Below are 72,089 nucleotides of genomic sequence, written 5' to 3'. Positions count from 1 at the left end.
CCACATCAACGGTGTTCGACATCTTCTTCCATACAGGGCTTCAAATGGTGCCATCTTCAAACTGGCCTGGTAATTGTTGTTGTATGAGAACTCTGCGTAGGGTAAATTATCATCCCAACTAGATCCATAATCTAATGCACAAGCTCTTAACATGTCCTCCAGAATCTGATTGACTCTCTCGGTCTGTCCATCTGTCTGTGGGTGAAAAGCTGTACTGAACTCCAGCCTGGTACCCAAAGTCTGGTGCAGCTGTTGCCAAAACTTTGAAGTAAACTGTATTCCTCTATCTGATACGATGGTCCTCGGAACTCCGTGCAGACATACGATCCTGGTCATGTATATCTTGGTAAACTTTGCACTTGTATAAGTGGTTTTCACTGGGATAAAGTGAGCTACTTTGGTCAAACGATCCACTACTACCCAGATAAAATCATATCCCGATCGGGTCCTGGGCAATCCGGTGATAAAATCCATGCCAAGCTTGTCCCACTTCCATTCGGGTATCAGCATAGGCTGCAGTAATCCTGCTGGCTTCTGATGTTTTGCCTTCACTCTCTGACATACATCACATACAGCTACATACTCGGCAATATCCTTCTTCATTCCAGTCCACCAGAAACGCTCCTTCAAATCCAAATACATCTTGCTGTTTCCAGGGTGTATCGAGTATGGCGACTCATGAGCTTCCTGAAGTATCAACTTCCTTATCTCTGCATTATTGGGCACATAAACACGGTCCTCAAACCATAAGGTGGCCTGCTCGTCCTCACGAAAACATTTGGCTTTTCCATCACTCATCTTATCCTTTATCTTGGCAATTTCTTTGTCATCCTTCTGAGCTTCTCGAATCTTTCCCAACAACGTCGACTGACTTCCATGGTTGTAACAAAACCTCTAGGAACAATCTCCAAATGAAGCTCCCTGAGATCTTCTGCTAACTCCTTTGGCAATCCTTTGCTTACGAAGGTATTGACATAACTCTTCTGGCTCAAAGCGTCTACTACGACATTGGCCTTTCCTGGATGATAGTGCAATTTCATATCATAATCCTTTATGAGCTCCAACCATCTCCTTTGCCTGAGGTTCAGCTCCTTCTAGGTAAAAATGTACTTCAAACTCTTGTGATTCGTGTACACATCGCAATGGTTTCCAATAAGAAAATGTCTCCAGGTCTTGAGCGCATGCACTACGGCTCCTAACTCCAAATCATGCATAGCATAATTCAACTCATGCGGTCGAAGCTGTCTTAAGGCATAGGAAACAACCCTTTCGTCCTGCATAAGTACTCCTCCAAGTCCTAAGCGAGAGGCGTCGCAATAGACTTGGAAATCCTTGCATATATCAGGCAGAATCAGCACTGGGGCTATAGTCAAATGTTTCTTCAACTCCTAGAAACTTGCTTCACATTCTTCAGTTCAATGGAACTTGGTGTCCTTCTTCAACAATGCCGTCATAGGCTTCGCAATCTTGGAGAAATTCTCAATAAATCTCTGGTAGTATCCCGCGAGTCCAAGAAAACGGTGGACCTCTCCAATTGAGGTGGGTGCCAACCACTCAGTGACTGACTGGACCTTGGTAGGATCCACTGCTATACCTTCTCCTGATATAACATGTCCAAGAAATCCAACTTCCTTCAACCAAAACTCACATTTGCTAAACTTGGCATATAACTGATGTTCCCTGAGCTCCTCAAGAACCAAACGCAAATGCTCATTGTGTTCCTCTTCATTCCTTGAGTATACCAAGATATCATCAATGAACACCACAACAAACTTATCCAAGAACTCCATGAACACTTTTTTCATCATACTCATGAAATAGGCAGGGGCGTTAGTCAATCCAAATGGCATAACTGCATACTCATATAACCCATACCTTGTGGTGAATGTTGTGAAAGTGTGTTATATCGACTAGAGGGGGGGTGAATAGGCGATTTTTATGAAAGTCTTCAAAACCTGAGAGTTATGAAGACAAACAGTGAAGACTTTGCCTATTACTATGCAGCGGAAGTTAGATTACACTAGGCAAGCCATGGTCAAGTATTCAATAGAGTGAAAGCACAAAGACAAACAGCTGCAGTGTAATAAGGATCAGGTAGGAAGAAGTTATGAAGCCAAACAGATCATACATTCACGTTGTGAAGACAAAAGATAGAGCAAGCATGCAATGGCTTCACAATGAGTAACAGTAAGGAAAAAGGAAGTGAAGATGAAACCAGTGACTCGTTGAAGACAATGATGTGTTGGACCAGTTCCAGTTGCTGTGACAACTGTACGTCTGGTTGGAGCGGCTAGGTATTTAAACCTTAGGACACACAGTCCCGGACACCCAGTCCTGAACACGCAGCTCAGGACACCAAGTCCTCACCGTATTCTCCTTGAGCTAAGGTCACATAGTCCTCGCCCAATCACTCTGGTAAGTCTTCAAGGTAGACTCCCAAACCTTCACAGACTTCGTTCACTGGCAATCCACAATGTCTCTTGGATGCTCTGAACGCGACGCCTAACCGTCTGGAGGATTCACAGTCCTCAAGTGTAATAAGTCTTCAGATCACACAGACAAGAAGACTTAAGTGATGCCCAATGTTCTCTGGCTCTGGGTGGTTAGGGCTTTTCTCCTCGCTAGGAATTTTCTCTCAAAGGCTTCGAGGTGGGTTGCTCTCAAACGACAAAAGCCGTGCACTGAAATCTGAGCAGCCAACCATTTATGGTTGTAGGGGGTGGGCTATTTATAGCCACTTGGCAACCCGACCTGATTTGTCCGAAATGACCCTGGGTCACTAAGGAACTGACACGTGTCTCAACGGTCAGATTTCAAACTCTCATGGCAACTTTACTTGGGCTACAAGCAAAGCTGACTTGTCCGGCTCTGGACAAGATTCGCTCTCATTGTCTTCACTCGAAGACATAGGTTTTTGGTTTAGGCATCACTTCAGTCATTCTGACTGGTTCTCCTGGACCCCACTTAACAGTACGGTGGTTCCTATGACTCAACACAAAAGAAAAAGAACTACGAAAGATCTAAGTCTTCGAGCTCCATAGGCTTCATAACGTGTCTTCTTTTGTCATAGTCTTCAATGTGAATATCTTCATATACCACCTTTGGCTTCAATGTCTTCATACATTTTTAGGGGTCATCTCTGGTAGTAAAACCGAATCAATGAGGGACTTCTACCTGTGTTATCCTGCAATTCTCACAAACACATTAGTCCCTCAACTAGGTTTGTCGTCAATACTCCAAAACCAACTAGGGGTGGCACTAGATGCACTTACAATCTCCCCCTTTTTGGTGATTGATGACAAACTAGTTGAAGTTTTCAACGGGGAATATAGTCTGTGAAATTGTAAAGGATAAGGAATTGTCTTCATAAGTTGCAAGGGATCCCCCTGAAGATGTGCATATAAGTTAATTTGCTTTTGGAATGCAAATGCACATGGCAGGTTGTACTTGTGGAGATCCACTTTAGCTTATGATGAAAATCCACTATGCATGTGAAAGTATATGAATATAATGACATGCATAATGGAAAATGGACGTCTGCGGAATGAGATAAGTGCGGAATTTATCGTCGCACATGCGGAATTTATCTTCGCAAAACAGGGTGGCAAACAAGTAGCCGACGACCATCGAGTCTTAGTGTTACAACTCATAAGAACCAAATGAAGCAAAAAACGAGAGTTGTAAGCACGAAGCAAAATATAGCAAAACATAAAGCACCCACCCATAAGGACCCGCTTGAAGACTATCAACCCATATGCTTCTCCCCCTTTTGTCAGCAAGGACCAAAAAGGGTTGAAGACATAGAGTGTCTACTCGTTCCCAGGAGCAGCAGGGTCGTTGGAGGTGTTTGGCAGTGCAGAAGAGCTTGGAGGTGCTGAAGCAGGTGGCAGTGATGTAGCATCGTCTTCTTCATCAATGATTCTGGCAGTGACTGTGGCAGCAGATGAAGAAAACTCAGAGTCTTCAAGTGATGGTGTGTTGCGCATCACGGCCCTTCTAGGAGGTGTGGTGTCAAACTTGAAACGCTCTGTGAAGCCATCCTCTTCAAGTTCAGCTTTAGTACATACCATTGAGAGCCCTTTCCATGTACGACGACAGGTTTCATGAGTGACGAAGGCATTCTTGGTGGCAAGATTTCGAAGACGATTAACATCCACCAAGAGGCTTTTCATCTGACGCTTTAGCCAGTCGTGATGCCTATCTTGTTTTGATGAAGGGCCACAAGAAGCTCTCGGTCAGTGAGAACACGAGCGCGCTTCTTGGGTCTTGAAGTAGTTGCACTATCAGTGGCTTCAGTTGAAGCAGGGTGTGGCGCACGTGTAGTGCCAGCCAAAGGATACACCCTGGAGATGGCTTCAACACCTTCATCATTCTGAGTGAAGCTCTGGTGTTCTGCATTCTGAAGACTTATCGGTTGCTTGGCAGGCTCAGGATATATAGCTTCAGCAGAGGTATCCACATCTGGCAAGAAGATCCGATGATTTCGGGCTGAGGGCTGATACGAGATCGCAGAGTGCAGTTTGATCAGCCTCATCACCCAAGGAGCATAGAACTTCAAACCAAATAAATCTGAGCCTGACGCTGCAAGTTGGCGTATGAAGAAATCCTGTGCGTTGAAGCATTTGCCATGAAGGATACAGAATATCATAGTCTTCATTGCACCCTCGATCTTGGCATTTGGAGAGTGCCCTTTAATAGGCCAGAGAGTCCGCCGGATGATGTGATATATGGTCTTGGGCAGGAACTCAAAGTCTTCAACGAAGAACTCTATTGGATAAGGAGCATCGTGGGGCAATGGCTTCATCATTGAGAGCATCTGACTCATATTTGGTTCAGGCCTATGGAATATGCTCTCAATAGCTTCAACATGTAGTTGACAGCCTTCCTCGAAGAATTCGCCAGCAGTGGGCAGGCCGGTGAGCTCAATGATATCAAATGCATTGGCTTCATGATGGACATTGCCGATCATCCACTCTAGGACCCAAGTCTTCGGATCTCTGTTGTATCCTTTAATGTGGAGGGTGGCATAGAACTGAAGCAGAAGCTCTTCATTCCAGTGCTCTTCATCAGTTATAAACGGCAGCAGACCCACTTGCTTAAAGCAATCCAAAGCTTCCTCTAGACACGGCAGACCAGCAATGGCTTCAACCTCAAGGCGCTTGTGCGGGAAGATGCGACCTTGGTTGTATAGGATGCTTGAGTAGTAGCTGCGCTGAGGATAGCTCCAGAACCTATCTGATACAATCCTTTCCCTTGAATAGGGGTTCTTGGAGCTGTTGAAGAACGTATTATCTGCCCTGAAGCTATTGATGTCAAAGGAGCCAGGTGCTGATTCAGGACCTGGGAATCTTGGCAGCCTTGGGACTGGCTTCTGTACATGAGGCCTGTGCTCAACATGGTAATCAAATTGAGGACCTGCAGTAGACTCGGGAACAGAAGTGTCTGGTTCAGTAGCTTCGCTGTCTGCTGAAGCTTTTGGTGGGGAGGGCTCCACATTTGCTTCAGTGTGTGTTGTGGCAGCCTCATTTTCAGCTGCCACTTGTGTAGTTGGAGGGACAATCTCAGGCATGTTCTCCTGGAGAACTGTGTCTTGATGGAGCGGGGGAGTGGGTTCTGGTGGTGCTTCTTCATTGTCTTCGGCTGATGCAGCCGGAATTTCTTCAGTATAGACTTGAGGCCTTGGACCTTTGCGAAGCCTGCGGAATGCAGACGACGCCTGTGGGGTTGGAGTGGGCTGGGCCTCAATGTCTTCTTCCTCTTGAGGGCGATCCGCCCATGATGCATCTTGTGCAATTGGCGTCAGAGGACGACCAATGCTGATGAGTTCGCTTGTTTCAAGCTGAGGAAGAGCTGCATCATCTTGCACATTGTCCTGGTGACCAATGTCTTCAGCAGCTATGGGGTCGGCTGCTGGAATATCTTCAGCTTCAGGAGCCTCTGTGGGAGCAGGCTCATGAACTGTCAGTTGTCTTTCTGCATTGGGGTGAACCATAGAGAGGGGTTCAACCATCAAGGGCTCTGTGGGAGCAGCCCGAGCTTTCTTGATCTTCCACTTCTTCTTGCTGGGTTCAGAAGGAGAGGCTTCAGAGTGTTTCCTCTTCCTAGCTTCAGCCTCTGCATTCCGTGTCTTTTTGAGCTCTGAAGCGGTTGACCGGCTCTTTGGCTTCGAGCCAGCCGTGGCGGTTGGGAAGACAATCGGAACAGCTTCTTGCCTTGGTGCCTCTGGTTCAGCTGGAACAGTCTTCTTCTTTTTCTTTGTGGCCATCTTGGGGTCGATGCCAGGACGCCCAAGTGCCTTGCGCTTTTCGGCCTCATTGTAGGCTTGCACACATCGTTCAGCCAAAGACTTCATCCGCTCACGTGAGCCCTGAGCTTCTGCACGCTTTTTTAGAAAATGTTCCTTGAGCTCATGCAACATGGTTTTGAAGCTCTTCACTTCCTGCACACTGAGCCTGGCCATGTGCTTCTTGAACTGAGCCTTTTCATGATCAATTTTCTGCTTCAGTTCAACAATGCGCTGGGCAATGGCAAGTTCTGAAGCAATTGCGCCTTGGAAGGCGACGCCGAGGCCAACAGGCAGCTGCAGATCTTCGAAGCTGATGTCTGGTGAGGCAAACCATTCGTCGATGAAGTTGTGCATGATGGCGACATCAAAGAGAGGCAAATTGTTGAAGATTTCAGCTTCTTCTTTGCTTTTGATAAGCTGCTCTAGAGCGTCATCTCCAAGATCTTCATCGCTTGATAGATCAATGGCTTCGCTGCGCAGAATGGCAGCAGCAGTGAGCTCTTTGCCGGTGTGTTGCTGGGGCACCTTTTCCTTCTGGGGCTTGGAGACGCGGGATACGTCTTCAGACTGCACACTGACTTCAGGAGGTGCAGTTGCCAATGGCTTCGCCCTTGAGATTTTTGACGAAGGGGCCGGCTTTGAAGCTTTTGGCTTCTTCGACTAATTTGGCTTCGATACAACAGGAGCTTCATCAGACTCAGAGTCAGCTGGAGGGTCATTCACGGCAGTCCCTTGGACTAAAATGTGGGTGGTGAGGCCCTCAAGGTTGGCAAATGGACCGATGATATTGGGTTCTGCATAGCGTGTGCCATCTGCCCTCGGTGCTGAGGGACCAGGGTTGAAGTCTAACCCAAATTTCTTCTTGTTCAGCTTCACTGATTGTTGAGCAAAGTGGAAGTTGCACTTGAACAGATTGTCGTCACGACACCATAGTAGTGACGACGGATGTGCATCATCAGGCTATGGTCCTCGGACCATGCATGGGTAGAAGCCTTGAGCAATGGCTTCATCTCTGGTCCTGGGTATGAGATTCTTGAAACAGATGTCCCCCCATGGTCTCCTGATGGCACTTTTCTCAGCATACTCCTCGGTGACGAAGTGGTATTTGAACCATTGTTCTACCCAATAGCGTCGAATCCATTGGATTCGAGTCTTGCGCTGCCCATAGTTCTCTTCAGGATCTGTTTTATACATTTCTGCCAGGTCTTCAGGTAGATCTTTGGAAGTTCCTTCACGTCTCTGTCTGCCCCCTTTCCTTGCTGCTGCTTCTGAAGCCATAAACTTTAACTTGAAAGGCTTCAAAACTTTCAAAGGCTTCAAAGGCTTTCTTTTACTGGACCAATAGGAACTGGCTTCAGGAGAGTTTATGTGATGCTGTAGTAATTCTGCAAATGAATGCAGACTATGAGAACCGGAGGATTCTCCCACGGACATGTACCTGTGACAGCATTAAGGTGCGAGGGAAGGGGAAGAGGTCATATGCATTCTCAGAAGGTTTTGAAGATTAATCAGTTTAGAAGACATTGACCTCATCGTGCGAAGACATTCACTCATAGATAAGAAGTTGGTTCCAGATTTGTACGAAACCACAGATCAGTACAAGTGAGGAATCTAACTACTTCATGAAGCACAAGTGAATATACTAGGCATGTTATGAGATGCAGATTGAGAGATCTATCTTATGTGAAGAGAAACTTCTTATGGTAGAAAGTGACAGAACCATGAGATCAAAAGAGGCTGTAAAAAGAAGTTTTATTTACCACACTTGGAACTGCTAGACGGAAGTGAGAGATGATGCCGAGCAGTTCAGTCCTCCGTGCCCTAACTTGGCGACGGAAGACACCTACGGCGACGGCGGAGAGGATGATGTCCGCGATCGGCGTGAAGACGGCGTCGGAGAGGTTGCGGCAGCGAAGCGCTTCGTCGTCGGCGTCGTCGAGAGCTAGCGGTGGCGCTAGGGTTCGTGCGAGGGTGGAAGAAGGAGATAATGACCGCGGTAAGTGTGAACTTATAGGCGCAGGGGCGGCACTGCGCTATTACTCAGGTGCCCCTAGCGATTCGCATTTGAGAAGTACGTGGCCATCATGCGGTATTTTGGGGGCAGTTCCACATCCCACGCACGCCTGGATTGTCGGGCGGTCGTTCCTGCTTCTCCGGATTTTATGTGGAGGAATGAGCATTGAAAACGGACTTTATGGTTGTCTCTTTATCTTCTGCTGACAAGGACGCAGTGAAGACATTCGACAGTTTCAATAGAATGCATATGACTTGGAGAGATAGAATTTGAGATAGAAAGCATAGAGAGATTAGGGTCCGATCACATTCACTTAGTTCAAAAGATTCAACCAAGAAGACATAGCTATAAGTGAATGCTGTAGAGGACAGAGCACTAGTATGTATATATTTATATAATCAACGTAGTGAAGATAATCATGAAGACATGTTAAGTTCGAAGCCAAACCAAATGTGAAGATATTGCAAGGTAACGCCATGAGTGAAACACTTCAAAATAGAACGTTTGGTGGTGGCGTTACCCACCGTATAGGAAGTATTAGACCCAGACACGGCGCACAATTATCGTGGCGCTCCGAAGTCAAATTCCACATTAATGTATTCACACTTAGAATGTATGTCTTCATTGATTGAAGATATACTTTACTTTGTGTGTTGCACATCTAAGTCATCAATATGCATAAGTGTTAGGATGTGTGCCTGATCACAGGACATTTGAGGATTCCAGGATATTTAGCTCACACCGTAACTTGCAAAATCTCTTCTCATCCAAGGGCTTGGTGAAGATATCTGCCAATTGCTCTTCAGTGTTGACGTGTATGATATCAATGTCTTCCTTCACAACATGATCTCTGAGAAAGTGATGACGAATTTCAATGTGCTTTGTCTTCGAGTGCTGAACTGGGTTGTTGGCAATCTTGATGGCGCTTTCGTTGTCGCAGTAAAGTGGCACTTGCTTCAGATGAATGCCATAGTCCTTGAGTGTTTGCTTCATCCACAGAAGCTGAGCGCAGCAAGATCCAGCAGCAATGTATTCAGATTCAGCAGTGGAGAGAGATACACAGTTCTGCTTCTTTGAAGACCAACATACAAGTGATCGTCCCAGAAAGTGACATGTGCCTGATGTAGACTTGCGATCAACTTTGTCACCAGCATAATCAGCATCCGAAAATCCAACCAAATCAAACTCTGAGCCCTTTGGATACCATAATCCTAGAGTTGGGGTGTGAGCCAAATATCGAAGAATTCGCTTCACAGCTAAGTGATGCGACTCCTTTGGTGCCGCTTGAAATCGAGCACACATGCAAACACTAAGCATAATATCTGGCCTAGATGCACATAAATAAAGCAAAGAACCAATCATGGAGCGGTATACCTTTTGATCGAACTCTTTACCATTGTCGTCAGGACCTAGATGATGTTTGGCTGGCATTGGTGTTGTGAAGCCTTTGCAGTCTTGCATACCGAACTTCTTCAGGCAATCTTTGAGATACTTCTCTTGAGATATGAAGATGCCATTGCGTTGTTGTCGTATTTGAAGACCAAGGAAGAACTTCAGCTCCCCCATCATGGACATCTGATATTGCTCTTGCATCATATATCCAAACTCTTCACTGTACTTCTGATTGGTGCAGCCGAAGATAATGTCATCCACATATATTTGGCACACAAACAGTTCACCATCATATGTCTTCGTGAAAAGAGTGGGATCCAGGGAACCAGGTATGAAGCCTTTGCTCTTCAGGAAGTATTTGAGTGTGTCATACCAGGCCCTAGGGGCTTGTTTGAGGCCATACAGTGCCTTGTTGAGCTTGTATACCATGTCAGGATGTTTTGGATTTTCAAAGCCAGGCGGTTGTGCAACATACACTTCTTCTTCAATCTTGCCATTGAGAAAGGCACTTTTCACATCCATTTGATATAGAAGTATGTTATGATGATTTGCATAGGCCAGCAGTATGCGTATGGCTTCAAGCCTAGCCACAGGAGCAAATGTTTCATCGAAGTCAATGCCCTCCACTTGAGTATATCCTTGAGCAACGAGACGAGCTTTGTTTCTGACAACTTGACCATGCTCATCTTGCTTGTTGCGGTATATCCATTTGGTGCCTATTATGTTGTGCTTCCGTGGATCAGGACGCTTAACCAGTTCCCATACATTATTCAGCTCAAACTGTTGAAGCTCTTCTTGCATAGCTTGAATCCATTCAGGTTCCATGAAGGCTTCTTCAACTTTCTTGGGTTCTGATATTGAGACGAATGCGAAGTGCCCACAGAAATTTGCTAGCTGAGTTGCCCTTGAACGAGTGAGTGGACCAGGTGCATTGATGCTGTCAATTATTCTGTCAATCTGCACTTCATTGGCAACACGAGGATGTACAGGGCGAAGACTTTGCTCTTGCTGATCTGTGTTGTTGTTGGGAGGAATGTCTTCAGGCTGAGCATTGTCTTCATGTTGATCAGGTGCTGAGATGATAAGTTCTTCTTCAGGATGAGCTTCAGAAGGTATAATCTCTCCAGTTCCCATTAGCTTGATTGATTCACTAGCTGGAATCTCATCTAGCACATTTGGCAGTTGCTCTCTTTGTGAACCATTTGTCTCATCGAACCGCACATCCACTGTTTCAACAACTTTGTAATGAAAGAGGTTGAAGACTCTGTAGGAGTGCGAATCCTTTCCATATCCAAGCATAAAGCCCTCATGTGCTTTTGGTGCAAACTTTGAGGTGTGGTGTGGGTCCTTGATCCAGCACCTTGCGCCAAATACTCTGAAGTAACTGACATTTGGCTTCTTGCCAGTTAGGAGTTCATAAGATGTCTTGTTCAGAAGCTTGTGAAGATAAACACGATTGATTGTATGGCATGCAGTGTCAATGGCTTCAGTCCAGAATTTTCTTGGAGTCTTGTATTCATCTAGCATTGTTCTGGCCATCTCAATGAGTGTTCTGTTCTTGCGTTCGACGACGCCATTCTGCTGTGGCGTGTACGGAGCTGAGAATTCATGTGTGATGCCCAAGGTATCAAGATATGTATCAAGGCCAGTGTTCTTGAATTCAGTGCCATTGTCACTTCTGATGTGCTTTATCTTGGCGCCAAAATTGTTCATAGCTCGATTGGCGAAGCGTCTGAAGACATCCTGCACTTCAGTCTTGTAAAGGATTATGTGCACCCAAGTATATCTAGAGTAATCATCAACAATGACGAAGCCATAGAGGCAAGCAGTAGTAGTAAAAGTTGAGTAGTGAGTGGGACCGAAAAGATCCATGTGGAGCAGTTCGAAGGGTTGAGTAGTAGTCATGATTGTCTTCGAAGGATGTTTTGCCCTTGTCATCTTCCCTGCTTCACAGGCACCGCATAAGTGATCTTTCTTGAACTTGACGCCCTCGATGCCTATGACATGCTTCTTCTTCGCAAGGGTGTGGAGGTTCCTCATGCCAGCATGCCCAAGCCTCCGATGCCAAAGCCAGCATTCTGAAGCTTTTGCAAGAAGACATACTGCAAGTTGTGGCCCTGCTGAGAAATCTACCACGTACAAATCATCTTTTCGATACCCTTCAAACACTAGAGACTTGTCAGATTCCATTAGTACTAGGCAACGATATTTTCCAAACATTACGATCATGTTCAAATCGCAAAGCATTGAGACAGACATTAAGTTGAAGCCAAGGGATTCAACAAGCATGACTTTATCCATGTGTTGATCCTTTGAGATTGCAACTCTACCTAGACCCAATACCTTACTTTTACCAGTGTCAGCAAATGTGATGTGGCTCTTGTCGGATGGACGTAAGGTTGAGTCCATAAGAAGGCTTCTTTTGCCAGTCATGTGATTTGTACACCCACTGTCAATAATCCATTCTGAAGACTTTGAAGACGCTGGTGTCGTACCCTACAGTGCAGTTAGGGGGATAGGCTTCACGAAGAGAATTGTGAAGCAAAAACATTTGACGAACCAGTGGGTTATGAAAACTTAGATCCAGATTAGGACTAATAGGGAGAGTAGCATGCGATTCAGGAACGAAGTACATAATGATGCCATTCGGGCATTTTATCTTGCGCCCTACAAGATTTTTAAGGTCCCCAGCAATAGCGTCAGAAGATTTTGTTTTTCTGCTGGAGACCTTTCCCTGCAAAAGAGAGTTAAGCTTTCTTAACCACCCACATCTTCAAGGGTGGCTTAGAAGCAATAAGTCTAAGTGCAGCATCTGAGAATTTTGGCTTTGAAGCCTTAGCAAACAGTCTTGCAGGTGGACAATAATACTCATAGGAATAAGCAGAATAATTTTTGGTCATATGAACATGACGGTTCGATGAACCGCTCTCATATTCATATGCCTGAGTATGGTTTCCCTGCAAAACATTTGCGTTAGTGTGACTCAGGTGAGTCCTCTGATTGTGTGAAGCCTTTGGACCGTATGAAGCCTTTGGTCTGAGGTTTGTCTTCTTCAAGTGAGGTGTCATGAAGACATTCACAGGAAGATTTTCCAGACACTTTTTCGGAACCCAGATCTTCTTCATAGGCGGTCCATTCCTGCAGTTAGTACCAATGTACCTGGCAAACACTTCACCATTCTGATTCTTAAACAGTTTATAGTTTGCATCAAAGGATTCATCAATGATAATGGGTTTAGCACAAGTGAAGCCAGATAAATTGGATGGGTCTGCTGAAAGTTCCTTTGCAGCAACCCATGTGGTTTTGGGGTACTGCTCAGGTTTCCAGTAAGAGCCATCTGCATTTATTTTCCTTGCGAACCCAACACCCTCTTTCCTAGGGTTTCGATTCAGAATCTGCTTCTTGAGGACATCACATAATGTCTGATGTCCTTTAAGACTTTTGTACATCCCTGTTTCAAGCAATGTCTTCAACCTAGCATTCTCATCAGCAATAGCAGTGGTATCCTTAGCAGAGGGGTTAGTTACCACATCAACAATTGAAGATATTGCAACAGCAGTAGCAGTGGAACATTCAGCAACAGAAGTAGCATTATCATGCTCAATGCATTTAAGACATGGTGGTTCAAATCCTTCCTGAGCGGAACTGATCTGTTCGGCGCGAAGTGACTCATTTTCCTTTTGAAGATCTTCATGAGCCGCTCTCAATTTCTCAAGTTCTTGCTTCCTTTGAAGATAATCATAGGAAAGCTTTTCATGAGTTGTTGAGAGAGTATCAAGACGATCTTCAAGTTCCTGATACTTAACGTGAAGATTTTTTATGTCTTCAATTAAGGATTCAGATCGAGTCATTTCAGCACCCAACAGATCATCGCTTCTGTCTAACAGTTTTTGAATATGTTCCATAGCTTTCTGTTGTTCAGTTGCAATTTTAGCAAGTGTTTTGTAGCTGGGTTTTGAATCACAGTCAGAGTCATCGTCACTAGATGTTTGATAGCGAGTAGTGTGTGTGTTTACCTTGGCACCGCGTGCCATGAAGCAGTAGGTAGGAGTGGAGTCGTTCTTGTCATTTGCGTCGGTGTCGGTGATGCAGTCATTGTCTTCGGTGTCGAAGATGGACTTGGCGACGTATGCTGTAGCCAGACTCGCAATGCCAGAATCAGACTCCTCCTCAGACTCCACCTCTGCCTCCTCAGAAGCGGACTCCTCCTCTGAATCCATTTCCTTGCCAACAAACGCACGTGCTTTGCCAGATGAGCTCTTCTTGTGTGATGAAGACTTTGAGGAAGACTTGGAAGAAGACTTTGAGTATTTCTTCTTCTTCTTGTCGTCAGAATCATATTCCTTGCTCTTCTTCTTCCTTCTGTTCTCATTGTCCCACTGTGGACACTCAGAGATGAAGTGTCCAGTTTTCTTGCACTTGTGACATGTTTTCTTCTTGTAGTCATGAGCAGAAGCTTCATCATTTCTTGAGCTTGATCGTGAAGATTTTCTGAAGCCTTTCTTCTTGGTGAATTTGGACCGTAGATATCTCTTTTCTCAGAAAGCTGAAACTCATGTGTGTTGAGCCTCTCAAGTATGTCAGACGGATCGAGTGTCTTGAAATCAGGACGTTCTTGAATCATCAGGGCTAGGATGTCAAACGAACTATCAAGTGATCTCAGCAGCGTCTTGACAACTTCATGTTTGGTGATCTCAGTGGCGCCGAGGGCTTGAAGCTCATTTGTGATGTCAGTGAGCCGGTCAAATGTGTGCTGGACATTCTCATTGTCATTTCGCTTGAAGCGGTTGAAGAGGTTGCGAAGAACACTGATTCTTTGATCTCTCTGGGTTGAGACGCCTTCATTGACCTTGGAGAGCCAGTCCCATACCAGCTTGGATGTCTTCAAGGCACTCACATGGCCATACTGTCCTTTTGTCAGATGACCACAGATGATATTTTTGGCAGTAGAGTCCAGTTGAGTGAACTTCTTGACATTAGCAGCAGTGACACCTTCTCTAGCCTTGGGAACGCCGTTCTCGACGACATACCATAGGTCGACGTCAATGGCTTCAAGATGCATGCGCATCTTATTCTTCCAGTAGGGATATTCAGTTCCATCGAAGACGGGGCACGCAGCAGAGACTTTGATTATCCCTGCAGTCGACATAGCTAAAACTCCAGGTGGTTAAACCGAATCACACAGAACAAGGGAGCACCTTGCTCTGATACCAATTGAAAGTGCGTTATATCGACTAGAGGGGGGGTGAATAGGCGATTTTTATGAAAGTCTTCAAAACGTGAGAGTTATAAAGACAAACAGTGAAGACTTTGCCTATTACTATGCAGCGGAAGTTAGATTACACTAGGCAAGCCATGGTCAAGTATTCAATAGAGTGAAAGCACAAAGACAAACAGCTGCAGTGTAATAAGGATCAGGTAGGAAGAAGTTATGACGCCAAACAGATCATACATTCACGTCGTGAAGACAAAAGATAGAGCAAGCATGCAATGGCTTCACAATGAGTAATAGTAAGAAAAAAGGAAGTGAAGATGAAACCAGTGACTCGTTGAAGACAATGATGTGTTGGACCAGTTCCAGTTGCTGTGACAACTGTACGTCTGGTTGGAGCAGCTAGGTATTTAAACCTTAGGACATACAGTCTCGGACACCCAGTCCTGAACACGCAGCTCAGGACACCAAGTCCTCACCATATTCTCCTTGAGCTAAGGTCACATAGTCCTCGCCCAATCACTCTGGTAAGTCTTCAAGGTAGACTCCCAAACCTTCACAGACTTCGTTCACTGGCGATCCACAATGTCTCTTGGATGCTCTGAACGCGACGCCTAACCGTCTGGAGGATTCACAGTCCTCAAGTGTAATAAGTCTTCAGATCACACAGACAAGAAGACTTAAGTGATGCCCAATGTTCTCTGGCTCTGGGTGGTTAGGGCTTTTCTCCTTGCTAGGAATTTTCTCTCAAAGGCTTCGAGGTGGGTTGCTCTCAAACGACAAAAGTCGTGCACTGAAATCTGAGCAGCCAACCAGTTATGGTTGTAGGGGGTGGGCTATTTATAGCCACTTGGCAACCCGACCTGATTTGTCCGAAATGACCCTAGGTCACTAAGGAACTGACACGTGTCTCAACGGTCAGATTTCAAACTCTCATGGCAACTTTACTTGGGCTACAAGCAAAGCTGACTTGTCCGGCTCTGGACAAGATTCGCTCTCATTGTCTTCACTCGAAGACATAGGTTTTAGGTTTAGGCATCACTTCAGTCATTCTGACTGGTTCTCCTGGACCCCACTTAACAGTACGGTGGTTCCTATGACTCAACACAAAAGAAAAAGAACTACGAAAGATCTAAGTCTTCGAGCTCCATAGGCTTCATAACGTGTCTTCTTTTTTCATAGTCTTCAATGTGAATATCTTCATATACCACCTTTGGCTTCAATGTCTTCATACATTTTAGGGGTCATCTCTGGTAGTAAAACCGAATCAATGAGGGACTTCTACCTGTGTTATCCTGCAATTCTCACAAACACATTAGTCCCTCAACTAGGTTTGTCGTCAATACTCCAAAACCAACTAGGGGTGGCACTAGATGCACTTACATGTTGTCTTAGGTATATCCTTTTCCCTAATCTTCAGCTAGTGATATCCTGATCGCAGATTGATCTTCAAAAACACTTTTGCTCATTGCAGCTGGTCAAACAAATCATTGATCATCGACAGTGGGTACTTGTTCTTGATCATCACTTCATTCAACGCACGATAATCAACAACCATTCTTAACGATCCATACTTCTTCTCAACCAAGAGCACTGGGGCTCCCCATGGTGATGAACTTCGTCGAATGTAACCTTTCTCCAATAACTCCTTAATTTGCTTCTTAATCTCCTCCAAATCATTTGCGGGCATCTGGTATGGTCTCTTTGATATCGGTCCGGTGCCTGGCAATAGCTCTATCAAAAACTCGATGTCTCGTTCTGGCGGCATGCCTGGTAACTCCTATGGAAATACATCTGGGTAATCCTTCACTACATGCACTTCCTCCTGAACCACTCCCGTGAGAGAATTTACTTGGGTTCTCCTTGGCGCATGCCTAGATACATTCTTGATCCTTTTTCCCTCTAGGGTGGTGAGTAGAATAGACCTACTAGCACAGTCAATGTTTCCTCCATACTTCGATAACCAATCCATCCTCAGTATCACATCCAAACCGTGTGACTCCAAAATTACTAGGTCTGAGGGGAAAACATGGCTACCAATGGTTAAGGGTATCCGATCACACCATCGGTTGGCCATATACTTTGCACCGGGTGAGCTCACTAGCAAGGGTGTCCTAAGGGCTAAAGTGGGTAACTTCAACTTGTCCACAAACCCCCTTGAAATGTATGAATGCGATGCACCAGTATCAAAAAGAAAAATTGTGGTAAACGACTTAACCAAAAACTTACCTATAACTGCATCTGGCTGCTCTTCAACCTCCTCCACGTTCACGTGGTTTACTTGTCCCTTGTTGAATGGGTTGGGCTTCTTCCTAGAGTTTCCATTGCCATTCCCATTGTTTGCTTCAGAACACTCGGTGGCATAGTGTTCAGTCTTCCCGCACTTGAAACAAGTAATGTGACTCAGGTCCTTCTTGGCGGGCGTTGCTGGGTTAGAGCGGTTCTGATTGCTGCCTGCTCCATTCCCATTTCCATTCCTAGGGCCGTGGTGGTTATGTGGAATTCCTCCATTATGGTTATGGCCTCCATGGTTATGGGTAAATCCTCCCAGGTTCGGGGTGAGACGGGGTTTCTGTTGAGCTCCGGAGTTGTACTTCCCTAGTCCATACTTCCTCTTGCGGCTCTCAATCTGCTGCTGCTTCCCTTCAATCATAAGAGCCTTATCTACCAACTACTGGTAGTTGTTAAATGTTGCCACCATCAGCTGCATGCTCATCTCATCATTCAGCCCTTCCATAAACTTCTCCTGCTTCGCGGCATCGGTGACCACATCATCTGGGCATAACGAGATAACTTACTAAACTCCTCCACGTACTAACCTACAGTACGGTTGCCCTGGCGTAAGTTGCGAAACTCATGCTTCTTCATGCTCATAGCTCCAGTTGAGACATGGGTTGTGCGGAAAGCTTGCTGAAACTGCTCCCAATTGACATTGGCTATGGGGAAAGTGGTTGTGTAATTCTCCCACCATGCGGCTGTGGGTCCATCCAATTGGTGTGCGGCAAAATGCACCTTCTCAGCATCTCTGCAACCGGCAGTGGTTAACTCCCTTCCAATCCTACGTAGCCAATCATCCACTACTATAGGCTCGGTGCTACTGAAAAACACCGGCGGCTGTAACCTCAGAAAACGGGCTAAGTTGTCAACTGGAGGTGGTAGTGGTTGGTTGTTGTTATTGTTGTTACCCTGATTCTGAACTAGCAACTGCATCAGTGTATTCTGCTACTGGATCAACTGAGTGAGCTCCGGTGGGAAAGCAAATCCGGGGTCACGTCTTGGAGGCATCTAATGGGTTTAGAGGGGAGAGATTAGAATAGAATGAGGTCTAGTGAGAAAGCACTACCCATATGCACATGAGACAAACACAATCATATCATATCACTCAATCAGTCAAGCAAGGGCATACAATCAATCTAACTATCGTTACAGTGCTCGGTCTATTCTATATACATGGGGGAATACTACTGATCATATGGTGGTCTACTAGAGATTTTGATCGGTGGAAGACTCCATGATATCGGCTCCAGCTTCATCTTCATATTCATCATCACTACCATCAGGGTCGGAGTCGGTGTCGTCGATGATGATGTAGTCTTCAGAACGTATTTCCTTGGTTCGTCGTCTTCTCCTCTTGGCGCGGGGTCTCCCAAGAATACTCCTATCTTTCTTATCAGGTCATCATTCTTCTCCACGAGTATCTTCATTTCCTCCTCATATCCATCGCGTGTAGACTTAAGCTCCTCTTCTAGCTCTGTGATCCTGGTTTTCGCCTTCTTCAAATCTATCATGCTTGCGCGCATCTCGTTCTCCTGGCGACGAATGTGCTGGTTCAACTCCTGGATGAAAGCTGCAATGGACCTGTCCTTCCTGGTGCTGATCATCTCCCATTTCTCATCTCGGCGCCCACATATCTAGTAGATAGTGTCCTTAAGCTCCTTGTGGTAAACTTCGCCGATGTGTCCCATGGCAATGTGGGCTTCCCCATGCTCTTTCCTAGACTCCAGGTTGGTGCATCAAAAGAAAACTCTATGGGCTTAGTGACTGGCGTGAATGTCCTTCCTGGAACTTGAACTTGAATCATCCAACGTTCCTCTTCTAGTAAAGTGGCGGTGTAGGTCCCGGTGAAATTTGGTATTCCGATGTTCAGGTACCTGGTGACTTCCTTCAAGTGTCGCCCAAACGGGGTGTCTTCATCCGGCTGTGTAAACTTGTTCCTTGTGTCTGCCATCCTAAAGAGTAGAAAATGGAGAGGAGTCAGAAATGAGTAGACAAGAGTGATCTATGGCTCATCTTAGTGGTCGTGTCCTACATTCAGTGTGTGCTCTGATACCATCTTGTAGCGACCCAACCTCATATGGTCAAGTCTCTGTGTTCAGTGTCATCCCTGGATCGGTAATGTTGACACACATAGTACTCAAAGGATTTATAACATAGTAGCAATCACACACTTATTACATCGAATGTCTCAAAAGAGAACTTCTTACAATAAATATGGCTTAAGGCCATCTAATACGATAACAACGGAAGGCTTGGAAGATAAAGTGAGTCCATCAACTCCAACGGCATAGCTGAGAGTATGACAAATGACCTATGTCACCTTACTTGTCGTCTGAAAAGTCTGCAACATGATACGTTGCAGCCCGAAAACGGGTCAGCGCATGGAATATGCTGACAATATAACACAGTAGAGCAATGAACAGATAAATTCTATCACTACATGCATATATGGCTGGTGGAGGCTCTATGGTTATATTGTTTTTGCGAAAAGCCAATTTTTTCCTACATCAAAGGAATAAATTTTATTTAACTATCATGGTGGTTGAAACATCATTAAGAAGGTTCCTCCAACTCAATCCCCATTAAAGTAATCATTAACAACCCAACAAATTAATTTAGAGTGATGAGATCAAATCAATAATTCAAGTACCAGATACTCAAGATGTCCATAACCGGGGACATGACTAACCATGATTAGTTTATACACTCTGCACAAATTTGCGCACTTTTCCCCACAAGACTGGATCTCCTCCGTTGGATTTCTCGCACTACATGGTGTTTGAGAAATGGATGACCGATACACAGTTTTTTCAGAAGCATTAACTCTAACCCCGGGTAGACAGTACCAACCTACATCCCCTACATCTGCTAGCCTACCACTGGAAGAGGTCACACAACTTACTCCACTATGCCAGAGCCCATAATAGCTTGTGGCTGCACATGTAAGTTTCTAGCATGAATAATCTTATGATCCCTTTGAGCCTGGGTGGCGGACCGTAGGATGATCATACGGGTCCTCCGGGATATCCTAGGACAACACTGGATTCTCCAAGTGCCCACAAGAAATCCACCCAGATGTGTATTAAAGTTGCCACCTTAAATTGAACCATTAATTAACAATTCACATCTGTCATGGATACACTCAAACCCAATCCATGTCTACGAGCGTAGCATAGCAATATAAGCATAACGTAGAAGTAACTCCCAGGGTTTGATAATAAAAGGGCAATAGGTTCTACCTCATCATCTACTTCCCAAACCCACATGTTAAGAGATCCTACTCATGCAATGTGTAAGGATTGTAACTAATGCATAAAACTGGGTATGAAAGGGGTATGATCAATGTGTTACTTGCCTTGATGATGATCTGCAAAACCTAGTGACTCGTAGTAGCATGCTTCGCACTCCGGGTATTCTATCGCAAGCAAACAATAGCATACATAAGCAATCAAGAAAAGATGCACGGGTAAAACTCAAATAAGAAGATCTAACCAGAAAGTGCAACTAAAGAACTCTGGTTTGCAAAAAGAATCAAATCAAGCGGAGCAGCGAAACTCAAACTGCGAAAGAAACAAGATCCGATTACTAATCTGGACTAAAGTCAAATTTTACAGTACCAAAATCTTGTTCAAGTTGGTTAAACAAAAAGAGGGCTTCGAGACGAAGATCTAGGCTTTTTATCGCCTGATTCTGATAAACGAGCGAAATGATAAACTAAAACGAAGATCAGGGCAGAAATCGCGATCGAAAATAATCGCGGAAAAACCCTGGAAAAAGAAAAACTGACGAACAGGCTAAAGAACGAACGTTCGCTGTGTGTGACTAACGGATGAAGACCGTTCATTGAAATGAACGTACGGACGAACGTCCGCTATTTAACTAAACCGAGAAAAAAACCGAAACAAAACCGATCTAAAATAAAAAAACGAGATCTAGGGTTTTCGAAATAAAACCTATCGGTTTTCTCGCGAGAACCGGCGGCGGCAGCTACCTTCGGCGACGGTCGGCGAGGCGGCGACGGGGCGGCGTTGCGGCTCCGGGCAACTCCGGCGGGGCAGCTCTGGCGGCGGCGGCGTGAGGCGGAGGCGAGACGGCGGCGAGACGGCGCGGGACGCGGCAGCGGCGGCAGCGGGGTTGGGCTAGGGTTTGGGGTGCGGTGGGGTGGGCTGGTGGCTCGAGGCTGCGGCTCTTAAAGGGTCGGCCGGGTCAGTGTCCTAGGCGAACACGGCCCGGTAAGGCCGGTAACTTTTAAAAAAAATCGACGTGCAGAAAAATGATTAAAATAAATACTAAACATACTCCAAAAATCCTGACATAAATTTTCCCCATCCTCTAAAAATATAGCGGACAAAGTGAACATTTATTTGGGCCTCTAATGTAATTTTGAAAAACACATATTTTTCCTAATTCAAATAAAATTGCAATAAACTCCAAATAAAATTTATATATTGATTTTAATATTTTTCCTCCAATATTTCGTTTATTTTTGAGAAGTCATATTATCTCCTCTCATATATTTTAATACCAAATATTTTCGGAGAGAAAAATTATTTAAAACCAAAATGATCCTTGTTTGAATATTTGATAAAATTCAAATATGAAAAACATGAAATCCCCAACTCTCTTCGTGGGTCCTTGAGTTGCTTAGAATTTCGAGGATCGTGAAACGAAATGCAATAAAATATGATATGCATGAATGACCTATGTATAACATTCCAAATTAAAAATTTGGGATGTTACATAGACTATAAGAAAGAATTTGTTACTGTAAGTTTTGGGGATATGTCTCATCATTTTAATTTCTCTGAATTTCGTAGACAACCCCATGATAAGGAATTTCCTAGTAAGGATGAAATTATTGGTCTTGCATCTATTGTTGTGCCTCCTACTGATCATTTAGAACAATATTTGCTAGACCATGAAAATGATATGTTTATAAATGAAAGAAAGGAATTAGATGAAATATACTTTAATAAAGGGCATGTTTTGAAACACAACTTGCATGTTGATATCCTTGGAGATCCTTCTCCACCCAAGGGTGGTCCCTTGTTTGAGCTTAAACAATTACCTGATATTTTGAAGTATGCTTATCTTGATGAAAAAAAGATATATCATGTTATTATTAGTGCTAACCTTTCAGAGCATGAAGAAAAGAGATTATTGAAAACTCTGAAGAAGCACCGTGCCGCTATTGGATATACTCTTGATGATCTTAAGGGCATTATTCCCACTCTATGTCAACACAAAATTAATTTGGAGCCTGATGTTAAACCAGTTGTTTATCATCAACGACGGTTAAATCCTAAGATGGAAGAAGTTTTAAGAAATGAAATACTAAAGCTCCTAGAGGTGGGTATAATTTACCATATTGTAGTAGATGGGTAAGTCCTGCTCATTGTGTCCCTAAGAAGGGAGGTATTACTGTTGTTCCTAATGTTAAGAATGAATTGATCCCACAAATAATTGTTACAGGTTATAGAATGGTAATTGATTTTCACAATTGAACAAAGTTACTAGAAAAGATCATTACCCTCTACCTTTTATTGATCAAATACTAGAAAGATTGTCCAAACATACGCATTTTTGCTTTCTAGATGGTTATTCTGGTTTTTCTCAAATACCTGTGTCAAAAGAGGATCAAGAAAAGACCACTTTTACTTTCCCTCTCGGTACTTTTGCTCCAAACATACACATTTTACAAGGTTTTCATAAAGAGGGAGAATGCTGGCAGTTGGAATTATTGACTGGAAAAGGAGAAAATCTGAGAGACCTATTCTGCACAACTCCAAAAGTCCTGAAACTTCACGGAGAATTATTTTGGAATATATAAAAATATTGGGTGAAGAAAGCACCTGAGGGGACCCACCAGCCATCCACAAGGATGGGGGGACGCCCTACACCTTGAGCGCGCCCCCTGCCTTGGCGCCTACCTAGCAGGCCCCCGATGCCCATCTTTTGCTATATGAAGGGTTTTTACTTGGAAAAAATCAAAAGGAAGCTTTCAGGACGAAGCGCCACCGTCTCAAGGTGGAACTTGGGCAGAACCAATCTAGGGCTCCGACGAAGCTGTTTTGCCCGGGAAACATCCTACCCGAAGGGGGAAATCGAAGCCATCATCATCACCAATGATCCTCTCATTGAGAGGGGGTCAATATCCATCAACATCTTCACCAGCACCATCTCCTCTCAAACCCTAGTTCACCTCTTGTATCCGATCTTTGTCTCAAAACCTCAGATTGGTACCTGTGGGTTGCTAGTAGTGTTGATTACTCCTTGTAGTTGACGCTAGTGGGTTTATTCGGTGGAAGATCATATGTTCAGATTCTTAATGATAATTAATATTCCTCTGATTATGAACATGAATATGATTTGTGAGTAGTTATGTTTGTTCCCGAGGACATGGGAGAAGTCTTATTTTAAGTAATCACGTGAACTTGGTATTCGTTCGATATTTTGATGAGATGTATGTTGTCTCTCCTCTAGTGGATTTATGTGAACGTTGACTACATGATACTTCACCATGATTTGGGCCTAGGAGAAGGCATTGGGAAGTAATAACTAGATGATGGATTGCTAGAGTGACAGAAGCTTAAACCCTAGTTTATGCGTTGCTTCGTGAGGGGTTGATTTGGATCCATATGTTTCATGTTATGCTTAGATTTATCTTAATTCTTCTTTCATAGTCGCTGATGCTTGCGAGAGGGGTTAATCATAAGTGGGAGGCTTGTCCAAGGAAGGGCAGCACCCAAGCACTGGTCCACCCACATATCAAATTATCAACGTAACGAACGTGAATCATGTGAGCATGATGAAAACTAGCTTGACAGTAATTCCCATGTGTCCTCGGGAGTGCTTTGCTTTATATAAGAGTTTGTCCAGGCTTATCCTTTGCTACAAAAAGGATTGGGGCACCTTGTTGCACCTTAGTTACTTTTGTTACTTGTTACCCGTTACGAATTATCTTATCACACAACTATCTGTTACCGATAATTTCAGTGCTTTCAGAGAATACCTTGCTGAAAACCGCTTGTCATTTCCTTCTGCTCATCGTTGGGTTCGACACTCTTACTTATCGAAAGGACTACGATAGATCCCCTATACTTGTGGGTCATCAAGACTCTTTTCTGGCGCTGTTGCCAGGGAGTGAAGCGCCTTTGGTAAGTGGAATTTGGTAAGGAAACATTTATATAGTGTGCTGAAATATACTGTCACTTGTTACTATGGAAAATAATCCTTTGAGGGGTTTGTTCGGGGTATCTTCACCCCAACCGGAAGAGCAAAGAGTTTCCCCTCAACCTACTGCACCTACTGAAAATATTTATTACGAAATTCCTTCGGTTATGATAGATAAACTGCTAGCTAATCCTTATAGAGGAGATGGAACATTACATCTTGATATGCATCTAATCTATGTGGATGAAGTTTGTGGATTATTTAAGCTTGCAGGTTTGCCCGAGGATGAAGTCAAGAAGAAGGTATTCCCTTTATATTTGAAGGATAAGGCATTGACATGGTATAGGCTATGTGATGATATTGGATCTTGGAACTACAACCAATTGAAATTGGAATTTCAATAGAAGTTTTATCCTATGCATCTAGATCGTCGTGATTGGAATTACATATATAATTTTTGGACTCGTGAAGGAGAAAGTATCGCTCAAGCTTGGGGGAGGCTTAAGTCAATGTTATATTCATGCCCCAATCATGAGCTCTCAAATGAAATTATTATTCGGAATTTTTGTGCTCGGTTTCTCGTAATGATCAATCCATACTTGATACTTCTTGTACTAGTTCTTTTATGAAGAAGATTATTGAATTCAATGGGATCTATTGGAAAGAATTAAACACAACTCTGAAGATTGGGAACTCGACGAAGGTAAGAAGTTAGTTGTAAACCTTAAGTTTGATTGTGTCAAATCTTTTATGGATATCGATGCTTTTCGTAATTTTAGCACTAAATATGGACTTGACTCTGAGATAGTAGCTTCTTTTGTGAATATTTTGCTACTCATGTTGATCTTCCCAAAGAGAAGTGGTTTAAATAGCATCCTCCCATTAAAGTGAAAGTAGTATAACCTATTAAAGTTGAAGAAGAAACTATTACTTATAATGTTGATCCTGTTATTCCTACTACTTATATTGAGAAACCACCTTTTCCTGTTAGGATAAAGGATCATGCTAAAGCTTCAACTATGGTTCCTAAGAGTTATACTAGAACACCTACACCCCCTGAAAAAATTAAAGTTGAACCTAGTATTGCTATGGTTAAGGATCTCTTGGTTGATAATATTGATGGGCATGTTAATTATTTTTGTAATGCGGCTCATAGAATTGCTAAACCCGATATTCAAGATAAACATAGGCCAGTCATTGGCATTCCTGTTGTTTCTGTCAGAATAGGAGATCATTGTTATCATGGCTTATGTGATGTGGGTGCTAGTGTGAGTGCAATTCCTTTTACTTTATATCAAGAAATTATGAATGATATTGCACCTGCTGAGATAGAAGACATTGATGTTACTATTAAGCTTGCCAATAGAGATACCATATCACCAATTGGGATTGTTAGATATGTTGAAGTCTTGTGTGGGAAAATAAAATACCCTACTGATTTTCTTGTTATTGGTTCCCTGCAAGATGACTTTTGTCCCATTATACTTGGTAGACCTTTCTTGAATACTATTAATGCAAAGATAGACTATGAGAAAGAAATTGTTACTGTAAGTTTTGGGGACATGTCTCATCATTTTAATTTCTCTGAATTTCGTAGACAACCCCATGATAAGGAATTGCCTAGTAAGGATGAAATTATTGGTCTTGCTTCTATTGTTGTGCCTCCTACTGATCCTTTAGAACAATATTTGCTAGACCATGAAAATGATATGTTTATGAATGAAAGAAAGGATTTAGATGAAATATTCTTTAATCAAGGGCATGTTTTGAAACACAACTTGCATGTTGATATCCTTGGAGATCCTCCTCCACCCAAGGGTGGTCCCTTGTTTGAGCTTAAACAATTACCTGATACTTTGAAGTATGCTTATCTTGATGAAAAGAAGATATATCCTGTTATTATTAGTGCTAACCTTTCAGAGCATGAAGAAAAGAGATTATTGAAAACTCTGAAGAAGCACTGTGCCGCTATTGGATATACTCTTGATGATCTTAAGGGCATTATTCCCACTCTATGTCAACACAAAATTAATTTGGAGCCTGATGTTAAACTAGTTGTTTATCATCAACAAAGGTTAAATCCTAAGATGGAAGAAGTGGTAAGGAATGAAATACTAAAACTCCTAGAGGTGGGTATAATTTACCATATTGCTGATAGTAGATGGGTAAGTCCTGCTCATTGTGTCCCTAAGAAGGGAGGTATTATTGTTGTTCCTAATGATAAGAATGAATTGATCCCACAAAGAATTGTTACAGGTTATAGAATGGTAATCGCAAATTGAACAAAGTTACTAGAAAAGATCATTACCCTCTACCTTTTATTGATCAAATGCTAGAAAGATTGTCCAAACGTACGCATTTTTTGCTTTCTAGATGGTTATTCTAGTTTTTCTCAAATACATGTGTCAAAAGAGGATCAAGAAAATACCACTTTTACTTTCCCTCTCGATACTTTTGCTCCAAACATACACATTTTACAAGGTTTTCATAAAGAGGGAGAATGCTAGCAGCTGGAATTATGGACTGGAAAAGGAGCAAATCTGAGAGACCTATTCTGCACAACTCCAAAAGTCCTGAAACTTCACGGAGAATTATTTTTTAATATAAAAAAAATATTGGGCGAAGAAATCACCTGAGGGGGCCCACCAGCTAGCCACAAGGGTGGGGACGCCCTACCCCTGAGCGCGCCCCTGCCTTGGCGCCTACCTAGAAGGCCCCCGGTGCCCATCTTTTGCTATATGAAGTATTTTTACCTAGAAAAAAATCAAGAGGAAGCTTTCAGGACGAAGCGCCGCCGACTCGAGGCGAAACTTGGGCAGAACTAATCTAGGGCTCCGGCGAAGCTGTTTTGCCAGGGAAACTTCCTCCTCGGAGGGGGAAATCGAAGCCATCGTCATCACCAATGATCCTCTCATCGAGAGGGGGTCAATCTCCATCAACATCTTCACCAGCACCATCTCCTCTCAAACCCTAGTTCATCTCTTGTATCCGATCTTTGTCTCAAAACCTCAGATTGGTACCTGTGGGTTGCTAGTAGTGTTGATTACTCCTTGTAGTTGATGCTAGTTGGTTTATTCGGTGGAAGATCATATGTTCTGATTCTTAATGATAATTAATACTCCTCTGATTATGAACATGAATATGCTTTGTGAGTAGTTATGTTTGTTCATGAGGACATGGGAGAAGTCTTATTTTAAGTAATCACGTGAATTTGGTATTCGTTCGATATTTTGATGAGATGTATGATGTATCTCCTCTAGTGGTGTTATGTGAACATTGACTACATGATACTTCACCATGATTTGGGCCTAGGAGAAGGCATTGGGAAGTAATAACTAGATGATGGGTTGCTAGAGTGACAGAAGCTTAAACCCTAGTTTATGTGTTGCTTCGTAAGGGGCTGATTTGGATCCATATGTTTCATGCTATGGTTAGATTTATCTTAATTCTTATTTCATAGTCGTGGATGCTTGCGAGAGGGGTTAATCATAAGTGGGAGGCTTGTCCAAGGAAGGGCAGCATCCAAGCACTAGTCCACCCACATATCAAATTATCAACGAACGAACGCGAATCATATGAGCATGATGAAAACTAGCTTGACAGTAATTCCCATGTGTCCTCGGGAGCGCTTTGCTTTATATAAGAGTTTGTCCAGGCATGTGCTTTGCTAGAAAAAGGATTGGGCCACCTTGTTGCACCTTAGTTACTTTTGTTACTTGTAACCCGTTACGAATTATCTTATCACACAACTATCTATTATCGATAATTTTCGTGTTTGCAGAGAATACCTTGCTGAAAACCTCTTGTCATTTCCTTCTACTCCTTGTTGGGTTCGACACTCTTACTTATTGAAAGGACTACGATAGATCCCCTATACTTGTGGGTCATCACGCGGCTTCTGCACAAGGCCAAAGTATGTGTCCGGAATAGGCTCGGATGGCCACAGGCTGACGCAGAGGTCCTTCAGGGCCAGCTCGGACATCCGATGCATCTGCATCGGCTGCTTCATTTGATCACCGACGAGGGGAGGACGCTCGGAGTCAGGAAACTACGACCAAAAGAGCCGCTGCGTGGAGTCCTCCTCGCGGGTGGCATAGTGCCTCGTTGCGGCTGCCACATTCTTCAGGAGATCGGCGAAGACGCATGCGGAGCGCCAGACCCTCGTCAGCTGAGAAAACCTGTTGCCTCCGAACACACACTGCAGTAAGTATTGCTTACCATTCACAATCTGCGCCGCCTGCTGAAGCTCCTCCCGGACACCTCAGGCATCACTTCATGCCTCTTGGAGATCCTTTTCCACCTTGGACAGACAGGAGGATTGCTCCTCTCGCCCCTTCTCAAGGGCCTCAAGCTTCTCAGCGGCATCCTTGAGCTCCACTTGGACCTCAGTTACCCGAGATTCATGCTGCTTAGCAGCATGCTTGGCTTGCTCTTGCTCAGATACCGCCTTCTTCGCGGCTGCCCCCTTTTTGGCTTCCTCGGCCTCAGCTTTCTTCAGGGCCTCCTTCAAGCCTTCAAGCCCTCGACTTCAGTGGCAGCAGCTGTAATTTCATCAAGATTAAAAGGATCAGTAAATGGTCCAGCCGGTCATTATCTGGCAAGTACATATATTTTTACAGAGCTTACCTTGCGCCACATCAAGCCGCTTGTTGACAAGATCCAGCTCCTGATCAGAAAGTTTGAGTTTTCGATCCATCTCCTCTAACGTCGCGGCATTAGCAGCCACGGCCACGGAGGATGCCTGCGTTAACATTCGAAATATCGACATTATTAGACAACTAACATATTTCGATCCTCTGCAGGTCTCTTTGAGTTCCTAGAAGAGTCTCGTGGGCGCTCCGCATGCGTCTTCGCAATGGGCGCTCCACGGAGGATGTACACAGCCTACCCGAACTAACAATTAAAACCGCATTACAAGGAAGGATCATTACTTGACTTACCTCAAAGCCTGTTAGAAGGCCTTGGACAGCGTCGTTCAGTCCGGATTAGACAGACCGAACTCTCTGCATAACCGCACCGATCAGAGTGCGGCGCCCTTCAATGATGGCGGAGTTGTTAACCAACTCCTCTAGTTTGTCCGGCCAGCCAGCCACCGCCCTCACGGAGGAGTCCGGCTCCAGCGTTAGCTCCCTGGCCCCTCCCCGTTGGGAGGAGTCTATGCTGTCGAGGGCCTCGGGGGCTCAGGAGCAATCAATGGAGGGGGTCCAGATGGACCGGACTCTTTTCCCTCACCGTCCAAGAGGGACCCTCCCTCTTGGTCTTCGTTGACCAAGGCATTGACCTCGGTCATCACAACATCTACCTCCCTCTCCATGGTCGGAGGAGGAGGAGTTCTTCAATACCGCACCTCCTCGGCCTCTTCGAGGACCAAGGGAGGTGCGGAATGCGCCATGGACCCGTTGTTCGCCAGCGCTGTGGGCGGAGACGTCCCTTCTGAGGTCTGCTCGATAGGGCGCTCATGCTGGGGACTATAAATCCAAGGAGTTAACTTCCAAACCAAAACAAACTGTTAAAATATGATAGTTGAAAATGTGGACACATTACCTGCTGGCAGGGGCTTGACCCTGAGCTCCTTCTTGGGAGCTCCCCGGACGCCTCGGACTTCTCATCGTCCGAGCTGTCGGGTATGTCCAACTTTGGCTAGTGTCGTCTCTTCAGGGCCGAGGAAGGTTGGACCTGCTCGGCATCTTCGGACGCCGGCCTCTTTTTCTAGTGCGGAGAGGCACTCTCCTCTTCATCCTCTTCCTCCTCGCCCCCATCCTGTACGGATGAGGCCGCGGTGTCTCCTGACCGGCTTCCCAAACGGAGTCGGCGGCAGAGGCCTTTCTTGGCCTCCTGGCCTTCTTGCTTCTTGTCCTTCTTGGCGGGTGGCTTGTACGGCACCACTACCAGCATCCTCTCCAGCTGCTCCTATCGGGGTGCCTCTGGCAGCGGCACTGGACCGCTGATCTTTTTGGCCTTGGCGAGCTAGCCCTGTAGGACCCGCGTAACAAGATTAAATCAGATCCTACAAAAAGTAAGTATCTGAACACTCCTCGAAGAAACATGCCGCTTACCTCCTTCGGGCGTTTTCCGGCATCGTAGTCGATGTCCTTCCCCTCTGCTGGCCACCCCTCATGGGGTTGGAATATTTGGCCCCATATCTTGTCATGAGTTGTGCCGAAGAGGTGCCGCATAGTGGCCTGGTCTTCGGGATCATACTCCCACATAGGCTTGGCCCTCGCCTGTCAAGGAAGGAGCCTGCGGTTGAGCATGATCCGGGAAATGTCGACCAGCTTCACGCTGGTCTCTATCACGCTTTCCACGCGCTTTTGCAGCACTTTGGTATCGGCAACACAACCCCAATCCGGACCCTTGTTGGTCCAAGAGGCCAATCGGGTGGGGGGTCCGGATCAGAATGCGGGGGCCGCTCCCCATGTGGCCTCCCTCGGCTCGGTGATGTAGAACCGCTCCTTCTGCCACATACGGACAGTATCAACGATGTGGCCCTCCAGCCACTGGACCCAGGTCAATCTGCTGATGATAGCCCCTCCGCAATCTGCATGCTCCTTGCTGACCACTTTGGGCTTCACATTGAACACTTTCAGCCATAGGCTGAAGTGCGGCTCGACTCGGAGGAGCGCTTCCTAGACGACAATGAACGTCGAAATGTGGAGGAGGGAATTGTGGGGTAGATCGTGAAAATCTAGCGCGTAATAGAACATTAGCCCCCACACAAAGGGGTGCAAGGGGAAACCTAGTCCTCTAAGGAAATGAGGAAGAAAAACTACCCTCTCGCCCGGCCCGGGCGTTGGGATGATCTGGCCCTTTTCAGGGGCTCTGTGGGCGACATTGGCCGGCAGGTAGCCGACCTCCTTCAACTTCAATATCTGCTTGTTGAAGACACATGAAGCTTCCCACTTCCCATTAGCACCAGATCCGGCCATGGTCGAGGAAGGTGGAGTGGGATTGGCTATGAAAACAAGGAGAAAGGGGGCGCTGGAGCTCTGGAGATCTGTGAGTGCGGAAGGAAGGAGAAGGCGTGGGATATAAACTGTAGTGGCCACCCTTTATAGGCTATGGGCAGGCCAAAGATCCCTTTTTTCATGTCGGTGGCTTCTCCACTTCCCGATATCTCCGCAACATTATGAAAGGGGGGAATCGAAATCATTAACCATATCCCCCAAAAAGCGGGACACGATCTCCACCCCGAATGGACGTGTCAAGCATGGCGTCAACCTCGAGCCGCATATCGAGAAACAGTAACTGCCCGGCTTTATGGCTGGGAGCGACTCTTTGTTAAAGGAGGAAAGGTTGTCAGATAAAGGCATTATCCGCGCTCAAATAGAATCTTTTATTATTACCTTTGGTATTGAGAGAAACAGTTGTGCCGGACTCCGAACATCACGTGGCACCGAACAGGGAAGATCTGCTGAAGAACTCACCTTGCAAGCCGAATACAGTTATCAGAGCAGATGTTGGACACAAGTTTTGGCGGTGAAGGCAAGTTCGGGGGCTACTCATGGAGTCATGGACTAAGGGGTCCTCGGGGCAACGGCCCATTGTATATGGGCCGGACTGGTGAAGCCGTACTATGGCAGGAATTCTTTGAAGCCATGGAGTATCCTCCAAGTCATGAAGGCGCAAGATCTCTTTTATTCCTGATATGTAATCTATCTTTAGTAACCCTAGCCCTATCGGTATCTATATAAACCGAAGGGTGTAGTCATTGGGGGAGAGCAATCTTCATCCCCTGTAGCCTAGGGTTTGCTCATACTGATCTCGAGGTAGATCAACCCTGTAACACATATATCGAATACAATCAAGCAGGAGTAGGGTTTTACCTCTTAGAGATGGCCCGAACCTGGGTAAATACAGTGTCCCTCATCTCCTATTACCATTGATCCTAGCTCCACAGTCCAGGACCCCCTACCCCAAGGTCTGTCGGTTTTGACACCGACAATGAGCTTCTCCCACCTTATTCTGATATTATATAGTTTAGTCCACATATACTACCCCATTTCTTTGATATCGATGAATATGTAGTGTAGATCTGGTGTAAGTCTTGCGAGTACTTTGGATGAGTACTCACGGTTGCTTTGCAACCCCTTTTTCCTTTGATCCGGATGTTCGCAATAGATGATGGCGTCGCAGATGGAGGTCCCCCCCCCCCCAGCGGAGCATACTACATGGAAACCGACAACCAGGAGTAGTCCGGAGGTCCCAGACAAGAGGCCTCGCCTTTCGATCTAGTGGCATTGTTTTGCTTAGCCTTCTTAAGGCAAACTTGTCTAACTATGTCTCTACTCAGATACTATTTGCTTTGATTACTTATGTATTCGGGTCCTCCTGGCCCCTAGCTTGTAATATAAAGATTTATCTTTATCATGTATGTTGTAGAGTTCTGTTGTGATCTCTTCCCGTGAGTCTTTGATCTTGATCGTTCATGTTTGTGTGTATGATTAGTACATGATTAAATTGGGGGCGTCACACACGTGTTGTGAAAAACATGTTGTGAAAAAGTTCATGAATTTTAAAAATGTTTCCAAATTTGGAAAAGTTCATGAATGACAAAAAGTTCACAAATTTGTAAAGAGTTTGCCATTTGAAAAGTTCACAAATTTAAAAAATGTTCACAAACATTAAAAAATTCCACAAATTATATTTTTTTTGTGAACTTCTAAAATAGTTCATGAATTTGGAAAAAGTTCAAGAATATAAAAAAGATCAAGATTGTAATAAAAAAAGTGCAAACATTTGGAAAATTTCGTGAATAGGAAAAAACTCACTAAAAAAGTTGGTAAAAGTGATAAACTTCAGATATTTGAAAAAACTTCATGAACTACAGTTCACTAAAAGAAGTTAGTAGAACTGAAAAAATTCATGGATTTGAAAAGAGATCATGAAATTTGAAAAAGTGCATAATTTGAGAAAAGTTCATGAATTTGTAAAAACTTTTCAAATTTTTAAATAGTTCCCAAAACCAGGCTGGAAACCTTCCAGAAGCATCCTAAACCCCAGACGAAACTTCCGCTCACCAGGTTACATGGGCCGACATGTTCGGATCGAGTGTGTGCGATGTACTAAAACCGGCACATTTTGCTAAAAAAACTAAAACCGACACTTAAGGTGCCATATAGGAGTTGGCTCTATTTTGCCGATAGCGCGATGTCTCGCCTCTAGCGAGGCCTAGCGTGCTCTTGCGTAAGGCAAACCCTAAATGGGCCGACACAGCCGTGTGGGAGGCCTTGTCCTGGTTTATCTTTTTGAACTGCCTCTTCATCGAAGTCTTTGGAGTATTTTTCAAGCAGAGAATACTACCACGAAGAAGGTGTTTATAAGAGATTTCATTGTAATTCTTGGTCATAGAAGTTACTTTGTATTTTCTTGGATCTTCGGTACAAATCAGTGTACCTGTAATTGTTATGATTAATAAAGTTACACGTGTTTCTCGCAAAAATAAAACAAAATCTTTTTTGCTGTTTTTTTCATGTTTTATGTTTTTCTTTCTTTTGCACTTCCAAATATTCTTAATAAATATATTAGAAAAAACACTTTAAATAAAAAAATCAAAAAAATTAACCAGGCATTTAAAAAATGTTAATTGCGTATAAAAGAAAATGTTTCTCATTTCATCGAAAATATATACAAAAAGAATACATTATGAGTGTAAAATGATGATCACATACTCCCTCCGTCCAAAAAAGCTTGTCCCTCAAATGGATGTATCTAGCACCAAGTTAGTGATAGATAAATCCATTTAAGGAACAAGATTTTCCGGACGGAGGGAGTATTTAATAAAATGGTAACAGAGTAATATAGAAATATTAATTAAGTATTCTAAAAATGTTAAATTTGTATAGAAAAATGTTGACCATGTAATAAAAAATGTCAAACTTGCATTTGGTAAATTTTAATCAAGCATTTGAAAATGTGAAATGTGTATGGAAAAAAGTCGTTGACCATGTATTAAAAAAATTAATCTAGTATTTGAAAAATGTTAATCAAGCATTTGAAAAATGTTAAAAATATATATATATATAATGTGGAGCATGTATTCAAAATGCGTTAACCAAGCATTTTGAGAAAAGTTAAATGTGAATAAAGAAAATATTTCTCATGTTTACCAAACATGTTTGATATGAAAATGTTAATTATTTATTTGCAAAAATATAACCTATATGAAAAGGTTTTTGATTTTACAGAAAAATGTACTATGTGAATGAAAATAGAAGGCATAAAAATATTAATCATGTATTTGAAAAATGTTAAACATCTATACATAAAATGATCTTGATGTATACAATAAATGCACAATGTTTATGAAAAAGTAGGCATAAAAAATAATGTTACTCATGTAGTCGGAAAATGTTAACCATGTGAATATAAAGTATTCCTTAAAAAATGTGCCATGTTTATGAAAAAAATTAGACCTAAAAATTATTTGTTTAAAAAAACGTTAATCATGTATTTCCGAAAATGTTCAATGTGTACATAAAAGATACTCCATATGTATGAAAAAATGTAAAAATGTGTATGGATAAAGTAAAAATAAAAACCAAATTTCAAAAAATGTTAATGATCTATTTAGAAACTGTTAAACATGTATTCAACAAATGCTCCTGTTTATACGAAAAATGCACAGATACAAATTTAGAAAATCATTAAAAACTGGAAACGTATAACAAAGTAACAAAGAAAACCAAAGAAAGAAAAGCAAAAAAACTAGTGAAACCCAATAAAGAAACATAGAAAATGAAGAAAAAATAGAAAGGAAACAAGAAAAAAGAGTTAAAATCATGAAAGAAATAAAGAAAACCGTAAAGATAGAAAAAACAAAGCAAAAAAAGGAAAAGAAAAACCAGTGGAAACGCGAAAAAATCATCAGAAAAAAGAAAGAAAAAGGAAAACCCAGAGAAGATAAAAAACCCTCAAAGGAAACAAAAACCAAAGAGAGCCAAAAAAGAAACAAGAAAACAGATTGTAAAAACGGAAGGAAAGAAAAAAGAAAAAACTAGAAGAAAATCGGACCGAACTAAGTGTAGCTTTTTTTAACACTTCCAAAAGAACGAGCCTCCCAAATGAACGAGGGAACTCGCGAGCGGGCAGAGGGAGGACATGAACTGGGCCGGTCCAGTTAATATTGCAATGCAAAATTTTCTTCTGGCCAGCGTGCTATAGAACTCGCTGTAAGCGAGTTATAGAGTACGCGCTATTTGCCGCCTTAGGCTCTGGTGACCAACCCAGGGGGAGCTCCTAATTGGCGCTTTAAGCCTCGCCAAGCTAAACCGGCACGCACGCGAGGTGCCTAGCGGGCCCGCCCACCAACATGCTGGAAAAACAAACGCGAAGAAAAATTCTGCGCTCACAAAGAATCAGACACGGCACATGTCGAGTAACAACCAGCCATGGCAACCAGTAGACCAGACACAACTTGTTAGTTATCTATCTATTACCTACTAATAAAAAGGCTATTGCTTCTTATCACCGTAATTTCCTCTATTTTTGGTCCGTCCACCTTGCCCATATTATATTTTCTTTATCCGATGTGGTACTAATCTATATAGTTGCCCATACATCAAAAACATCACGTTTGCTGCGTTCCTACCACACTTGGGCCTGCAGATGGTTGTGGGCCGCACACAGCTGGTTGGTGTGGGTCAAACAAAAAAAACATAGGGTTGTGGTTTCGAACTCCAGATCTCAGCGGGCATCTTGATGGCTGCTGCCACATGCGCTATGCAATAGCAATATAAAATAGTTGATTCATTGTACAATTTAATGATCCCACATCGGTCATATTTACAGAAACTTACCAACTTATATACGTAGATGAATTGCCTGATCATCAGCGAGCCACGTGGAGAAGAGGGTAAAGTGAAAATTTCATCCTGTAATAATAAGGAAGGAAAGCAAGAAAATAAAGAAGGAAAGGAGGGATTCGGAATTTAATGCCGAAAAATAAAGGTGGAAAGGAGGGATTCAGAATTTAATGCTCAAAAATAAAGAAGGACAGGAGGGATTTAGTTTGATAGAGAAAAACTTACCCTATAATGAGGGGGTTGATAGAGAAAAGAAAAAGAAAATTGGGAAGCCAGCCATCCCGTAATGAGGAAGGAAACAGAATAAAGAAGGAAAAGAGGGATTTCAGATTTGACAGAAAAAAAGGAAAGCTGGAAGCTACCCCAGAAAAATAGAGAAAAATAGAAAAAAATAGGGAAGTGGGAAGAAGGAAAGAAAGAAAAGAGCCGGTGTGTAGTTTTTTCCCCATCCTGCGCGTCCCAGTCTGTTCTCTAAATCATAATAAAAAATATTTATTTATTGTACAATATTTTTCTCAGAATAATAATAACGAAAAAGGGAGCCCCGTTTAAAAATGGGTGGTTGATTGCTGCTTTAAACAACAGAATTCTAAAATGCGCATATTTTTTTCTTTTTCGATAAGGAGGATAACCCCCGGCCTCTGCATCTCTTTATAATGCGCATATATGAACGAGATTGTAGACCCGCATGCAACGATTGATTTATAACATAAGGGCAATCCTTCCGTCTAATAATATATTTACGTCAATTCTTTCTCCCGATGAAAACATGTTCTACAAGTTTGACAAAAGTTTTCTTCATACTTGAAGCAAATTTCAATATCTTCATGTCATAGGAGCCGTAGTTTTCAGGTCATCAACACACCTGACACAAGTAACTTTAACTTGCGAAAAGCAAGAAAACCTAACAACTTTTGTAAGTTTGACAAAGTTTTCCTGCAGAAAAAAAAGAATCTAGATATTTGTATTCTTACTTTCAGTGAAACAACTACATTTCACAATGATACTAGGAATGAGAGTAATCTTATTTGTGACCTTTGTTTGAGTTGAATACAGAAGGTGGCACATAGTGGCATGCAATGCAGGTTTTGTATATTTTTCTGCCTGACACCAAAGTACAAAGAGTCGGCCGAGAGCCCCTGTTGTGTGCGACACAAACTCCATATTTTCTCTATTATATTAGTCAGGGATGAAGAAGTTTTATACAACGCTCGTAATATCATTGGACACGAATAATGCTACACTACACAATCCCTAAACAAAGCCAAGACTGGTTCAAGGAAATTTGTGTTGCCTATGTAGTGAAGAAAATACGTTCTACTAAAATGGAATTAACATTGTGTAAGATGTGAAGAGATACTCGCTACCATGAAGATATTTCTGCGAGTCACCTTCAGTACCCTTACGAAATACTTTCACGTTTATGTTTTTGCGCAACATATCTTTTCATGGCAGTGTGGATGATTTCGAAGAGTATGTTGATGTCATAATGTCTCGCGGTGGGTGGTGGGAGGCGGAGGGGGTCTTGAACCATTGCGTTAGGGAAGTTTGAGTTCTCTCCCGTTGCAACGCACGGGCCTTTTTGCTAGTTACCAGTAAACTATACTCCCTCCGTCCGGAAATACTTGTCGAAGAAATGGATATAAATGGATGTATCTAGAACTAAAATACATCTAGATACATTCAATCCCGGGACAAGTATTTTCGGACGGAGGAAGAACTATTTAACATTTAAATACTGCACATAACAAATATTATACACGCTGCATAGATTTTTTAATATAAATTTCGAAAAGAACTCATAAAATAATGAAAATCACGAATTAAAAAAGTTCATTGATTTTCAAAAAAGTTCACATATATAGAAAAAGTTCACAACTTGAAAAAAAACATCATCCATTTTGAAAACTGTTCATCAAATTTGAAAAAAAATATCGAATTTGAAAACAAGTTCAATGAATCTGAAAAAAGTTCATCAAATTTTTTAAAAAGTTCATCAATTCTGAAAAAAAGTTCATCAAATTTGCAAAAATTCCATCGATTGTGAAAAAAGTTCAGGAATTCAAAAAATGTTCACAAAAAATTTCATCAATTTGAAAAAATGTTGATCGATTTCAAAAAAAATCATCGAATTTTGAAAAAAGTTCGTATTATTTGCAAAAAGTTAACGAGTTCGAAAAAGGTTCACAGATTTTTTTTGGTGAACTGAAGAAAAGTTCGCCAGACCCAAAAAAAGAAAAAAAGACAGAAGAAAACCAGCGAAAAAGAAAAAAAAAACAAATAGATTCACGTCAGTTATTTGAAGAACCTTAAGGGGTTGTTTGGATATGGAGCGTTGGCCCCGAGTATATAGAAAATCAGTTTTTAGCTGATTCTTAGCAAAACCCGTTTTAGAATATATTTTATCGATCATAAGTTTATGCAAAATTATGTTTGGGATAGGAAAGTAATAAATCACGGCTGTATAGTTCTTTGTTTGGATAGTAACTAGTCTATCATAAGCTCACGCGTGACCTCTTCCTAATTTGACCGCTCGGCCACCATTGATGAACCTTCAAACTCCGATCTAGGACTCCTCCGTCGTTACTGACCGTGTACCCTCCGGCCACAACAATTATGCCTGGTCATCACCCTCGGCATAGAATCTACCCTGGTCGCTGCTCACGTTCCATCTGGCCAACCGGACTCCGTGTGCGGCTATGCTGCCGTCGCCGTGGCAGGGCGTTTCTCCCGGCGAGGAGGTCGTCGGTCCCGCGCAACCTCTCCCTCGGGCTGCTGCACGTCGGTGTCGCAGTAGTACTCTGCCGTCGTGGTGTCGTGCATACACAACTATGCATTGCAGTCAAACACACGGCGGAGGTCACGATGGGGCTAAATAACGAGCGCCGAGACGTGACGCTCCAGTTTTTTGAAGGACATGGGCAGCGTTGCGCCGTCGGCGAGGACCAGGAGGTCGCCGTCAGTGTAGCCGTACACGGCGCAGTCGCCAGCGATCCATCCGGCCGCTGGCCGCCAGCACCAACGGTCGTGGTTGTGGCAGGTCAGGCCTCCATCCATCGAGTCGTATACGTCGTGATTGTCGCCGCCCATCATGGTTTGTCATGGCGGAAGACATTCTTCATGCAACTCGATGCCACACGCTGAGCTTTGAGCTGGTTTTTCTAAAACGCGTTTGCGCAAAAACGTCTCAGAGCCGTTTTTCTAAAAATGCAAATTTTGGGTATTACGAGAACCAAATTTTCCTTATCCAAGAATTAGTAACTAATTCTCGTAATACCCAAAATTTGCGTTTTTAGAAAAACGGCTCTGATACATTTTTGCGCAAACGCGTTTTAGAAAAACCAGCTCAAAGCTCAGCGTGTGGCATCGAGTTGCATGAAGAATGTCTTCCGCCATGACAAACCATGACGGACGGCAACAATCACGACGTGTACGACTCGATGGATGGAGGCCTGACCTGCCACAACCACGACCGTCGGTGCTGGCGGCCGGCGGCCGGATGGATCGCTGGCGACTGCGCCGTGTACGGCTACACTGACGGCGACCTCCTGGTCCTCGCCGACGGCGCAACGCTGCCCATGTCCTTCAAAAAACTGGAGCGTCACGTCTCGGCGCTCGTTATTTAGCCCCAGCGTGGCCTCCGCCGTGTGTTTGACTTTAATGCATAGTTGTGTATGCACGACACCACGACGGCAGAGTACTACTGCGACACCGACGTGCAGCAGCCCGAGGGAGAGGTTGCGCGGGACCGACGACCTCCTCGCCGGGAGAAACGCCCTACCACGGTGACGGCGGCATAGCCGCACGCGGAGTCCGGTTGGCCAGATGGAACGTGAGCAGCGGCCAGGGTAGATTCTATGCCGAGGGCGATGACCAGACAGAATCGTTGTGGCCGAAGGGTACACGATCAGTAACGACGGAGGAGTCCTAGATCGGAGTTTGAAGGTTCGTCAATGGTGGCCGAGCGGTCAAATTAGGAAGAGGTCACGCGTGAGCTTATGATAGACTAGTTACTATCCAAACAAAGAACTATACAGCCGTGATTCATTACTTTCCTAACCCAAACATAATTTTGCATAAACTCATAATCGATAAAATATATTCTAAAACGGGTTTTGCTAAGAATCAGCTAAAAACTGATTTTCTATATACTCGGGGCCAACGCTCCATATCCAAACAACCCCTAAAAGTTGCTATCAATCACAAAGGGAAGCTGCCCCCGGTGGTTACCGCGGTCGAACTGTCGCATAGTCGAATCTCTGTTGTGCACCTTTTTTGAAACAGTTTACAAAAAAAGGAGAGGAAAAGAGTAAAGCGGGCCGGCCCAGGTTGGGAACGGGGGTGTGCGCCCGATTGCACAGACAACTGTAAACGGCCGCTGAGGGCCCCGTTTAGAAAATGCCCCGAGCCAGAGGGGAGCCTCTATTCAACGCTTTAGCCACCAAGGAGCTTACTTGGAGCCCACGCGCCAGCGAAAGTGCGCTGGCCCATTTAGTTTTCGCATTTTTTTCCCTGGTTCGCTCAATCGTATTAAGGAAAATAATAATCGATTTAAAATGAAATAATTCGCAAAAAAGGAAAAAAAAATTGTGAATTCAAAAAAGTTCACTGATTTTGAGAAAAAATCATGAACTTGAAAAAGAGTTCATTAATTTTAAAAAAGTTAATGTAATTTAGAAAATTTCACAAAATTTGGAAAAAGTTCATTAAACTTGAAAAAAATGTTCATCAACATTAAAAAAAGTTCGTCAAATTTGAAAAAGTTCATCAAACTAGAAAAAAGTTCATCAAAGTTGAAAAACAATTCGTCAAATTTTAGAAAAGTTCATCAAAATTATAAAATAGTCATCAAATATTTAAAAAGCTTAATCGATTTTGGAAAAAAAGATTAACATTATTGCTTTTTAAAACCACGCTTTTAAGAAAAAAGATATAAAAAAGGAAAAGAACAAACCGAACTATATAACGAAATTAAAGGAAAGAGCGAAGTCACTATGCAATAGAGCATCAGACGGCCTGGTGGATGCTTCGCTTCGTTTTGAACGATGAGGTCGTGGATTCGATCCTGTTGCTGCAACATTTTTAGTTCCCGCGAAAAGATAGAAGCAGAATGGGACAGCCCAGATTGGAGCAGTAGTGTTTTGCCGTTAGGTAATTTCAAAGAAACCAAAATCATTAATTGAGGAGTACTTCTTCCAAAGATCACTCCCACATCTCGACATTGGGACAAGTATCAGATTCCATGTTGATAGGTTTCGGCGGACTTTTCTTTTGATGAAGAAACCCGGACGAAAAGACCAAACCGGGAGCACGTTTTTTCCCTTTCTAGTAGCCGTTTAAAAAGAGAAAATGCATTTTTTTTGTTTCCGAAAGACATGATTGTGCCTCTCGCGGAAGCAAAAACGTGCCTCTCACAAAAGGTAAAAACAGTTTTTTATATTTATTCCAAGAGGCATGGTTGTGCCTCTCGAGGAAGCAAAATCGTGCCTCTCACCAAAGCAAATAATTTTTTTTTCGTTTCTAAGAGACATGACCATGCCTCTTACGGAAGCAAAATTGTGTCTCTCATGGAAGAAAAGAAAAGTAAATACGTGTTTTTTTCGTCTCTGAGGCACGGCCATGCCTCTCGCGGAAGCAAAAGCATACCTCTCGTGGAAGCAAAATTGTGCCCCTTAAGAAAAATATATACATTTTTTCATGTAAATTTTTTTTGTCGAAAAGGTAAGAATGACAGGTGGAAAACCAAATGTTGAAAAAAACCCAGAAAAAACTATCCAAAAAGCCAGAAACGCGTACGAAAAAAATTTAGAGAGAGCGACCAGGACGCGACATGTGGCGGCGGTAGAGAACCCACCTCAAGTGATCGTTGCGAGGCTCCCGAAGGAGTGCTCGTCAACTAGTTGCTCCCGGAAGAAATTGGCGCGTGAAGTGCTGAATAGGATATGCCGAGCCAACGCGCAGCCCCTTTCCCTGCGAGCTCTTTCTGAGCTCTTTTTAAGAGACATGACCATGCCTCTTACGAAAGCAAAAGCAAAACTGTGCCTCTTATGTAAGAAAAGAAAAGTAAATACGTGTTTTTTTTCGTCTCTGAGAGGCACGGCCATGCCTCTCGCGGAAGCAAAAGCATACCTCTCGTGGAAGCAAAATTGTGCCCCTTAAGAAAAATATATACGTTTTTTTATGTATTTTTTTTTAATTTTTTTGTCGAAAAGGTAAGAATGACAGGTGGAAAACCGAATGTTGAAAAAAACCCAGAAAAACTATCCAAAAAGCCAGAAACGCGTGCGAAATTTTTTTAGGGAGAGCGACCAGGACGCGACACGTGGCGGCGGCACAGAACCCACCGCAAGTGATCGTTGCGAGGCTCCCGAAGGAGTGCTCGTCAACTAGTTGCTCCCGGAAGAAACTGGCGCGTGAAGTGCTGAATAGGATATGCCGAGCCAACGCGCAGCCCCTTTCCCTGCGAGCTCTTTCTGAGCTGGCCCATGTACGGGGCGTCGAGTTTTTTCATACCATATTTTCATTTTTTTTCCTTTTCCTTTTTGTTGTTTCTTCTTTAGATAATTTGGGATTTCAAAAATTTCTCAATTTTTCCTTTTTTCAGAATTTCTATTTTGTAAGAAATCCTATAAATATGCCCGCTCAAAGTGTACGCAGCGGCAGGGGGTATGCGCTCGGTTGTTAACTAGCGGCCTGTGCGCCAAATAGGATTCCCACATGGAACAATCGCCAGCTATTTCGAAAATAAATATGGGTAATCGAGGGGCAGGAAAATGAATACAGACTGCCATAAATTTAGTCAGGCTAGAGCAGGGCAATCATCAAATTCAATTTCAGGTGCAAAACACTTAACTCTTTACTTGAATACGTGGAAAAGAAAAGAAAACATAAAGTAACTTGATTCTGTGTATATACTCCCTCAGTCTCAAAATGTAAGAGACATTTTCTGACACTAGGGAGTAATATTTCGTACAGAACCTGAATAGCAGATAACTTGGTGGTGGAGAGATGAGCAATCTAGTCAATGTGAGGCAGGCAAGGCGTGGATGGAAACAGGAGTGACGTGACGTGGACAGAACAAACACACTCATCGTACTCCACATACTATGATATATCCTGTGTATACTGCGCAGCACAACATGTTACACTTACGCTCAGCCGAATCAGCTTTGATGTGTCTCCATACAGTAATGCCACTTGAATCGGATATGATTTACATGATTGCTTTTTTTCTGAGGTTTCTCTTCTAGTAAGGCCACTTGAAGCCGATATGATTTAGAGGATTGCCTTTTCCAAGGTTTCCAATATTCCCGTGGAGCGGCCATTAGCATTTTGGAGTTGTTATTGGGTCGCTGTTAACATTGATTATGACGAGAAAGGGCTGTCTTGGCCTAACAAACCATGTTAAGGCAAGTATCCCCTTTTGCATCGGATCCTACTCAGCGATAGATACTTGCACATTACTCGGCGATAGGTTAATGCCCAAATCCTATGGCACCACATTTAGTGGAGTATTTTATAAGGAAAAGAAACACATTTGCTCTGCTCTTATTGGGCTGTTCTTCTAACGCTCGTAGCCGGCGTTTCCTGTTCTTGAGTTCACTGTATCTATCCAACACCAGAGCATCACAGCCAGGCTAGTGGGATTTTTTACTAGTTTCATAGGTGTAACATTCTTGATGTTTGCCGTTTCTTTGGAGCAATAATTGAGATTCTTCTTCTAATAAGATGGCGTATTTTGCGAATAAAAGAAAAGAAAAGAGCCAATATCTTCACTTAAGTCAAGACCAACATCCTGTTGATAAGGATAAAATACCCTTTCGTATTTATATGGATTGCTGGAATTGTTAATGATAGACGAGCCCTCTTTACCAAAGGAAATTTTCAGCTAATCAAATTGTATTACCTGTCATGAGCTTGGCTTTTCTCGCTGTTAAGAAACTTTTGGACTCACTCGCAAATAAAAAATTAAATAAAATTGGACTAGCTCCATGAAGTTCACGTTAAGATAGCTGACCAGTGCAATCTATCCTCCATCCACGAGGCTGAATAGTTGCCGAATCTGGCAATCTCCTTTTGAATTCTTAATTTCCCGCATAAATTGAAAAAAATAGGGCTACCTTCCTCTCTTTTTTCAACCAAGGCTACCTTGCTCACGGAAAGGGGGGCTTAGTTAGTTCTAACCTTATTCGGAAGTCGACTGCTAAATCACATTCCATAGAATGGCAACCTTTTCTTCCCACCAACCAACACTTATTACTTTCTAGTACAACTTGGGAATTTCTTATCACTGTTTGCACTGCCATGGGGCTCCCTTTTCTTCCCTTGAGAAGGCACTAGCTTTAGGTGAATTCGTACACGGCCGTGCTTCCAAGCTCATTGTAGTCGCCCATGTTTAGCAAACCGGATATGCAAATTCCACAAGATTTCAAGTGAACGAGACGTGCTTATCCAGCATCCCCAAAGGTCTCGCCCAGCCTAGGTTTTTTTTTTTTGAGATCCCCGCCCAGCCTAGGTGCAGTGTCGCGCTCAGGATCCGGTGATGATCAGCCTTATCTGAGAAATCCAGCCCACCGAATCTGTACACGGCCCCTCAATCACTCGTGCACACTGTGTATCCACACAGCCACGGCAGCTCGACGTTACGCTGTCGAGTTTCCGGCTGGTCAAACCCCGGCGTGCCGGCCCACAAAGCGAGATAGGATATATGGATATCGTCAAGGCACAGTGGCTAGGGCGGGTAATGGGAACGGAGGACACAGGTCGCACCCGTTAACGTCAAGGCAAAGGTACTGTACCAGTTGGGCGGTGCCCCTTGCTTTCAGTTCCGCGTGGAAGATCTGGCAGGCTATAAACATGATGGGTCAACCGGATGCAATATTGATTAGCTGCTGCGCGTTGCCATGACTTGTCACCGAACATGGTGGTGTGGTGTGGTGTGGTGATCCTACCCCGAGTGTCCGTCCATGGACACCGACATCTCCTCTTAGGCATGACAAAAGCTCGCTCGCCCGGTTTCTCTTATCATAGTCTATTATGCTGACTGCTGATGCTTTCACGTTGCAGAACTGACCTGACGAGTACGTGTGATTAGGACTTCTTTTTGCATCCGACAGACCTAACATACATACATTGCTGTTTTAATATTTGTGGGGAACAACGTGCTGATTGACAGAGCAAAGTGCAGGATGACGACCATGCCACGTATTAGTAGTCAGTGCGTTGTAAAAAAATACCACACGCTTCTAACTCAATAACCATGACTTAAGACCCCGATAGGTCTACGTTCTTTACCTTAACACATGGTATCTCATCTGTGTTTTCGCTTACCCAAATGATAAGTAACACATGTGTGACACAAAGCACTTCGACCCTGATGTTTTCACAACTAAAGTTCTGATCCGAAAAGAAAAAAACAAACTCCAAAAAACTGAAACTTGCCATCTGAAAAAAAATGTTGACATGCTTGATAACTAAAGTTGTCATCCTCGCGTTAGTAAATTTGTCATAAAAACGTTCGGAGTTGCTATGTGTTGGTGCCACACGTGTGGCACTTATCAGGGTCCTTCCGCTTATCCCTTCTTTCCACCCTCGCCGATGGTGGTCACTGTGCTCACACAATTACAACATGTTTAAATATGGTCAATCCTAAAATGTCTCTTTTCCGACATAAGATGAGCAATCTGCTTTCTTTGTGAGGTTTTGATGAGGCATGCATGTGTAGTGATAGATGGTTTCTTTTGTTCTTTTGGTGAATACATATTGTTGCATATCATTTCATTGATAGGGGGTGGAGGGGGGGGGGCACAGGGTGCAACACAAAGGGGCGTACACCGAAGGCGACCCGAAGAGTGCAAGGTGAGCAAGGAGGAGGGTAGATGGTTTCTTTTGTCTCCAATCTAATTTTTTTGTAGGCGTTTATTTCCAATCCGGGTAGTCACCAATATGAAAAAAAAGATGGATCATGCGCTATCGATTAAGGTTGCATCCTAAATAACATTTAAAATAGATTTTTTTTCGTTTAACCATATTTTAAAATTTGTTAACAGGTAAAATAACATCATATTCAGATTCTACTCATTCTTCAACTCAAAATCTATACATAACGTGTTAAATTTGGAGTTACGGTTTAAAAGATATGGATATATTTTTAAAAAGCAAAAATCCGCCTACAATTGGGCTGCAGGTCATTTCATAAAAACAGTGCAGGGGGTAGGGGTTATGCAAAAGCAAAGATATGTCTAAAACCTGGACTGCGTGTTGATTATTGGAAAAGTCAGAGGGGTTTATGCAAAATGGTATGACGGACGGGCAAAAGCACTATTTACTTTTAGGTATAGATCTGAATCTAGGGTGTTTAGGAATTGCTCTTCCATGTCGTCCTATGTTTTTACTAGAATTAAGAGTGGGGCCAAATGTTTGCTGTTTTATCCTCAAACCGTAGAACAATAGCTCTATGATAAATGTTCATTAATTAAAGTTATCTACTCCATCTGTTTCAAAATGTAGTGTATATATATATTTTGAATTTTTTTAAATCTCAAAAAGTTTAATCAAATTTGTGGGAAAAAATATTTACATCTAGAATGCCCAACTTATATCAATAGATTCATTATAAGATGTACTTTCATACTTTACATCTTTGGCATTGTAGATATAAATGGTTATCTCTAAAAACTTAGTCAAAGTTTACTTTTCAGAAAATCTGTACGCACTACATTATGGAATGGATGGAGCACATAGCAAATAGATGAAAAGAAGGGGGGGGGGGGGGGGGGGGGGGGGGGGGGTGAATCGGCCAATACCCATTTTTGGAAACATGGTGTACATTAAAATTTACAAGAGGTCATCAGTCCATGACTTAATGATTGTTGCTTGAGCACTTCTATACACATGACACTACGCACATGATTTTTGAAGGACAATACAATCAAGCCATCCATGCTTGGCAACTCGGCGCATGAAGCATACCCATGCTCTCAACACCATTCTCTGAAAAAAAAATCAGAATGTCCACTGCTTCCCGCGTGCATTTTAAATTTGGTGAACTATTTGGGCGAGGGTTCTTTCGCCCCGGGCCTCCGTTAAGTCTAAAATTGTCAAAAAAAATAATGAAATTTGTATTCCAATTTTAATATTTTTAGAAAAACCAGACAAGTACTTAAAGATGCATAGCATATGTGTGTAAAAATTATGATGAAATACACAGATTTTATTATTTTTATGTAGATCATATCAAATGTATTTCCTGATGAAACTTTACAAACAAGTACTCTCTCTGTAAAGAAATATAAGAGCGTTTAGGTCACTACTTTACAAAGAGAGTAGCAATATTTCTTTACAGAGGAAGTAGTATTCAAATCATTCCCGACCATGGTCTGAGTTCACAATCTCAGTACCGCAGAATCGATGGCCCTATTCCATGCGGTGGCAAGAGCCACAGTGGGCGATGGCAAGGACACATTCTTTTGAAAGGATAAATGCCTTCAGGGTCAATAGGTCGAGGAGCTCGCACTGCTGCTATATCAGAAGGTATCAAGGCAAGATAGATCCACACACACTATCTCAGAAGCTTCGCGAGACCATACGTGGGTCGTGGACATTGTCCTTGAACTCACGGCCACCATGTTACCACAATTCTTGGAGGTGTGGCAAAGGGTCGACCAGGTTCAAATCCATACTGGAGAGCGTGACTCGATCCACAGGGCATGTGTGACACCCCGACTTAATCGTGCATTAATCATACATGCAAATAAACACGATCAATATCAGAGACTCACGGGAAGATATGACAACACAACTCTAGACACAAAATAAAATCATACAAGCTTCATATTACAAGCCAGGGCCTCGAGGGCTCGAATACAAAAACTCGAATACAAATGAGTCAGCGGAAGCAACAATATATGAGTACAGGCATAAGTTAAACAAGTCTGCCTTAAGAAGGCTAGCACAAAAGCAACAACGATCGAAAAGGCAAGGCCTCCTGCCTGGGAACCTCCTAACTACTCTTGGTCTTCGGCGATTTCCACATAATAGTAAGCTCCATCGGGGTAGTAGTAGTCGTCGGTGGTGACATCTGGCTCTTGGGATTCGTCATCTGATCGCAGTAATCGGGTATAGGGGGAAAAGAGGTAGAAAAGCAACTGTGAGTACTCATCCAAAGTACTCGTAAGACTTACATCTTATCTAAACTAAGTATGCATCGGTATTAAAGGAATGGGGCTAAATCTTTGGACTGAACAGCAGAAATGCCAGAAGAGAAGGGAAAGCCTAGCCTATCGAAGACTAGCATCTTCAAGTATCTTGAAGCATTAGAAGAGTGCAAATTAGCATAGTATAAGTAGTAGTATGTTGTAGTAACCACGCTCGGAGATCCTTCCTCGACTCCCTGCGAGAAAGCAATCCTGGAGCCATCACCCATTTCATGCCTCAGCATCCGGTTCTAGTTGTATCGATCGGGATACAACTCTGAGCGTCCATTACCGTGGACACGGCTATTCGAATAGATTAACTACCCTGCAGGGATGCACAAACTTACCCAACACACTCAATTAACTCTAGTCGGGCACACCATCAGATCATACCCGACCTCGGCTGATTGACACACCATAGTCCTACCTAGGCTCAACAGAGAGGCCAGCACGCCTGTCTACATCCTAAGCATGCAGGGGCCTTGGGCCCATCACCCTTTGCACTCCTAGATGTTGCGTTGACTGCCGGGATCAGTCCTTGCTACCTCCTTATACAAGGCAGGTGCTTACGCGGACCACCCGGACGTGTGTCGCTCGATCATTGACGTCCGAAGAGCTTTTGGAGAAATGTACGACGCCGAGTGCTGATGTCGCTTGAAATTGCGTTGGTATTTCCCCAAAGAGAAAGGGATGATGCAGTACAACTACGGTAGGTATTTCCCTCCGTTATGAAACCAAGGTATCAATCCAGTAGGAGAACCAAGCGAAACTATATATGTAAACGGTACTTGCACACAAAGAACAAATACTTGCAACCTGACGCGTATGAGGGGTTGTCAATCCCTCTTCGGGTAACAGCGCCAGAAATTGTCAAGTTTACGGGATAAAAATTGTGGTAGATTGTGAAAGGATCGACATGGTTGACTAGAGGGGGGGGGGGTGAATAGGCAACTACCAATTTTTAACTTTTCTTTATCAAATTAAACTTTGCATCAAAGTAGGTTGTCTAGATGTGCAACTAGGTGAGCAACCTATATGATGCAATACCAACAAGCAAACAAGCAAGCAAGAGAAGTAACACTAAAGAGCTTGCACAAGTAAAGGTAAGAGATAACCAAGAGTGGATCCGGTGAAGACGAGGATGTGTTACCGAAGTTCCTTCCCTTTGAGGGGAAGTACGTCTCCGTTGGAGCGGTGTGGAGGCACGATGCTCCCCAAGAAGCCACTAGGGCCACCGTATTCTCCTCACGCCCTCACACAATGCGAGATGTCGTGATTCCACTATTGGTGCCCTTGAAGGCGGCGACCGAACCTTTACAAACAAGGTTGGGGCAATCTCCACAACTTAATCGGAGGCTCCCAACAAAACCACGAAGCTTCACCACAATGGACTATGGCTCCGTGGTGACCTCAACCGTCTAGGGTGCTCAAACACCCAAGAGTAACAAGATCCGCTAGGGATGAGTGGGGGAAACGAAAATCCCTTGGTGGAAGTGTAGATCGGGGCCTTCTCAACCACTCCCGAGCAAATCAACAAGTTTGATTGGCTAGAGAGATAGATCGGGCGAAAATGGAGCTTGGAGCATTTAATGGAGCTTGAGCAATAAATGGAGCTTGGGGGAGGAAGAGGTAGGTCAAAGAGAAGAAGGGGACTCCCTTTTATGGTGGGGGCAACAATCCAACCGTTGCCCCCACCAACCAGCCCCGCACAGGGCGGTACTACCGCTAAGAGGGGGCGGTACTACCGCTAGGTCAGCGGTACTGCCGCACCAGCCAGCGGCACTGCCGCGCAGAGGAGACTAGTAGGGAATAGGACCCAACGAGGTACTACCGCGGTGGTAGGGGCGGTACTACCGCTCCTGAAACGGTACTACCGCCTCTACAACCGCAACTAGTGCTGCAAAACCCGACACGAGAAAAAGACCCCTTGAGTCGAGGCGGTAGGAGCCAGACAGCCCAGCGGTACTACGGCAGCGGGGTCACGGGCGGTACTACCGCTGTGGAGCGGTACTGCCGCTTGTGACCCTTCGGCCGTACTACCGCTGGTAGTGCAGCACTACCGCTGGGACACTGAAGAGAGAGAGAGAATCTCTCCAATGAGGCTGAGGACGAGGCGGTGGTGCCAGGCACCCCAGCGGTACTACTACTGTGGAGACAAGGTCGGTACTACCGCTGTGGAGCGGTACTGCCGCTTATGTCTCCTCAGCGGTACTACGGCTGGGTTGCGCGGTACTACTGCTGGGACCCAGACAGGACAAGGAAAAGTGGAGAGACCTCTTCAAAGGAATGGACAAGCTCGGAGGGTGAGAAGCTGATGTGTACGTGTTGATTCCACCCATGCAAAACCCCAGCGGACCCCCTCTTGATAGTACGGTGCCCTCTATGCAACTAGTCCACCGAGAGAGAAATGAAAGAGCTACACTGTCTTGAAGGACACTCCGAAGGGAAGGAAACGTCTCGTGCCAGGGGTGAATCTGTGAACTATTCAAATCACATGATTAGTCTGCAAACATGTTGTCATCAATCACCAAAACTACCTTGAGAGAGATATGCCGTAACAATCTCCCCCTTTTTGGTGGATTGATGACAACTAGGGATTTGCGCAAGGAAAAGAAATAAATGAGAGAAAACTAAGAACTACAAAATATAGACGGGCTCCCCCAGAATGTGTGCACCTGGTTAGAGGAGCATTCGGAAAGCAAGACACACACATCCGGATCAACACTCCCCCTATATTTTATATCCAACAATTCTAAGCACAATTCTAAGCACAAGATATATGAGAGAAGAGAATATAATAGGACAAGCATGCAACTCATAATAAACTACAGTACTGAATATACATAAGTAATAAGGTAGCGATAGGGAGCATATGTCTCACACCATATGTCTAGAACTTAGGTCTCACGGGCACCAAACCAAACCAAACAAAGACACCAAGAGAACACACAAGAAAACACAAGACGACAAACACAAAGCATGACACAAATCCCTACACTCTCTCCCCCTTTGGCAGCAAGACACCAAAAAGGGAAAAGAGCGACGCTACAACTCCAGGTGATGGCAAGCTGAGGATCTCGAAACATCAAATCTCAGCGTGATCGTCTGCATCTCCTTCGTTGGTCGAAAACTGCTCGGTGTCGGAGTCGGTCCAAGGGCAGTGCTGATGAATCCACTCCTCCTCTTCAGTGATCTGACCCTCAAAACCACTGGCAACTGTCGCTCCCAACTGACGCATGAGCTCCTTGTGGCGCATCCTGGCATGCTTCTCCGCCACATGAGTCATGTACTGACCATGAGACTCCATGCAGAAAAGCTTCTTCAACTTGTTTTTAAGCTTCTTCGCCCATGAGGGTTCATCACTAGAGGGGCCAATATCCTCCTCATGATCATCAGTGGCTGCCCCACCCTCGGTCTCCATGGCAGCAGTAGCAGCAGCAGCAGACGGACCCCCTGTATGAGGCGCTGGGGTGACCCAATTGTCCTTCTTCCTCAGACGCTTGATCTCATGAGAAACCAAGTCTCCAGTCTCTAGCAACACTCTGGGATAGGTCTGTGCCCAGGCCCTCTCAATGAGCCTCATGATGAATGGACCATATATCGGGCACTTGCGCTCAGACACGGCAGAGAGAAGTTCAGACCACATGACATGAGAAATATCCAGGCTCTCTCCAGTGCTTGCTTCCTTCTCATGCTGACAGAAAAGGAGCATGTCCACGAGGTAAGAGTGGACCATATCCAGATTCCCGATCCGAGGGAAGAGAGTCTCACGGAAGATGCGATGAAGAATGTCCAGATACGGAGACAGCTCATAGGTCTTCTTCTCAGTTACTGGGTGAACTTTCACAGTGCAGTAGGGCCAAAGGGCTTGCTTGTGGGTGGACGTAGCATTGCGGTGAGGGCGGAAACCGACAGGAGTCTCAAGCCCGTGATCCACCACATCAAGTAACTCCATGAAAGCCTTCCACTTGACGGAAAGCAGCTTGCCATTGGTCATCCATGTCAGAGTCCTGTCGACATCCGTCCCAAGATGGACGGTGGCATAGAATTGAGCCACCAAATCCGCATCGAAATCCTTGTTGAATTGCATGATCCTGAGAATGTTCAGCTGAGTGCACATCTGAAGGGCTTCGCCAAAGTACTCCGGGTCCTTCTCCATAGCATCAGTGTCAATGGAGCGAACATCAACAAAGAGATTCTTCTTGGCCTTGATCACATCAAAGTAGATGGCAAACTGAAAACGGTTCCAGAACGGGCGGTTGACCAAAGTTGATTCTTGGTCCACCGCATAGGGGTTGCGGCGACGCTTCTCCCAAAACTCCTTGTTGGTCATCTCAGTCACAGTCTTCCCTTTTGGCTTGTTGGCGGATCTCTTCGATTGCTGAGGAGGTGGAGGAACACTTGCAGAAGCGCTTGCTGGAGGCGGTTGGGTGCTCGAGGAACCACCGGCTGGCTCAGAGGTGCGGTAGCGTTTTGATGTTGCACGCCCGGGGTTGATACGGCGAGCTTGATGCTCAGAAGGGTCATCACCTGGAGCCAAACACAAGAACACGCAAAACAACCAGAAAGAATGAGCATAAGCCAACAAACACAACAAAAATAATCAAGGTAAGGTAGGAATTTGATGGAATTTGGCATGCAGCGGTAGTACCGTGACAAGCGGTAGTACCGCCCCAAAGAGAGCGGTAGTACCGCTCGAGGTCAAGCGATAGTACCACTCCAACAAGAGCGGTAGTACCGCTCGAGCCCAAGCGGTAGTACCGCTCCAACGAGAGTGGTAGTACTGCTCGAGGCGGAGAAACAAAAGTTTCCTACAACACGAGGTGGAGAAACAGCGGTTTCCTACTACCGTGGTCAGATCTGGCACTACCGGCCTGCCAAAATCAAAAATATTCCTACCAAACTCTAATCGAGATAGTCTAGTTGCCTTCTCCAACCAACTCAAGCCTAGATTTAGCTAAAAATCTAGAGATGCAACCACCATTGCCCCTAAGAAACAAGATCTGAAAACGAGACAAAAGGAAAGAAGGAACGGGGGCAATACCGGCATCCACGACAAGAGAACGGGGTGGGGATCGACTCCACCAAAGGAAATGGAGAGGGACGCCCCGGAGACGAAGATCCGCCGGAGCCCTCCCGCGGCGAGTGGAGGCTGGAGAGAGGAAGAAGAAAGAGGGGGGAGAATGGGTATGGGGGAGAAGAAACCTCCCCCTGCACCGATATAACCCCCTGGCCCCGTCCCTCAGTGGTAGTACCGTGATGGGGGGCGGTAGTACCGCTTATGAGCGGTAGTACCGCGCACCACCAGCGGTAGTACCGCCCAGCACGCCACGGCAACCAAACAACAAGGCTTTTGCTCGAAGGAAAGACACAAACGGCAAGAAAAGAGAGCACACGAGCAAACGACCAAGACACACCTCTTCAAAAGAGGGCGGTGGCCGAGGCCACCTATGTTTGAGTCAAGAGGTATGGCGCCGTGAAGATTTTAACCTTGGGCCCATGACCAAAACTCATCTTTGAAACACAAGTACCATCAACAATGGTAAAGTGAAAGACTTGATCAATTTATGCATAATGGGGGGAGGGAGAGTTCATTGAGAGAACAACACTCCCCCTATGTCCATGCCTACACCTAAACTAGACAACAAATTGAGCGTGGTGGGGTGTGCAAGGGTTCAAGCCACATTGCTCGAATCAATGATATTTAGCTCATGCCTTAACTCGCGAAATCTTGCGTCATCCAAGGGCTTCGTGAAAATATCTGCAAGGTTGTCATGAGTGTTGACATAGTTGAGCTTGATCTCTCCTTGCCTAATGTGATCCCGGATGAAGTGATATCGAATCTCAATATGCTTCGTCTTGAAGTGTTGCACCGGGTTGAGAGAGATCTTGATGGCACTTTCATTGTCACACCAAAGAGGCACTTTGTCACAAGTGACACCGTAATCCTTTAAAGTTTGCCTCATCCATAGGAGTTGTGCACAACAACTACCGGCGGCAACATACTCTGCCTCAGTGGATGAGAGAGACACACAACTTTGCTTTTTGGAAGACCAACTTACCAAAGAGCAACCAAGGAATTGGCACCCTCCGGAAGTGGACTTCCTATCCACTTTGTCTCCCGCCCAATCGGAATCCGAGTACGCTACAAGCTTAAAGTTTGATCCTCTTGGGTACCATAAGCCAAAGTTTGGGGTATGAGCCAAATATCAAAAGATTCATTTGACCGCCACATAGTGACTTTCCTTAGGTGCGGCTTGAAACCGTGCACAAATTCCCACACTCAACATGATGTCCGATCTAGATGCACAAAGGTAAAGCAAGGATCCAATCATGGAACGATATACCTTTTGATCCACCACTTTACCATTGGGATCTAAGTCAAGTTGGCACTTGGTGGGCATTGGAGTGGAAGCCGGCTTGACGTCACTTAGCTTGAATCTCTTGAGCATGTCTTGAGTGTATTTGGATTGATTGATGAAGGTTCCTTCTCTTCTTTGCTTCACTTCGAACCCTAGAAAGTGTTGGAAATATGCCCTAGAGTGTTAGTCACATGGGGATGTGACCTTGAGTGTTAATCACATATCGATGTGAACTGGATTATTGACTCTAGTGCAAGTGGGAGACTGTTGGAAATATGCCCTAGAGGCAATAATAAATTAGTTATTATTATATTTCCTTGTTCATGATAATCATTTATTATCCATGCTAGAATTGTATTGATAGGAAACTCAGATACATGTGTGGATACATAGACAACACCATGTCCCTAGTAAGCCTCTAGTTGACTAGCTCGTTGATCAATAGATGGTTACGGTTTCCTGACCATGGACATTGGATGTCATTGATAACGGGATCACATCATTAGGAGAATGATGTGATGGAAAAAGACCCAATCCTAAGCCTAGCACAAGATCATGTAGTTCGTATGCTAAAGCTTTTCTAATGTCAAGTATCATTTCCTTAGACCATGAGATTGTGCAACTCCCGGATACCGTAGGAGTGCTTTGGGTGTGCCAAACGTCACAACGTAACTGGGTGGCTATAAAGGTACACTACAGGTATCTCCGAAAGTGTCTGTTGGGTTGGCACGAATCGAGACTGGGATTTGTCACTCCGTGTAAACGGAGAGGTATCTCTGGGACCACTCGGTAGGACATCATCATAACGTGCACAATGTGATCAAGGAGTTGATCACGGGATGATGTGTTACGAAACGAGTAAAGAGACTTGCCGGTAACGAGATTGAACAAGGTATCGGGATACCGACGATCGAATCTCGGGCAAGTATCGTACCGTTAGACAAAGGGAATTGTATACGGGATTGATTAAGTCCTTGACATCATGGTTCATCCGATGAGATCATCGTGGAACATGTGGGAGCCAACATGGGTATCCAGATCCCGCTGTTGGTTATTAATCAGAGAGTCATCTCGGTCATGTCTGCATGTCTCCCGAACCCGTAGGGTCTACACACTTAAGGTTCGGTGACGCTAGGGTTATAGAGATATTAGTATGCGGTAACCCGAAAGTTGTTCGGAGTCCCGGATGAGATCCCGGACGTTACGAGGAGTTCCGGAATGGTCCGGAGGTAAAGATTTATATATGGGAAGTCTTGTTTTGGTCGCCGGAAAAGTTTCGCGCATTATCGGTATTGTACCGGGAGTGCCGAAAGGGGTCCAGGGGTCCACCAAGGGGGTCCACCTACCCCAGGGGGTCACATGGGCTGTACGGGTGTGCGCCTTGGCCTGTATGGGCCAAGGGCACCAGCCCCAAGAGGCCCATGCGCCAAGAGATAAGGAAAGGAAGAGTCCTAAAGGGGGAAGGCACCTCCGAGGTGCCTTGGGGAGGATGGACTCCTCCCTGGCCACACCCTTCCTTGGAGGAAGGGCCAAGGCTGTGCCCCCCTCTCCCTTGGCCCTATATATAGTGGTGGAAGGGAGGGCAGCCCAACCTAAGCCCTGGCGCCTCCCTCTCCCTCCCATGACACATCTCCCTCCTCCCGCAGCGCTTGGCGAAGCCCTGTTGGAATCCCGCTACTTCCACCACCACGCCGTCGTGCTGCTGGATCTCCATCAACCTCTCCTTTCCCCTTGCTGGATCAAGAAGGAGGAGACGTCGCTGCTCTGTATGTGTGTTGAACACGGAGGTGCCGTCCGTTCGGCGCTAGGATCATCGGTGATTTGGATCACGACGAGTACGACTCCATCAACCCCGTTCTCTTGAACGCTTCCGCGCGCGATCTACAAGGGTATGTAGACCCGCTCCTCCCTCATTGCTAGATGACTCCATAGATAGATCTTGGTGACACGTAGGAAAATTTTGAATTTATGCTACGTTACCCAACAGTGGCATCATGAGCTAGGTCTATGCGTAGTTTCTATGCACGAGTAGAACACAAAGTAGTTGTGGGCGTTGATTTTGTTCAATATGCTTACCGTTACTAGTCCAATCTTGATCCGGTGGAATTGTGGGATGAAGCGGCCCGAACCGACCTTACACGTACTCTTACGTGAGACTGGTTCCACCGACTGACATGCACTAGTTGCATAAGGTGGCTAGCGGGTGTCTGTCTCTCCCACTTTAGTCGGATCGGATTCGATGAAAAGGGTCCTTATGAAGGGTAAATAGCAATTGGCATATCACATTGTGGTTTTTGTGTAGGTAAGAAACGTTCTTGCTAGAAACCCATAGCAGCCACGTAAAACATGCAAACAACAATTAGAGGACGTCTAACTTGTTTTTGCAGGGTATGCTTTGTGATGTGATATGGCCAAAAGGATGTGATGAATGATATATGTGATGTATGAGATTGATCATGTTCTTGTAATAGGAATCACGACTTGCATGTCGATGAGTATGACAACCGGCAGGAGCCATAGGAGTTGTCTTAATTTATTTATGACCTGCGTGTCAACATAAACGTCATGTAATTACTTTACTTTATTGCTAACCGTTAGCTGTAGTAGTAGAAGTAATAGTTGATGAGACAACTTCATGAAGACACGATGATGGAGATCATGATGATGGAGATCATGGTGTCATGCCGGTGACGATGATGATCATGGAGCCCCGAAGATGGAGATCAAGAGGAGCAAAGTGATGATGGCCATATCATGTCACTATTTGATTGCATGTGATGTTTATCATGTTTATGCATCTTGTTTACTTAGAATGACGGTAGTAAATAAGATGATCCCTCAGAATAATTTCAAGAAAGTGTTCCCCCTAACTGTGCACCATTGCGACAGTTCGTTGTTTCGAAGCACCACGTGATGATCGGGTGTTAGATTCTAACATTCACATACAACGGGTGTAAGACAGATTTACACACGCGAAACACTTAGGTTGACTTGACGAGCCTAGCATGTACAGACATGGCCTTGGAACACAAGAGACCGAAAGGTCGAGCATGAGTCGTATGGTAGATACGATCAACATGAAGATGTTCACCGATGATGACTAGTCCGTCTCACGTGATGATCAGACACGGCCTAGTTGATTCGGATCATGTAATCACTTAGATGACTAGAGGGATGTCTATCTAAGTGGGAGTTCATAAGATGAACTTAATTATCCTGAACATAGTCAAAAGGTCTTCGCAAATTATGTCGTGGCTCATGTTTCTGTTCTACTGTTTAGATATGTTCCTAGAGAAAATTTAGTTGAAAGTTGATAGTAGCAATTATGCGGATTAGGTCCGTAAACTGAGGATTGTCCTCATTGCTTCATAGAAGGCTTATGTCCTTAATGCACCGCTCAGTGTGCTGAACCTCGAACGTCGTCTGTGGATGTTGCGAACATCTGACATACACGTTTTGATGACTACATGATAGTTTAGTGCGTAATGCTAAATGGTTTAGAATTGAGGCACCAAAGACGTTTTTGAAACATCGCAGAACATATGAGATGTTCCAAGGACTGAAATCGGGATTTCAGGCTCGTGCCCACGTCAAGAGGTATAAGACCTCCGACGATTTTCTTAGCCTGCAACTAAGGGAGAAAAGCTCAATTGTTGAGCCCGTGCTCAGATTGTCTAAGTACAACAATCATTTGAATCGAGTGGGAGTTGATCTTCCAGATAAGATAGTGATGTTTCACCGAAGTCATTACCACCAAGCTGCTAGAGCTTCGTGATGAACTATGATATATCAGGGACATATATGATGATCCTTGAGATATTCGCGATGTTTGACACCACAAAAGTAGAAATCAAGAAGGAGCATCAATTGTTGATGGTTGGTGAAACCACTAGTTTCAAGAAGGGCAAGGGCAAGAAGGGATACTTCATGAAACGGCAATTCAGCTGCTGCTCTAGTGAAGAAACCCAAGGTTGAACCCAAACCCGAGACTAAGTGCTTCTGTAATAAAGGGAACAGCCACTGGAGCAGAATTACCCTAGATACTTGGTAGATGAGAAGGCTGGCAAGGTCGATAGAAGTATATTGGATATACATTGTGTTAATGTGTACTTTACTAGTACTCCTAGTAGCACCAGGGTATTAGATACCGGTTCGGTTGCTAAGTGTTAGTAACTCGAAATAAAAGCTACAGAATAAACAGAGACTAGCTAAAGGTGAGATGACGATATGTGTTGGAAGTATTTCCAAGGTTGATCAAATATCGTACGCTCCCTCTACCATCGAGATTGGTGTTTGCGTTGAGCATAGACATGATTGGATTATGTCTATCGCAATACGGTTATTCATTTAAAGAGAATAATGGTTACTCTGTTTATTTGAATAATACCTTCAATAGTCTTACACCTAAAATGAATGGTTTATTGAATCTCGATCGTAGTGATACACATGTTCATGCCAAAAGATAGTAATGATAGTACCACTTACTTGTGGCACTGCCACGTAAGTCATATCGGTATAAAACGCATGAAGAAGCTCCATGTTGATGGATCTTTGGGCTCACTCGTTTTTGAAAGGTTTGAGACATGTGAACCATGTCTATTGGTGTACATGCAAATGGACCATTTGGACTCACTTGATTTTGAATCACTTGAGACATGCAAATCATATCACATGGGCAAGATGACTGAAAGCCTCGTTTTCAGTAAAATGGAACTAGAAAGCAACTTGTTGGAAGTAATACATTTTGATGTGTGCAATCCAATGAGTGCTGAGGCATGTAGTGGATATCGTTATGTTCTTACTTCACAGATGATTTGAGTAGATGTTGAGTATATTTACTTGATGAATCACGAGTCTGAATTATTGAAAGGTTCAAGTAATTTCAGGGTGAAGTTGAAAGATCGTCATGACAGGAGGATAAAATATCTATGATATGATCATAGAGATGACATCTGAATTACGAGTTTGGCACAGAATTAAGACATTGTGGAAATTGTTTCACAACTAATACAGCCTGGAACACCATAGTGTGATGGTGTGTCCGAACATCATAACTGCACCCTATTGGATATGATGCATACCATGATGTCTCTTATCGAATTACCACGATAGTTTATGGGTTAGGCATTAGAGACAACCACATTCACTTTAAATAGGGAACCACGTAATTCCGATGAGATGACACCGTATGAACTATGGTTTAGAGAAACCTAAGCTGTCATTTCTTAAAAGTTTGGGGCTGCGACGCTTATGTGAAAAAGTTTCAGGCTGATAAGCTCGAACCCAAAGCGGATAAATGCATCTTCATAGGACACCCAAAGTAGTTGGGTATACCTCCTGTCTCAGATCCGAAAGCAATAAGGGATTGTTTCTAGAATCGGGTCCTTTCTCGAGGAAAAGTTTCTCTCGAAAAAATTGAGTGGGAGGATGGTGGAGACTTGATGAGGTTATTGAACCATCTCTTCAACTAGCGTGTGGCAGGGCGCAGGGAGTTGTTCCTGTGGCACCTACACCAATTGAAGTGGAAGCTTATGATAGTGATCATGAAACTTCAGATCAAGTCACTACCAAACCTTGTGGGGTGACAAGGATGCGTACTACTTCAGAGTGGTACGTAATCCTGTCTTGGAAGTCATGTTGCTAGACAACAATGAACCTACGAGCTATGGAGAAGCGATGGTGGGCCTGGATTCCAAAATGGCTCGAGGCCATATAATCCGAGAGAGGATCCATATATGAAAACAAAGTGTAGACTTTGGGAGAACTACTTGATGGTCGTAAGGCTGTTAGGTACATATGGATTTTAAAAGGAAGACGGACAATGATGGTAAGTATCACCATTAAGAAAGCTCGACTTGTCGTTAAGATTTTTTCCGACAAGTTCAAGGAGTTGACTATGATGAGACTTTCTCACTCATAGCGATGCTAAGAGTCTGTTGGAATTATATTAGCGATTACTGCATTATTTATGAAATCTTGCAGATAGGATGTCAAAACATTGTTTCCTCGACGATTTTCTTGAGGAAAGGTTGTATGTGATACAACCGGAAGGTTTTGTCAATCCTGAAAGATGCTAATAAGTATGCAAAGCTCCAGCAATCCTTCTAAGGACTGGAGTAAGCATCTCGGAGTTGGAATGTATGCTTTGATGAGATGATCAAAGATTTTGGGTGTATACAAAGTTTATGAGAAACTTGTATTTCCAAAGAAGTAAGTGGGAGCACTATAGAATTTCTGATGAGTATATGTTGTTGACATATTATGGATCAGAAATGATGTAGAATTTCTGGAAAGCATATAGGGTTATTTGGAAAGTGTTTTTCAATGGAAAGCCCGGATTAAGCTACTTGAACATTGAGCATCAAGATCTATAAGGATAGATCAAAACGCTTAATGGTACCTTCAAATGAGCACATACCTTGACATGATATTGAAGGGGTTCAAGATGGATCAGTCAAAGAAGGAGTTCTTGCCTGAGTTGTAAGGTATGAAGTTAAGACTTAAAGCTCGACCGCGGCAGAAGAAAGAGGAAGGACGAAGGTCATCCCCTATGCTTTTGTCATAGGCTCTATACGGTATGCCATGCTGAGTACCGCACCTGATGTGTGCCTTGCCACATATCTGGCAAGAGGGTACAAAGGTAATCTAGGAGTAGATCACCAGATAGCGGTCTAAATTATCCTTAGAGGAATAAGGATATGTTTCTCGGTTATGGAGGTGATAAAGAGTTCGACGTAAAGAGTTACGTCGATGTAAGCTTATCACCTATCCGGATAGCTCTGAGTAGAGATACCGGATACGTATAATGGAGCAACAATTTAGAATAGCTCCAAGTAGAACAGTTATTTGAAATAGCTCCAAATATAGCGTAGTAGCTGCATCTAGAGATTTGCGAAGTACATACGGATCTAAAAGATTCAGACCCGTTGACTATAACATCTCTCACAAGCATAACATGTTCAAACCCAGAACTCATCGAGTGTTAATCACATGGTAATGTGAACTAGATTATTGACTCTAGTAAACTCTTTGGGTGTTAGTCACATGGGGATGTGACCTTGAGTGTTAATCACATATCGATGTGAACTGGATTATTGACTCTAGTGCAAGTGGGAGACTGTTGGAAATATGCCCTAGAGGCAATAATAAATTAGTTATTATTATATTTCCTTGTTCATGGTAATCGTTTATTATCCATGCTAGAATTGTATTGATAGGAAACTCAGATACATGTGTGGATACATAGACAACACCATGTCCCTAGTAAGCCTCTAGTTGACTAGCTCGTTGATCAATAGATGGTTACGTTTCCTGACCATGGACATTGGATGTCATTGATAACGGGATCACATCATTAGGAGAATGATGTGATGGACAAAGACCCAATCCTAAGCCTAGCACAAGATCATGTAGTTCGTATGCTAAAGCTTTTCTAATGTCAAGTATCATTTCCTTAGACCATGAGATTGTGCAACTCCCGGATACCGTAGGAGTGCTTTGGGTGTGCCAAACGTCACAACGTAACTGGGTGGCTATAAAGGTACACTACAGGTATCTCCGAAAGTGTCTGTTGGGTTGGCACGAATCGAGACTGGGATTTGTCACTCCGTGTAAACGGAGAGGTATCTCTGGGCCCACTCGGTAGGACATCATCATAATGTGCACAATGTGATCAAGGAGTTGATCACGGGATGATGTGTTACGAAACGAGTAAAGAGACTTGCTGGTAACGAGATTGAATCAAGGTATCGGGATACCGACGATCGAATCTCGGGCAAGTATCGTACTGCTAGACAAAGGGAATTGTATACGGGATTGATTAAGTCCTTGACATCGTGGTTCATCGGATGAGATCATCGTGGAACATGTGGGAGCCAACATGGGTATCCAGATCCCGATGTTGGTTATTAACCGGAGAGTCATCTCGGTCATGTCTGCATGTCTCCCGAACCCGTAGGGTCTACACACTTAAGGTTCGGTGACGCTAGGGTTATAGAGATATTAGTATGCGGTAACCCGAAAGTTGTTCGGAGTCCCGTATGAGATCCCGGATGTCACGAGGAGTTCCGGAATGGTCCGGAGGTAAAGATTTATATATAGGAAGTCTTGTTTTGGTCGCCGAAAAAGTTTCGCGCATTATCGGTATTGTACCGGGAGTGCCGAAAGGGGTCCAGGGGTCCACCAAGGGGGTCCACCTACCCCGGGGGGGGGCACATGGGCTGTAGGGGTGTGCGCCTTGGCCTGTATGGGCCAAGGGCACCAGCCCCAAGAGGCCCATGCGCCAAGAGATAAGGAAAGGAAGAGTCCTAAAGGGGGAAGGCACCTCCGAGGTGCCTTGGGGAGGATGGACTCCTCCTTGGCCGCACCCTTCCTTGGAGGAAGAGCCAAGGCTGCGCCCCCCCTCTCCCTTGGCCCTATATATAGTGGGGGGAAGGGAGGGCAGCCCAACCTAAGCCTTGGCGCCTCCCTCTCCCTCCCATGACACATCTCCCTCCTCCCGCAGCGCTTGGCGAAGCCCTGTTGGAATCCCGCTACTTCCACCACCACGCCGTCGTGCTGCTGGATCTCCATCAACCTCTCCTTCCCCCTTGCTGGATCAAGAAGGAGGAGACGTCGCTGCTCCGTACATGTGTTGAACGCGGAGGTGCTGTCCGTTCGACGCTAGGATCATCGGTGATTTGGATCACGACGAGTACGACTCCATCAACCCCGTTCTCTTGAACGCTTCCGCGCGCGATCTACAAGGGTATGTAGATCCACTCCTCCCTCGTTGCTAGATGACTCCATAGATAGATCTTGGTGACACGTAGGAAAATTTTGAATTTATGCTACGTTACCCAACAGATAGAACTTCAACTCTCCCATGGAGGACATCTCGAACTTTGAGGTCATGAGTGCAGCAAATTCCTCATTGAAAGCTTTGTTAGGAGAACCAAAGATAATATCATCAACATATAATTGGCACACAAACAACTCCCCTTTGACCTTCTTAGTAAAAAGAGTGGGGTCGATTAGCCCAACTTCAAAACCACGGTCTTGTAACAACTCGGTAAGGTGGTCATACCACGCACGTGGGGCTTGTTTAAGGCCATAGAGTGCCTTATCGAGTTGATACACATGATCGGGAAAGAAGGGATCCTCGAACCCGGAGGGTTGCTTGACGTAAACCAATTCATTAATAGGACCATTAAGAAAAGCACTCTTCACATCCATTTGTTGTAACTTAAAGTTATGATGAGAAGAATATGCAATCAACATGCGAATGGATTCAAGACGAGCAACGGGAGCAAAGGTTTCATCGTAGTCGATACCCTCGACTTGGGAGTAGCCTTGTGCTACCAAACGAGCCTTGTTGCGAATGATAATCCCATGGGCATCTTGCTTGTTCTTAAATACCCACTTGGTTCCTGTGACATTGTGATTCCCGGTTGGTCTTGGCACCAATCGCCACACTTTGTTGCGCTCGAAGTTGTTGAGTTCTTCATGCATGGCATTGAGCCAATCCAGATCTTCTAGCGCTTCATAGACCTTGTGGGGTTCCACACAAGAGACAAACGCGTGATGCTCACAATAATTTGCTAATTGTCTACGAGTGCTTACCCCCTTTCCTAAGCTTCCAAGCACATTCGTCATGAGATGATCCTTGGCGGAGAGCTTGGAAGCAACCTTGGCGGCACGACGCTCTAATTCCTCCTCGGGGGTGAGACGAGGAGTGGTCACTTGATCATCTTGAGCGTCGTCTTGGGCTTGTTCTTGTTCTTGAACTTGCTCAGAGGAGAGAACTTGACCTTGGGCATCACTTGATGTGTCAACGCCGTCTTGAGCGTCATCTTGCCCTTGGTCATGTTCTTGAAGATGAGGGCCTTCATGTTGAACTTCGGAAGCGTGTGGGCCTTGGGTTGGTGATGGATCCACTTGAGTGGAGCTTTGTCCTTCTCCTTCGGCCAAAAGGGGTTCCTCAATGGGCAGGATAAAGCCAACACCCATTCTTCTTATGGCTTGGGGAGGAATTTCATCACCTACATCACAAGTGCCACTTTGTTCCACTTGGGAGCCGTTATTCTCATCAAACTCCACGTTACACGTCTCCTCAATAAGTCCCGTGGATTTATTGAGGACACGGTAAGCATGAGAGTTTGTAGCATAGCCAATAAATATGCCCTCATAAGCTCTAGCCTCAAATTTAGACAACCGAACACCTTTCTTGAGAATGAAACACTTACACCCGAATACCCGGAAGTACTTGAGGTTGGGCTTGTTACCGGTGAGTATCTCGTATGGAGTCTTGTTCAAGCCCTTGCGGAGGTAGAGCCGATTGGATGCATGACACACGGTGTTGATGGCTTCGGCCCAAAAGTTGTACGGAGACTTGAACTCCGCCATCATGGTCCTTGCCGCATCCATCAACGTCCGGTTCTTCCTCTCTGCAACACCGTTTTGTTGAGGGGTGTAGGGTGCGGAATATTGATGCTTGATTCCCTCATCACTAAGAAACTCATCCAAGGTGTAGTTCTTGAACTCGGTGCCGTTGTCACTTCTTATTGTCAAGATCTTTGCATTGTGTTGACGTTGTGCTTCATTTGCAAAGTCAATGACGGTTTGTTGGGTCTCGCTCTTCCTCTTGAAGAAATACACCCACGTGTACCTTGAGTAGTCATCCACAATCACCAAGCAATACTTCCTACCTCCAAGACTATCGAAGGATGGAGGCCCAAAGAGATCCATGTGAAGGAGCTCCAAAGGCCTCTTTGAATAAATGATAGTCGTGGGAGGGTGAGCCTTCTCATGTAGCTTTCCTTCGATACAGGCACTGCAAGCACGATCTTTAGCAAAACTAACATTCGTTAGTCCACGGACATGGTCCCCCTTGAGGAGACTTTGCAAAGATCTCATATTGACATGGGCTAAACGGCGATGCCAAAGCCATCCCACATCAACTTTAGCCATTAGGCATGTCGCGGTCTTAGTGGGTCGCTCCGAAAAGTTAATCACATATAGACCGTTCTCGACATGCCCAACAAAAGCTACTTTAAGAGTCTTGCTCCACAAGAGGGCCACGGTATCGATATCAAAGAAAGTGGCAAAGCCCATGATTGCAAGTTGACGAACGGAAAGTAAATTGTATGCAAGGGACTCAACAAGCATGACCTTCTCGATCGTGAGATCATGAGAGATGACCACCTTGCCAAGTCCCAATACCTTAGAAGATGAGGCGTCACCCCACTCGACATTGGTGGGCATAGATGGAACCTTGTGCACGTCCACCACCAAGTCCTTGCTTCCGGTCATATGATTTGTAGCTCCGCTATCGAGCAACCATGATCCCCCACCGGAAGCAAACACCTACAAGAGATCAATGCTTGGTTTTAGGTACCCATTTTGTAATGGGTCCTTTGATGTTAGTAACAAGGGTTTTTGGAACCCAAATAGACCATTCAATGTATTCATGAGGAGAACCAACAAATTTGGCATAAACATGCCCATCACTAGCACGGCATAACACATAAGAAGGATTAAAATCGCCGGCTTTGTTGGGAGGGGTGACATTGCCCTTCTTGACATTGTTCTTCTTCTTCTCCTCGGAGGCACTCTCTCCCTCCTTCACAAAGGTTTGCATGAGAGGAGGAGGTCGTTTGGTCTTGTCATTCTTCTTCTTGTTCTTGGAGTCGGGCACGTACCCAACCCCTTCCTTGGCCACAACTCCCTTTTGGTTGATCAAGAGATCGTTGAGGTTCTTCTTGCCTTGTATGCAAGTCGCAAGACCTCTCTCAAGTTGCCCCTTTAGCTTAGCGTTCTCCTCAACGAGATGCACATGCTCACAACACGGGTTAGTAGCATTTGCATTATCAATTAACATCATACGAGGGAAAGTGGCTTTTTCCTTGGTTAGCTTTACTTGAAGTTGATCATGAGACTCTTTGAGGCTAGCATGAGCACCCTTCAAGACCTTGTGAGCCTTGTCAAGTAGATCAAACTCCTCTTTGAGTCTAGCAAGATCAACCTCAAGTTCGGCCTTCTCGGAGTTTAGCACATGAGAAACTATGAGGACATGATCATAATCTTTCTTTAACTTAGCATGATCAATGTTGTGTGACTCCTCAAGAGCCAAACGAAGACCACGCTCTTCCTCAAGAGCATTGGAAAGATCCGAAATCTCATCGGCATAGTCACGACTATGCCCTTCCATCTTAGTGATGGTGTCTTCGTGAGCCTCGATCATGTCATTGGCTTCACCGAGTTGTTCCAAGAGAGCAACAAAGTGCTTCTTGGATTTTCCCTTGAGTTTGCCCATAAAGGCCTCAAACTCGTTAGCCTCCACATTAGCTCCCTCAAGTTCATTAATGCTATCCGTCGGAGAAGGATGATTAATGATGGTAGTTTTGATATTGGGGGTTACCTTGTTGGTGGCTTTAGCCATGAGGCACTTGGCGGTGATGCTCTCATTGGGTGAGTCGAAGAGAGACACCCGTGAAGTCGTCGCAATGGCAACGGAGGCCATGGCAACCGACTCATCATCTTCATCATCGTCATCATCCTCATTGTACTCTTCTTGTACAACCAATGCCTTGGGAGGAGTCTTCTTGGTGAAGTTGTTCTTGTTGGGGAACGACTTGGCCTTGTCCTTTCGGATGAGCTTGCCACCATTGTCTTCCCTCTTCTCATACGGGCATTCCGCAACAAAATGACTCACGTTGCCGCAATTGTAGCAAGTCCTTACACGTTGCTTGCCCCTCGTGCCACTCGAGTTGTTTTTGCTAAAGTTTGGCCTCGAGTTTTTCTTGCTCCAAAATTGCCTTGAAGCAAGTGCCATGTGTTCATGATATGCATACTTCGTATCTTCGGGGTTGCTCTCCTCTTCTTCCTCTTCTTCTTCTTCAACGGTGAGCTTGGCCTTCAATGCAAGGTTAGGCTTCTTTGCCCGTTGAGAACGGAGCACCGCATTGTCGGCGGTCTTGTCCAAAATGTTCATGGCCACAAACTCATCCAACACTTCGCTTGAGGTCAAAGTGTGGAAGTCCGGTCTTTGACGAATGACGGAGGACATGGCCTTGTGGTAGGGCATCATTGCCTTGAGGAATTTGCGCTTGATCCAATTGTCATCCGTGTCCTTGCTCCCGTGATCTCGTAGTGAGACCGCGAGTTTGGTTACTCTCCGATAAAGCTCACGAGGTTCTTCATCTTCTTTCATAGCAAACTCATCGGCCTCATCTTGCACCACTTCATAGTTGGAGCGTTGAATGCTTGCGCTTCCCCGGTAGAGAGAGACAACACAATGCCATGCATCTTTGGCCAAGGCGAAGGGACGAAGATGAGGTAGGTCTTCGGGTGGAATTGCATCTTGAATGATGAAGAGAGCATTCTCATTGAATTGATTATCCGCGGCTTCTCGAGGAGTGAAGTTGCTTGGATCATGCGGATAAAAACCTTCTTCAATGATTCTCCAAAGGTTAGTGTTCACATGATTTAAATGACGTTTAAAGCGGTAAACCCAAGAATCAAAGTCCTCATTTTTCACAATCTTAGGGGGAGGACCGGCATGATTCAAATGAGTAGAAGGAACCGGTCCACCATAAACAAGTGGTGGTTCCACATGAGCAAAGATGCCGGTGCCATTTTTACCACTAGAAGATGGAGCCTTTTCACTACTAGCTTCCCCCTTGTCGGGGATAACATCCGTCACCTTGTTGGTGGGATCACCCACTTTCAACGGTGCGGTGGAAAGTTTAAGCCCCTCAAGAAATTTAGTAAACATGCTTTCAACCTCGGTCGTCATGGAGGTCTTCAATGTCTCTAAGGCCACATTGAATTCCTCACGAGAGACCGAGGTTCCCCCATCGCCCGTGGACGAGATCGGATTCACACCGGAGTGTTCCTCCACACCGTCTACGGTATCAACCATACTCTTTGGACGGTAAAGTCCTTAATAAAGAGACGAGGCTCTGATACCAATTGAAAGGATCGATATGGTTGACTAGAGGGGGGGGGTGAATAGGCAACTACCAATTTTTAACTTTTCTTTATCAAATTAAACTTTGCATCAAAGTAGGTTGTCTAGATGTGCAACTAGGTGAGCAACCTATATGATGCAATACCAACAAGCAAACAAGCAAGCAAGAGAATTAACACTAAAGAGCTTGCACAAGTAAAGGTAAGAGATAACCAAGAGTGGATCCGGTGAAGACGAGGATGTGTTACCGAAGTTCCTTCCCTTTGAGGGGAAGTACGTCTCCGTTGGAGCGGTGTGGAGGCACGATGCTCCCCAAGAAGCCACTAGGGCCACCGTATTCTCCTCACACCCTCACACAATGCGAGATGCCGTGATTCCACTATTGGTGCCCTTGAATGCGGCGACCGAACCTTTACAAACAAGGTTGGGGCAATCTCCACAACTTAATCGAAGGCTCCCAACAAAACCACGAAGCTTCACCACAATGGACTATGGCTCCATGGTGACCTCAACCGTCCAGGGTGCTCAAACACCCAAGAGTAACAAGATCCGCTAGGGATGAGTGGGGGAATCGAAAATCCCTTGGTGGAAGTGTAGATCAGGGCCTTCTCAACCACTCCCGAGCAAATCAACAAGTTTGATTGGCTAGAGAGATAGATCGGGCGAAAATAGAGCTTGGAGCATTTAATGGAGCTTGAGCAATAAATGGAGCTTGGGGGAGGAAGAGGTAAGTCAAAGAGAAGGGGACTCCCTTTTATAGTGGGGGCAACAATCCAACCGTTGCCCCCCACCAACCAGCCCCGCACAGGGCGATACTACCGCTAAGTGGGGACGGTACTACCGCTAGGTCAGCGGTACTAACGCACCAGCCAGCGGCACTGCCGCGCAGAGGAGACTAGTAGGGAATAGGACCCAACGCGGTACTACCGCGGTGGTAGGGGCGGTACTACCGCTGCTGAAACGATACTACCGCCTCTACAACCGCAACTAGTGCCGCAAAACCCGACACGAGAAAAAGACCCCTCGAGTCGAGGCGGTAGGAGCCAGACAGCCCAGCGGTACTACGGCAGCGGGGTCACGGGCGGTACTACCGCTGTGGAGCGGTACTGCCGCTTGTGACCCTTCGGCCGTACTACCGCTGGTAGTGCGGCACTACCGCTAGGACACTGAAGAGAGAGAGAGAGAGAGAATCTCTCCAATGAGGCTGAGGACGAGGCGGTGGTGCCAGGCACCCCAGCGGTACTACTGCTGTGGAGACAAGGGCGGTACTACCGCTGTGGAGCGGTACTACCGCTTGTGTCTTCTCAGCGGTACTACAGCTGGGTTGCGCGGTACTACCGCTGGGACCCAGACAGGACAAGGAAAAGTGGAGAGGCCTCTTCAAAGGAATGGACAAGCTCGGAGGGTGAGAAGCTGATGTGTACGTGTTGATTCCACCCATGCAAAACCCCAGCGGACCCCCTCTTGATAGTACGGTGCCCTCTACGCAACTAGTCCACCAAGAGAGAAATGAAAGAGCTACACCGTCTTGAAGGACACTCTGAAGGGAAGGAAATGTCTCGAGCTAGGGGTGAATCTGTGAACTATTCAAAGCACATGATTAGTCCGTAAACATGTTGTCATCAATCACCAAAACTACCTTGAGAGAGATATGCCGTAACAGATTGGATAAATAGATCTTGATAAAACGCGAAGTAAAAGATGCAAAGAAAAAGTGCAGCAAAGTATTTTTGGGCTTTTGAAAATAATAGATCTAAAAATAAAAGCAAAAAAGTATATATCTTAAAGGCAAATAACAGATCGGAAAGCAAATATAATAAAAAAATAAACCCGAGGGCCGTAGATTTCACTAGTGGCTTCTCTTAAGAAATAGCACACGGTGGGTAAACAAATTACTATTGGGCAATTGATAGAAAATCAAATAGTTATGACGATATATGATACGTCTCCAACGTATCTATAATTTTTGATTGCTCCATGCTATATTATCTACTGTTTTGGACTATATTGGGCTTTATTTTCCACTTTTATATTATTTTTGGAACTAACCTATTGACCGGAGGCCCAGCCCAGAATTGCTGATTTTTGCCTATTTCAGTATTTCCGAGAAACAGAATATCAAACGGAGTCCAAACGGAATAAAACCTTTGGGAACGTGATTTTCTCACCGAACGTGATCCAGGAGACTTGGACCCTACTCCAAGGAGTCAAAGAGGCGGTCACGAGGGTGGGGGCGCGCCCCCTGCCTTGTGGGCCCCTCAGTGCTCCACCGACGTACTCTTTCCTCCTATATATACCTACGTACCCCCAAACGATCAGAACAGGAGCCAAAAACCCTAATTCCACCGCCGCAACTTTCTGTATCCACGAGATCCCATCTTGGGGCCTGTTCCGGAGCTCCGCCGGAGAGGGTCGTCATCACGGAGGGCTTCTACATCATCATAGCCTCTCCGATGAAGTGTGAGTAGTTTACCTCAGACCTTCGGGTCCATAGTTAGTAGCTAGATGGCTTCTTCTCTCTTTTTGGATCTCAATACAAAGTTCTCCCCCTCTCTTGTGGAGATCTATTCGATGTAATCTTCTTTTTGCGGTGTGTTTGTTGAGACCGATGAATTGTGGGTTTATGATCAAGTCTATCTATGAATAATATTTGAATCTTCTCTGAATTCTTTTATGTATGATTGGTTATCTTTGCAAGTCTCTTCGAATTATCCATTTGGTTTGGCCAACTAGATTGGTAGTTCTTGCCATGGGAGAAGTGCTTAGCTTTGGGTTCGATCTTGCGGTGTCCTTTCCCAGTGACAGAAGGGGCAGCAAGGCACGTATTGCATCGTTGCCATCGAGGATAACAAGATGGGGTTTATTTCATATTGCATGAATTTATCTCTCTACATCATGTCATCTTGCTTAAAGCGTTACTTTGTTTTTAACTTAATACTCTAGATGCATGCTGGATAGCGGTCGATGAGTGGAGTAATAGTAGTAGATGCAGAATCGTTTCGGTCTACTTGTCACGGACGTGATGCCTATATACATGATCATGCCCAGATATTCTCATAACTATGCTCAATTCTGTCAATTGCTCAATAGTAATTTGTTCACCCACCGTAGAATACTTATGCTCTTGAGAGAAGCCACTAGTGAAACCTATGGCCCCTGGGTCTATTCTCATCATATCAATCTCCATCACTTTAATCTTGTTTTGCTTTTTACTTTGCCTTTTACTTTTCACTTTTCATCTCTATACCAAAAATACCAAAAATATTATATTTATCAGATCTCACTCTCGTAAGTGACCGTGAAGGGATTGGCAACCCCTAATCGCGTTGGTTGCGAGTAGCTATCATTTTGTGCAGGTACGAGGGACTTGAGCGTGGCCTCCTACTGGATTGATACCTTGGTTCTCAAAAACTGAGGGAAATACTTACGC

This window comes from Triticum aestivum, chromosome 6A (genome assembly GCF_018294505.1).
Source record: "Triticum aestivum cultivar Chinese Spring chromosome 6A, IWGSC CS RefSeq v2.1, whole genome shotgun sequence".
Classification (NCBI taxonomy): Eukaryota; Viridiplantae; Streptophyta; class Magnoliopsida; order Poales; family Poaceae; genus Triticum; species Triticum aestivum.
The sequence above is the reverse complement of the archived record's forward strand: the minus strand, read 5'-3'. Positions refer to the sequence as shown.